This window comes from Thamnophis sirtalis, unplaced genomic scaffold (genome assembly GCF_051295495.1).
Source record: "Thamnophis sirtalis isolate CommonGarterSnake01/CBP01778 unplaced genomic scaffold, rThaSir2_p1.2 scaffold_6, whole genome shotgun sequence".
Lineage (NCBI taxonomy): Eukaryota > Metazoa > Chordata > Lepidosauria > Squamata > Natricidae > Thamnophis > Thamnophis sirtalis.
Window position 1 is genome coordinate 73,075,746 of NW_028261386.1, and position 60,948 is coordinate 73,136,693.

Consider the following 60,948-nt stretch of genomic DNA (forward strand, 5'->3'; position numbering starts at 1 on the left):
GGAGTGTATGAGGGTGGGGGGATTTCCTAAACCCCATTGAATCCAGGGGAGGGAAGAGAGAAAGAAAGAAAGAAAGGGGAGTGTATGAGGGTGGGAGATTTCCTAAACCCCATTGAATCCAGAGGAGGAGTGTGTGTGTATTTGTGTGTGTGTGTGTGTGTGTGTGTGTGTGTGTGTGTGTGTGTGAGAGAGAGAGAGAGAGAGAGAGAGAGAGAGAGAGAGAGAGAGAGAGAGAGAGAGAGAGAGAGAGACTATCACTGTGTTGTAGCTTATGATTCTTGATGAATGTATTTTATTTTATTTTATTTATGTACACCGAAGACAAATTCCTTGTGTGTCCAATCACGCTTGGATAATAAACTATTCTACTCTACTCTACTCATTTCTATTTCAATTCTAATAAGGAGTTTAGCTTCTCTCTCTTGAAAATGTAAGCTAGCATAATGCAAGCTAGCTTTAGCTTTCAAACAGTTCATTTAGTGACCAAAGTTACAACGGCCGATGACCATTTTTCACACTTAGTGACCATTTTTCACACTTAGCGACCGTTGAAGCATCCTCATGGTCACGTGATCAAAATTTTGATGTTTGGCAACAGATTCATATTTATGATGCTTTCAGTGTCCTGGGGTCATATAATTGCCTTGTGTGACCTTTTGACAAAATATAAAATTTTTAATCAAGCCCCCCCCCCCCCCGGTCAATGGTGTCCCTCTTTACCAATCTGAAAATCTGGTCACCTTAATGCATAGCCTTATCGAGGCTTATAGAGTGCTGCTGGGGATTGGGGGGCAAAAATGACCCGTTTTTTGCTCATTTCTGCCCTCCCCAGCCCCCAGGAGCTCTCTAAAAGCCTCAATAAGGCTATGCACGGCCATTTTGGTGAATGGTGGGACTTTGGGAGGCAAAATATGCTGTATTCGGTGTATAAGACACACCAAGATTTTCAGCCTCTTTTTTGAGGAAAAAAGGTGTGTCTTATACTCCGAAAAATATGATAATTATAATTTAAGTTCCACGGTTTCTTCTTATTTCATAATTCTGATCCAACTTATATTCCAATTCAGCAAAAATGGAGAGGAAGAGAAGGGGGAGACACCCTGATCACTTTGATTTCTTTGTTCTTTGTTCTTCCCTCTGGCAAATGGCTCCATATTCTTTCAACTCGATGATTTCCAGCAATACAGCTTGATATTTTTAAATCCAGTTTTAAATCCAGACAAGATAGAATTATGAGCAGAGAAAATAGTGCTTTTTCTTGATTTTTTCCTTGTTACTTTCCACTTCTTATTGATTAGAGTTGCTTAAGATATGTTAATTAGAACAAACTTAAACAAAGCAAATCTCCTTAGTATGTTTTTAACTTTCGTTTCTCCCCTTCTTCTTCTATCCTTTTGTAGAATTCCCAATTGTCAATTAATAGCAATAGCAATAGCAGTTAGACTTATATACCACTTCATAGGGCTTTCAGCCCTCTCTAAGCGGTTTACAGAGTCAGCATATTGCCCCCAACAACAATCCGGGTCCTCATTTTACCCACCTCGGAAGGATGGAAGGCTGAGTCAACCGTGAGCCGGTGAGATTTGAACAGCCGAACTGCAGAACTGCAGTCAGTTGAAGTAACCTGCAGTGCTGCATTTAACCACTGCGCCACCTCGGCTCTTAATCTCTTTTAAAGACACAATCTTTTCAAACCCAAATTCAAAGTTTGTATTTCAATGGGTTAATCAATTCTCTGTTTCCTCATTTCTGTCTCCAAGTTGTTTAAAACAAGCAGTTCTTTTTGGGCTTAATGATTTAAACCACCATTTTTCCCCTTCTTTCTTTTCTTTCTGCCAAATTCTCAATTTTTCCATCAATATTATTTCTACTCACAAGGTTCTTTGCCTTTTCCAAATTCTGATTTATGTCAGTTGGTTAATTAAATCTTCTTACCAGGTTTCACATTACATTCATACACTGCTCCTGCTCCAAATACTTAGTCCAGAAGCCCCTGGCTTGATAGCAGCCATTCTGCCTCCCCTGACGCCGATTCAGAGATCTTATCTCCGACTACGAGGAACCTGTAACATTCCTCTGAGTTTAATGAGATGCAGCTCCTTCTTCACTTTTCCTTCAGAAAAGTTCTGATCCAGAAAGGATCCTCGGCTTTGGTTTGTCAGACAGAATTTATGTGAGGTTCTTCAGAGCTCACATTTTTCTGTCTGTCTTGTTGAGGTATTTCCAGTCTTCTCCTAAACAACTTTGCTTGTCAAAAGGTTGCAAAAGGTTGATCACATGACGCCAGGACAATGCAACCGTCATAAATATGAAATCAGGTGCCATGGATTTGAATTATGACCACATGGAATTGCGGATGCTACAAGGTTCATAACTGTGAAAAATGGTAATTAGTCACTTTTTCAGTGCTGTTGTAACTTTGAATAGTCACTAAATGAACTGTTGTAAGTCGAGGCCTATCTGTATTTTAAACCAAATTGGGGACTACCGCATTGCACAGCCACCCCCTTGCAGTATAGTTTCTGAACTATAGCAGAACTATGTTCTGTAAACCATCAGAGGATTTTTCTAAAAAGGAGTGAGATTCGATACAGGAAGGTAATGTCACTGATGAAATGACAGGAACCTAAGGAAAGCGCAGCACCAGATTTCAGATGAGAAACATTACAGTAATTAATGCAGTGTTGTGTATCTCTCCTGCTCCACCAAGTAAGCAAAGTGGGCGTAGGTTAAATATTAAACAACTAGGTTAAAATGCAGGTTCTTTTATTTTCCCTTTTGCACAGCCATCTGTTTATTACCCTGCAGAACTCTTTGCTCTTTTTAAGATTTAATTTTATCCATGAAATTTAACAAAAAGGGTGCAAAAAGTGACAACACACATATGTATGTGTAAAAAGAGAAGAAGAAAAAAACTATCCATGTCCGAACTTCCTCCATCAATTAACATTAAAATAAACAGATCGCCTTCAACTTATAACCACAATTCAGAGCAGAATTTCTACTGTTAAGCAAGTTTTGCCCACTTTTACAATCTGTCTTGCTATGCTTATGAAGAGAATCAGACAGTTGTTAAGCAAATCTGGCTTCCTCCATTGATTTCGCTTGCGGAAAGATGGCTGGGAATCATGTGATCCAAGGAAATGGAAACTGTCATAAATACATGCCTGTTGCCATGTGTAGTTTTGATCACATGACCATAAGGATACTGCAATGGTTGTTATTGCAAGGACTCGCCTGTAAGTCATTTTTTCAGTGTTTTTTAAGTTTGAATGGTCACTAAACAAATGATTGTAAGTTGGGGAATCCCATATTGTTCCAGCTTATCCTTTCTACAATGTAAAGACATTTCAAAAATTAACAAAGATGCAGGTTTTGAATGTATCTGGTGTAGAAAGTTAGCACCCACCTCTCTCCTAGAAGAATGAAATATTCTAGGAAATATTAAAAAGGCAGAATATTATATTTCCCAGGATGACAAATGGAGAAACATGTTTTTGGAGGCAGGAAGCAGACTCACTCTTAATAGCCCCCATCCTCCTCAATAGCCCACAGCAGATGTCAGCACTTAAAAGATAAAGAGATGGCTAGGTCTATTCATAAGCAAATACCCTCACCCAAGATCCAACAAAGGTAGGATTAGCCCTCAGCCATAATAAAAATTGCCCAAAGCCTCTTCATTACATCATCCAGCAAGATTCAGCCAAGTCTGGGACACAGACAATCTACAAAGTTAGCTAAGATCCCCATCCCCTGGGAGTCTAACAGCCAATAGGAGACTTGCCCTTGCTACAGGAACAGGAAGCTCAAAATCAAACCCCAAGAGAGGATATAAATAACACTCACTCTTTACCCAATGTGGTCAGCTACCCATAATCACACATGCTTGTGGTTCTGCCTCACCATTAAATCACCTTTCCAAGCAGCCTCCGTGTTTCCAGAGTCTTTCTACCCACTTGGAACTGAGCGCAAATGAACATTTCTTCCAACACTGGAAAAATTCTCTTTGCTGAATCCCAGACTTGGCAGAGTTAGGAATGAAAGAATTCTACAATCATCTACACTTCCTCCAAACTTGCAAGGTTGACAGAAATAAAAACTTCCTCAGCTTAAATAAATCTATGTCTGATGCTGGGGGAACTATGAATCCATCAGGTCACACTGAAGCTGAAGCTCAGGACTTGGGAATGAGGTGTGGCAAAAAAAATCTTACAAATGAAAAAGCCAACTGCATGATGGTTCTGCATGACAACAGAGTTTCAAAGAAAAGCAATCATTTTTTCTCTGGCTTCCAACATGCTGCAAGTGAGCCAGAAGTAAATTGGCTCAGTTTTCAAGCAGTGTTGATACTGTGGAATCATGGAAGTCCAGACCTATAGTTCAGAATCTATTGCTTATGGGGAGCTGGAGCAGAGGTGGGTTGCTCCCAGTTCGGCCCAGATTGGGCAAACTGGTAGTAGCGGTGGCAGGAGGCTCCGCCCACCCACCCGGATGCTTCTGTGCATGTGAAGAAGCTTCTGTGCATGCGCAGAAGCATTGTGCATGCGCAAAAGCATTGCGCATGTGCACAAGCATGCGAGAGTGCGCAAGCAAACCAGTAGTAAAATATTTGAAAACCCACCACTGAGCTAGAGGTAAAACTTTAATATCTCATGTGACTGACCAAATGGTAAAATAGTAACTCCATAGACTATTTTTAAAAAAACTTCCAGAGCAAAACTAGGCATTCAGGGGGCGGGGCTGCAATTTAAACAATCACAATTTCTTCCAAGTTGTAAATGTCAACCTGCAAACTTCTCTATGCTAAAGAAATGGTACCTTAACAAGAACAAAAAAACTATTAACAAAACAATATTCAAATGGTAACAATATATAACTGTAGAGTTAACTTAATCCTTGATGTTGTCATTTAATTGATGTTATCATTTAATTTAGACCAGGAGTATGCAATGTGAGCAACTTTAAGACTTGTGGACTTCAACTCCCAGAATTCCCCAGCCAGCCATGGGGGTTGAAGTCCACAAGTCTTAAAGTTGCTGACATTGCATATAACAATGTCTAAATTAAATGATAACAATAAGAATTAAGCTAACTCCACAGTGCACACCCCTGATTTAAGCTCTGTATCCACATAGTGGGCCATTGCATAGAGGTTTTTCTCTCTACTTTTTCCTTTGTCTTGTTTACTTTATCCATTAAAATATTCCTAGACTTTCTTTTTTTTAAAAAAATGTATAATCTCTACCCTTTTTCTCTGCTGGTGACTTTTTTTGTCTATTGCACTATTTAAATAAATAAATAAATAAATAAAAATTTCACTACTTCATGAATCCCAGTAAAATGAAGTATGGAAATTATCATAGTGCATAAGAAGCATTTCCCCATTTGAAATGGGGGGAGGGTCCTTCCTCACCAAGCAGCCAATGAACTGCTAAAGTTAATGTCTATTGGCTGAATCACTCTGGCCAATTGAGTGCCTTCAAGGTGTGGAACAGGGGAAAATGGAGCTCAGCAGAGAGACATGGTCTGTGTTCCCTTTGAAGATAATTAGGATATTAGTAGGATTTCCTAATTATTTCCTTTCTGCCTTCTTCCTGGTGACTGGGCAGCTAGACATTGCTGATCAACCTTTTATACAGGTAGTTCTTGATTTACAACCATAATTGAGGCCAATTTTTCCATTGCTAAGTGAGACAGTGGTTTTGTCCCATTTTACAACCATTTTTGCCATGGTTGTTAAGTGAGTCACTGCAGTTATTAAGTTATTAACATGGTTGTTAAGTGAATAGGGCTTCCCCATTGTCTTTGCTTTTCAGAAGTTCACAAAAGGGGATCACATGACCTTAGAACACTGCAGCCATCATAAATATGGGTCAGTTGCCAAGCATCTGAATTTTGGTCACATAACCATATGGATGCTGCAATGGTCATAAGTGTGAAAAATGGCCATAAGTCATATTTTGATGTTGTAACTTTGAATGGTCACTAAATGAATTGTTGTAAGTCGATTCCTGTATGAATGCCACTTTATCTGGGAGATGTGCTTTAGCAACTTCTGCATTTCCCCCCTTTTTTTATCTTTGATTCCCCAAAGTCACTCTTAAAAATTGCACAATATAACTATTGGGAATAACAAATGACACGGTCTGTATCATATAGTAACATTATAAAATTACAAATTACAATGAATTTTTTTAAAAACTGAAAAAGACAAAAAGGTTTACTATTAATGTACCAAAGCGAAGAAAGAATAAAATAACATTCATGTTTTTTTAAAATCAACTTCTGCAGCGATCCTTCTGGGGCATTTAATGGCTGCAAATATCTCTGCTCCAAGCTACTCTTGTTTCTACTCTTGTTAAGAAAACTTAACTGATGAGCTTTGCAGGGGTCCAGCAAGTCATTGGTCATCTAAGATCTCTCTGCTCCTGCTTGAGACAGGGAAGTAAATGCGCTAAAGAAAAGAAAGGGTAGCTGAAGGTTTTTGTGACACTGGCAATATTTGCTTGTGTTCATAAGTTCTGTTTCACATTGCTAGGCAACTGTTAAAATCTTTGTGACTTATTTGCTCCATGAAAGATCCAGGTAAGCAGCAGCTTTTAATGCTTCTTTCGATAGCTTCTGAATTTTCACCTGAAACTTAAAAAGTCAACCAAAAAAGTAGAGATGTTAATTTAAATGATGTCTTCTCCCTGGGTCAAGTCTGGACAGATGGGTTGTGCTGAAGACCAGGACGATAATTGCTATGCCCCAAGAGCACCGGCACAATCATCCAAACTCACCCAAGGAGAAAGGTATGTGAACCTTCCACTCCCAAAGAAGTATAGATCATAGCTCACTTCCAGAAGAAAAACTGAGTTGAAAGCAACAGGAATAAAATGGGTAAACACCCCCCCAATAAAAAACAAAACCCCAATTGGAAATTAGATTGCTGGAGACAAGCTTGGGAGCACAAGGATTTACCTGCTTCCTAGAGGACTGGCTTATGTTTGAAAGATTGCCAGATGACAGATCTGCTGGGAGATATATTTTACTAGAAAGCCTTCCAGTCCAAGATCAAGAAGTATGGTCATGAAGTTATCCATGCATAGGGAGTTCCTGGACAACAAACTATGCTGTATGTATAGCACGAAAGGCTAAATAAATATAATGTTGGAAGAAATATCCATCTGGTTCAGTTCCAATCTGGGAGAAAGACACTGGAAACATGGAGGCTGATTAAAAAGATGGTTTAATAGCAAATGCACTTTGATTTGATTTGATTTGAAGTTTATTTGTATGCCGCCCTTTTCCCTGGGGGGACTCAGGGCGGCTCACAACCAAAAGGGGAGGGGGGAGACAAACTTTTAACATATAAGACAATACATAATTAAAAAACACAACATTCATACCATTCGGGCGGGTTACAGTCTTAGCCCCAGGCCTGACGGGATAGCCAGATTCTGAGGGCTGTGCGGAAGGTCTGGAGGGTGGTGAGGGTACGAATCTCCACGGGGAGATCGTTCCATAGGGTCGGAGCTACCACCGAGAAGGCTCTCCTCCGCGTAGTTGCCAGTCGGCATTAACTGGCAGATGGAACTCGGAGGAGGCCTAATCGATGAGATCTAATAGGTCACGTGGAGGTAATTGGCAGTAGGCGGTCTCTCAAGTACCCAGATCCACTACCATGTAGGGCTTTATGGGTGACAAGTAGTACCTTGAAGCGCACCCGGAGATCGACAGGTAGCCAGTGCAGCTTGCGGAGGATAGGTGTTATGTGGGTGAAGCGGGGTGCACCCACAATCACTCGCGCGGCCGCATTCTGGACTAGCTGAAGTCGCCGAATACTCTTCAAGGGCAGCCCCATGTAGAGCACATTGCAGTACTCCAGCCTAGAGGTCACAAGGGCCCGAGTGACTGTTGTGAGAGCCTCCCGGTTCAGGTAGGGGCACAACTGGTGCACCAGGCGAACCTGGGCAAATGCCCCCCTGGTCACAGCTGACAGATGGTGTTCAAAAGTCAGTTGTGGATCCAGGAGGACTCCCAAGTTGCGGACCCTGTCTGAGGGGTATAATGTTTGACCCCCTAGCCTGAGAGGTGGAATACGTGCCGAATTGGTGGGAGGGAAACACAACAGCCACTCGGTCTTATCTGGGTTGAGCATGAGTTTGTTAGCCCTCATCCAGTCCCTAACAGCTTCAAGTCCCTGGTTCATCACGTCCACCGCTTCATTGAGTTGGCACGGGGCGGACAGATACAGCTGCGTATCGTCCGCATACTGGTGGCATTTTATCCCATGCCGCCGAATGATCTCACCCAGCGGTTTCATGTAGATGTTGAAAAGTAGGGGGGACAAGACCGAACCCTGCGGCACCCCATATGTTAGGGGCCTAGGGGTCGATCTCTGCCCTCCAACTAACACCGACTGCGACCTGTCCGAGAGGTAAGAGGCGAACCACTGCAAAACAGTGCCTCCCACCCCCACCTCCCGCAGTTGTCGCAGAAGGATACCATGGTCGATGGTATCGAAAGCCGCTGAGAGGTCAAGGAGAACCAGGATGGAGGCAAAGCCTCCGTCCCTGGCTCTCCAGAGGTCATCGGTCAATGCGACCAAAGCGGTTTCTGTGCTGTAGCCAGGCCTGAAGCCGGACTGGAATGGGTCGAGATAGCTAGCTTCCTCCAAGGACCGCTGGAGCTGAAAGGCCACCACCTTCTCAACAACCTTCCCCACAAAGGGGAGGTTGGAGACTGGACGGTAATTGTTAAGAACGGCTGGATCCCGAAGGGAGGCGGTAACAACCGACTGGATCCAGCCCCGTGTCACCTCCCTGCTGTTAGCAACCAGCCAGGAGGGGCACGGGTCCAGTACACATGTGGAGGCACTCACAGCTCTCATGGCCTTGTCCACATCCCCAGGGGCAACATCCTGAAACTCAACCCAGGGGTGGTCTACCAGATTATCCCCTTGTGCCTCGGCTGGATCTGCAGAATCGGAGTCCAACTCCGACCGAAACCGAGCAACTTTGTCCGCTAAAAACTGGACGTAGTCCTCAGCCCTACCCTGTAGGGGATCCCCCGTGTCCCTCCTATTTAGGAGGGAACGGGTTATCCTAAACAGGGCGGCTGGGCGCGACTCAGCGGAGGCAATCAAGGTGGCAATGTAAGCTCTTTTTGCCATCCTAATTGCCCTGATGTATTCCTTGATGCACGATGTTAGAAGTGCTCGGCTCGATTCGGATTTGTTGGACCTCCATAGGTGCTCTAGGCGTCTCTTCTGGCGCTTCCTCTCCCGGAGTTCCTCGGTGAACCAAGGAGGCCTCCTGGATCCACTGCCTCGGAGCGGCCGTAGTGGTGCAATCCGGTCAAGAGACTCCGACGCTGCCGAGTTCCAGGCAGCAACCAGAGTCTCCACCGGACTGTGGGCGAGAGTATCAGGAATAACCCCAAGCTCCGTCTGGAACCTCAAGTGGTCCATAAGTCGCCTGGGGCGGAATCACCTGGTCGGTTCCTCCTCCCTACAGTGGAGGTTTGGTCTCCGAAAGTCAAGCCTCAGTAGGCAGTGGTCTGACCACGACAGGGGTACGATCTCACTGCCCCTCAGACCAAGATCACAAGTCCACTGCTCCGAAAGAAATACGAGGTCGAGCGTGTGACCCGCTGAGTGGGTCGGGCCCCGAATTACCTGGGTCAAGCCCATGGCTGTCATGGAAGCCATGAACTCCTGCGCTCCATCAGAGTGTTCACCGAGCGAAGGCAAATTGAAATCCCCCAGAACCATAAGCCTGGGGAACTCAATTGCCAGCTCGGCTACCGACTCGAGGAGCGAGGGGAGGGCTGCTGCAACGCTGTTGGGAGGCAGATACGTTAACAGCAAACCCACTTGACCCTTGAGGTCCAACTTCACTAGTAGGGACTCACACCCGACAAGCTCCGGAGCAGGGATCCTACGAGGTACTAGAGACTCTCGGATAACAATAGCCACACCTCCACCCCTTCCCTGGGCTCTCGGCTGATGGAGCACCTGAAATCCTTCTGGGCACATCTCTACGAGGGGGACTCCTCCCTCCGGGCCCAGCCAGGTTTCAGTAATACATGCCAGGTCTGCCCTCTCGTCTAAAATTAAGTCCCGGACGAGGGGAGCCTTGTGAACTACAGACCTGGCATTTAGCGACAACAGCCTGAGACCAGGTTCCTGATTACTCGCGCCATCTGGCCTTGGAGTGGGACTCATAGGGCCGGAAGGAGAGATCTCTGTGACGTAGCGAGCCCTCCTTCCCCGGTAATGGCCAGCCCTAAAGTCCCCGCCATATCTGCCCCTCCCTGTTACGACCGTAATGCTACGGCCCACTCCGGTGTCCATGGTTCCCTCAACCACCCCTATGGCTCCCGCGTTCCTCGACAGGCCCTCCGAATCAAACACACTCATTTGTTCACTCAGGCAGTCCCCACATAATAATTAAAACACAGAAAATACACAGTAATCGGTAATAAAAAAGTGGGATCATTCACTCAATCACATACAGTCCCATACACTCACCATGCCAGTTAAAAATTACGCAACCGTGCGAAGTTCGTAGGCGGGTGTATAAAAAAGTAGATGTACAAAAAAGTCCAATCCGGTGAAATAGATGACGGTTGCAGAAGTAGGGAACAGATTGAATAATGTCCCTGATGTCCCTGGAATACCAGGGACAGGTAGCAGTTCAAGGGGTGTAATGGAGAGTAATGACGATGGCAATATTGACAGTCCACGGGCCGTAGGAAATAATAATGATGGTATATATATATGTATATATATATATATATATATATATATGTATGTATGTATGTATGTATGTATGTATGTATGTATGTATGTATGTATGTATATATATATATATATATATATATATATATATATATATATATATATATATATATATATATATATATATATATATATATATATATATATATATACACACCGCTTCATAGTACTTTTACAGCCTTCTCTAAGTGGTTTATTGCCCCCAACAATCTGGGTCCTCATTTTACTCACCAAGGTTGAGTCAACCTTGAGCTGGTGAGATTTTAACTGCTGAACTGCAGCTAGCAGTCAGCTGAGGTAGCCTGCAGTACTGCATTCTAACCACTGCGCCACCTTGGCTCTTAATGATGAACAGAACCACCAGCATTTATGGTTCTGGTGCAGCTGACAAAACTGAATTGAGAGAGGGGTTTTTTTATACCTTATTTTAGCCTTTGCAGTTGAGCTTCCTGTTCCTGTACAAGAACATGCGTTCTATTGGCTGTTGTCAGCCTACATGATGGGGTCATGTAGGAGTCATATAGGGATCATAGCTATAGGCAAAAGAGGAAATGCAAATCCTAAGTGTTTGAGCTTTTCTGGTCAGCCTCTGGCTTATTGTTTATCTGAGCTCCCAGGTGAAGCTTGGACTGCCCTGGGATGGTGCAATGTAGGTGCTTGTGTTCTGAAAGGGTGTTGAGCAATTCCTATTGTGGCTAAATGGCTTTGTCCTGTTTTGGATCTTGAGAGAGGGTGCTACATGTAATCCTACCATTCTGTCTTTGTTCAGACTTTGCTGCAGAGAGTTTCAAAATATCTTGTCTTGAATGGATTACCAAATCTGCATTTCTAAAAGGCACCTCCTCAGTTTCTGCTTGGAGGGAGGGAGACTGAAGCTGCTTCCTGCCTCTAAAAACTTGTTTCTCCATTAGGGAAATACAATATTCTGCCTTTTTAATATTTCCCAAAATATTTCATTCTTCTGGGTGATGACTTTCTACAATAACAAAGGAATTAAAAGTGCAGCTTACCTTAAAGTTTACAGCTAATAAACAACTATTTCAAATGCTAGACACAACAACATCAAAGATTCTGCATTACAGTATAGCAATAGCACTTAGACTTATATACCACTTCATGGTGCTTTACATCACTGTCTAAGCAGTTTACAGAGTCAGCATATTTTCCCCAACAATCTGGGTCCTCATTTTACCCACCTCGGAAGGATGGAAAGCTGAGTCAACCTTCAGCTGGTCAGGATTGAGGGAATCAAACTCTTGGCAACGTGAACAGAATTAGCCTGCAATACCGCATTCTAACCACAGTGCCATCATGGCTCTTACTTAAGTATAGCTGCTTAATTAAATGCAAAGAGAACCAAAAGGAAAACAAAAGTGCAACAAATATTGATTTCATCTTTTGTCATTTTTGTTCATGTATCTGTGGGAATCAAATATGACATAGTGTTTGTTGCCCACTCTATACAAGTGTATGTCAGAAACAGATAATGGAGATTTGGCAATCATCCAGTGAGTGATATGGAATATCACTGAATATTCTGCTGAGGAGAACAAAAGAACAAGGAAACAGAATGTTGGAATGGGCAACCTGAACCACATCATGAGTTTCTATGGTGATTGGGAACTTGTAAACAATACATTCAAAAGGAGGATTTTCCTCAAAAGGTGGGCAATTAGAATGGAAGAAAGAAAGCTTCAAATTGGCATGAGATGGTCAAGATGACACTCTGGGAAAAGGAAGACTCCAGCCATAGAAAAGATAAAATTTGGACAACTACGGAGGAAATATGGTTTGCAATGTTTTCTTACAGATATTTGTCTCCTAGCTAAAATACTGATATTTAGCCTTCCAATAATTTCTTAGAAAACAGAGGTGATGATGGATAGATGGAGGATGGATGGATGGATGGATGGATGGATGGATGGATGGATGGGTGGATAAGAGAGAGAGAGAGAGGGAGGGAGAGAGAGAATGGATAAGAAAGATCTGATTATCACTAAGATGTTGAATCTTTATGGTTGTAAATGTAGAACTATTTCTGAAAACTATGTTTTTGTTGGTGATGGTGATGGTGGTAGAGTCTTTCCAATTCATCAGAGAAATATAACTTAACCTGCTTCTTTGCCCTGCAGTGACATTGATCTCACTACAGAAACTATCAGATGAAAAAGAGTTTAAGGGTTTCTTCATAGGATGAAGAAAAATGTTCTAATAAGGATCAATAAAGAAGTCAGCAGTCCTGTAATGAAATGGTCATTTCATCTCCTGCTGTCAGTAAATGAGGTTATGGCATGACTTAAGTAAAAGACAGTATTTTTTTCCCCAAGGAATTTACAATCTAAATTTAGATGGAGAAGATCAGGAAAGGGCAAAGCAAAACAAGACTTAATACAAGTGAAAGCATTAATGATCATAGAGGACTTTGTAACCATATTGTCAGAATTACCAATGATGTGGGAAATTCAGAACAGAAATGTAAGAAACATGAATGCCAAACTCCGCTTACTGCCCCCCATGAGATTTTAAAAAATCAGCCTCTCCTCAGCAACTGAAAACATACCAGGTTGAACTAGTAACCTCAAATGGAATTAAGTGAATTCCAAAGAGTGGAGTAATTGCTAACTAATTTCTACTGCCTTGAATTGCTGCATTATTTATGAACTTTCATTAATTTTATAATGATTTTTGTACTATTGTTCATGGAGAAAATCTATCCAATGTAATCCTTGGAAGTTGAAAACTATTTAATGGCACATAATCAGTCAATTAATTATTGATGCTAATAAAGTTGTTTTTGTTTTATACAATTTGATGTTTCCTACCTTCAGAACAGAGATATAATAGCGATATATCTCTACTACACCTAAAGCTCTTTCAGTCCCCATAAGGTACCAGGTGATTCCCATTTATTAGGTTGATCTGAATATGTTACACATTTTTTACTATCAGATATTGACAGATAATCATTTACTTTTACATATTTACAGTACTGAAAATCCTGCTGAACCAATAAGCCCAAGGAAAGGTATTTTGGATTTATTTAGTTTTAACATTTCATTTCTATCAAACAAATATTTGATACAAAAACACATAACAAGTTATGCCTATAGACAGAGCATTTGTTTTGTATCTAATGTAGATAAACAGGTAGTCCTCAGTTAACAACAGTAATTGAAATCAGCAAATCTGATGTTAAGCAGCATAGTCATAAAGTGTGATGTCACTGCAGCTTCAGTTGTGGGTTGTTAGGTGAATCATGAGTGGTTAGACCAGGGCTGTCAAACTTCCAGCACATGGGCCAGATGCATCATACACTGGCCACACCCATGGCCGGTTTAGCAAAAGGGGGGAAAGTCCCGATACATCACTTGACTTTTCCCCCTTTTGCCTCATGACGACATGAGTTTTACACCCCTGGGTTAGACAAAAAATTATGCAGTTACCATTGGCAAATTCTTACTGTCTTCCCCATTGATTTTGCTCCTGGAAGTCAGTAATGAAAAGTCACAAATGGTGTTCGCATGACTGCAGGATGATGCAAATTTTGTAATAGTTGTGGTGCTGTTGCAACTTCAAGGTCTGGCCATAAGCCTGCTCATCCAGCACTGTTGTAACTTCAAATGGTTGCTAAAGGAATGGTGATCAAGCAAGGATTACCTATATAGTAGCAAGAAAACTGACCTAGACACTACACATATATTTATTTTTGTTGAGCAGCGTCATCATACACTAATGTAGTTCTGACAGATATGACTGAAAGATACCAGTCAGCCTGCTGGAACGTTATCCTAAAGTTCCAATTCTAGGCTTACATTGGAATTCTTACAAATATGAACTCAGTTGAACATACATGTGATTTGAGCAAATATGCAAGGATCAGTTGCAAGCACTTTAAACCATGAGGATTCCAATAGCAAATGTAGAAGCTGGTAGAGATGTTTGTTTTGCTGTTGGATAACCTATACTAGGCTGCTGCACCTGCTCTGACAACCAGGATTAGTACTGGAATAGTTTAATAATAGAATATTTTTGTTTCACTGTGTAATATAGATGTACCCTTAGAGCAAACTTCACACTTCGGATAATGTCGCTGGATGTAACAGATATGACTCAAATTACAGTTTAAATCAAGGATAGATTATAGCAATAGATAGAAGTAAATCTTCCCTATCTTGTTGTAATCTTTCCTTCTGGTTGTAGTGGGCTTCCATAATTGACCCCAGCAGAAAACTATTAAAGTATTAGACCAATTAGCATCTTTATGTCAGCCAAGATGAAGCTGATCTACCCAGCTTGTTGTTTTATGTCTTACGTTTTATGTCAACAGAAGAAGCCACATTCTCTGGAGTTTTAAATTCTGGGTTTCTTCTTACTGCCTTTCACTTGGCTTTTGTTAATGAAAGGGAATCAGTGTGCTTATTGACATTTTCAATATTCATTACCAAGCAAACTTTAGTTCTAAATGTAGCCGACCCCGAATTCCAGTAACTATGGCTGGGAATTTTAGACATGAAGTCAAATTATACTTATAGGACACAAATCTGGGAAATTATGTCTCCCCCCTCCCCCCGCCAAATATTGCTTTTAATGAACTAGTCAATAGGAACCATTATTTGAAATATAGCAATACTATTTTGTTAAGAAAAGTGTTGTCTGAAAAATAATATAGGTATAACTAGTCCTCACTTAATCAGAAACTATTTAGCAACTATCTGAAATTACAAGTGCATTGAAGGTGACTTTACCAGAGGCCCTCACACTTACAACTGCCACAGTGTCCTCATGAATTCATGATCCAGTTTCCTACAAACAGAGTCAATGGAGAAGTGGGTAGTAAAATCAAAATTGAAGTCATGTGGTATCTCATTTAAGAATCATGTTGCTTAGCAATAGAATTATCAGTCCCAATTGTGATAACTAAGTGAGGACCAGTAAAAATTTTAACTACCAGTTTTGTGAGCGTGGCTTAGTGGATGTGACAGGGGAAGGATATTGCAAAATTTCCATTCCCACTCTGGGCCAGCTAGAGATGGTATTTGCCAGTTCTCTGAACTACTCAAAATTTCCATCACTGGTTCTCCAGAACCTGTCAGAACCTGCTGAATTTCACTCCCGGTGAGGACTACCTGTATATCAGTGTGAAGAATGGAATTACCATATTTTCTGGAGTATAAGATGCACCAATGTTTTGAGGAGGCAATTTTTTTTAAAAAGCTTTTGCACTCTGCAAACCTCCCAAAAATGGCTCACTTTTCACAAAAACGGGCCCGTTTTTTTTCTTCAAAAAAAGGGGCACGGATAGCCTTTAAGAGGCTTATAAACTGCTTCTGGGGGTGGGGGGCAAAATTGAGCAAAAAACGGGTTTTTTACTTATTTATGTCCTCCCCAGCCCCCAGGAGCACTCTATAAGCCTCCTAAAAGCTATGAACGGCCATTTTGGTGAAGGGGCAGGGTTTCAGGAGGCAAAAAATGCTGCATTCAGTGTATAAGACACACCCAGATTTTCAGCCTCTTTTTTGAGGGAAAAAGGTGTGTCTTATACTCTGAAAAATACGGTCCAAACTTGATGAAGACAAGTAAAGTTTATGATTCAGGTTCTTAAATCAAAAGTTATTGTTATTATTCATAGTTGCTGGTCATGATAGGCATGTGATAATTAACAGGATTAGGAGCAGTAGGCCTCTTAATACTAGCCCCTGGGGAATATTAACAGAATGGCCCTAATGAATACATGTCCTGTTTGTATGCATTTGGCTGACTATATTGAATGCTGATTATATATTAGAATGTTGGACAAGATATTCTTTTGATTTCAATTAATAGAGACCTCACATTGTAACAACAGTAAAATATTTAGACTTCCATTTGGCACAGACAGGTAGGAGAGGAATTTGAATAAGTGACCTGGTTTATAAATATGCCTCAGGTTTCAATTATCCAAGTAAAGCCGGTTAGGCTGGAAAAAAATCAAGAGTTTAAGAATAAAATATGGACTTAAGTTGCTCACAATTTGTTCTAGTTTCAGAGCTTTTATGGTCGAATTGTTTCCTTTATCCCACTTAATGTTAAAGATAGAGATTAATTTTCCATCTGGACTGAAAGAACTTTCCCTGATAGAGCAGGTTTATAGAGCATCTATTATTATTTTTTAGCCTAGAACAGGGGCTCCAAACTTGGCATTTTTCAAGACTTGTGGACTTTTAACTCTCAGTCACCTGAGGAATTCTGGGAGTTGAAGTCCACAAAGTCTTAAAGTTGCCAAGATAGCAGACCCCTGGCCTAGAAAATATGAGCTAGCAATAGATAGCAATCGCATTTCTTTTGTGATATCATCATTCACATCAATTGAATGAATTGTTGCTGCCCTACTATCTGCCCCTATTTATATTTTTAGAAAGTAAGAGTTCTACAACAGCAAAACAAGTTGAGCCTGGAGGCAGCACCAGGCCACTAGTGTTCCGGCTCCATTCTAGCGTGCCTTCACTAGTCCGTGAAATTTTATTGGAACGTGGTTGGATTGAATATGATGAGCATGAGCAAGATAATGAAGACTGGAACTTGTACTGGAGGAATTGCCCTTTCCGGATGACAGAACACCAGAGCGTCAAACCATGGCAGAGACTCAATCACCATCCAGAAACCATCAGAATCACTCGGAAAGATTATTTGGCAAGACATCTGAAACGCATGAAGGGAATTTATGGGACCACCCTTTATGAGTTCAGTCCAGTGGCTTTCATCATGCCCAATGACTATATAAAATTTATAACTGAGTACTCCAAGGAGAGGCAAATTCCAGGGAAAAAGTTGAGTTATTGGATCTGCAAGCCGGTTGACAGGTCTCGCGGGAGAGGCATCCTCATTTTTCAAGACATTAAAGATTTTGTTTATGACTGCATGGTAATTGTGCAAAAGTATATCAGTAACCCTTTGCTTATTTCCGGATACAAATGGGACCTCCGTATTTATGTTTGTGTTACAAGTTTTTATCCCCTTACAATTTATATATATGAAGAAGGACTGGTGAGGTTTGCAACAGAGAAGTTTGACCTTAGATCCCTTGATAACATTTATGCTCACTTGACAAATACAAGCATCAACAAGTTTGGACCATCATACAGAAAGGACAAAGAAGTCATTGGCTCTGGATGCAAATGGACTTTTAGCAGATTTCGTGCCTATTTACGGAGCTGCGGTTTTGATGACCTGCTCCTGTGGAAAAGAATCAACCATATAGTCATTCTAACTTTGTTGGCCATCACCACTTCAGTACCATTCACTTCCAACTGCTTTGAGCTCTTCGGGTTTGACATTTTGGTTGATGAGAAATTGAAACCCTGGCTTCTAGAAGTAAACCACAGCCCAGGCCTGCGTTTAGACTGTGCCAGTGATGTCATTGTCAAAAGGAAGTTGCTCCATGACATTGTCGACTTGTTGAACTACAAGGAAGCTGATACTCTAAGAAAAAGCAGAGGGACCAATCGGAGGCTTTCATGCTTCAGCCAATCACAATATATGCTGACAACCCAGTCAGAGGTCCCACTGGATTTCCTGAAGTGTGGGAAAGGAATCAAATCAGCAACAACTTCCCCTTCTCCATCGTGTTTACAGATCAATAAAAGAACCCCCACCTATGGCAGAACAGTTAGTGCATATCCTCGTAAAACGTTGACTTCACAATTACGTGAAAAGTTGAACATGCCCCAAACTCCTATCCAATCAAAGCCATTATCCAAAAGCAGACAGATGTTAAGAACTAGTCATTCAGTATGTGAGTCTGTGCAGTCCACACATTGGTTTAACTCACTAGAGTTCTACACCCACAAGCCAACTATTCCTCCTTATTTTCTCTCAGATAAAGACAGACGGCCATTCCCCCGTGTAGGTGATTTTATCCTTATATTTCCTTTCAATGATGCAGCACTTGAAGCGTCGAAGAATGGAATGAATGTCAAAAGTGTAATACAGGAAATCCATAAATTAATAAGTAAAGAATTACAACCAGAATATCAAAAATTAAATAAAGCTTTAGTTAACCAGTAGACAAATGGTTGGAGCAATTCTATACTCTTTTTGATGAAAGAACTTGAAAGCTGATAAAAAAAATATAATGTGTGCCATTCCTATACTAGACTTCCTCAACCTTGTGACCACCAGATGTACCAAACCAAGACTTATAATTTCTCAGACAATAAAATCAGTAGAATCTAATACATCTAGCAGGAGGGAAATTTTGGAAGTTTTTCCTATATACTTCCAAATTTTCTTCCCTTTTTTTTTCTTTTGAAACAATTCTCTTCTCGATATAAGTGCAAATGTTGGGGAATTTGCAATGACCTCTTTCAAAATATTGTTATTATAGTTATACAAATAATGGAAACAACAGAGATACAATATTAACCAATTTATTCAGATTGTGGCATTTGAATCAATAAACAGTACAAACAAGTAGTATCGCTTGTATTAACATATCATTGTTTAATTGTAAAAAGACTTTTGGTCACTTTCAATTTGCATTCAAGTTCAGCATCAAAATTACAGAAGTAAAAACAAGGTCAAATAGCCTGTTTCCCATGAACATGTCAAAAATACAGAATTCTTTTCTGTGGTCTAACATAGACATGCTCATCCACACATTCATCCTGTCACTGAAGGACCACACAGGATCCAAACACAAGATGTGACACCAGGTGAGCCTTCCCAAACTCAGAACCCTCTATATGAGGTCATTGGACTACAAACCACTGATTCTTTGCCATGCAAACAGAGATAATACTCATTATACTCCAACACTTCTAAAAATCACCAACTTGGAAAAAGATGTATACTAGGGAAACAAACAAATACAAAGACAGTTGAATGACAGGGAGACTTGGACACAGAGCTCCTGAAATTTACACATCTTAGTACCTGAATTTCTTCACACAGCTGAAAAATATTACGGATATGCACTCCTGATGAGTGAAACCTCTCTGGATGCAAATGTTTATCCAGATTTCATTTCGCTGGAGCACCTATGGCATTTCTGTAACATGGTTTTTTTTTCCACACACGCACTTACAAGCTGAGTATAAAATGAAAGCTCATAATATTAAAACTAGTGGTGAAATTCAAATTTTTTACTACCTTTTGGAAAGAGGGGAGGGTAAAAACTATAGATAGACCTTGATGTCTGACACCACTGTATGACAGAATTTCCATTGTGTGGTCTGACCTAGGCTTCCTAAAAAGCATGAATCAGTGTCTTGGTCCCGGCAAAACCACTTATTTACATGACTGTGAATTCCTTTCATTCACAGTCAGCGAGGCTTGGCAAACAGTCTTTCAGAGGAATGCTTATCAACACGAACCTTATCTCACTTGGCAAGCTGTCAGATAACTAGTTTCCAAATGCAGGGCAAGGCAACACTTGGCACAGAGTCTCATATAGTCACAAACAGAACTTTCTACTCTTGAAACGACCAAAGGAACAAATTGTTTCCCACAAAAGCCCTCTCCCTGTTCACTCCCCTTTTGTTTCCTATGGGAGGGGCAAATCACCTCCAAGGTATGCCTTTACTCCCAAGTCAACCCTGCTTTCTTAGTTGTTCTTATCTTCTGGCAGCTCTGTGCATGGGCACACTGGGAACAGGCTCCAGCTGTTCCTCTGCCTCACTGCTGTCTAGTTCCCTCTCCGCCTCCGACGCAGAGCCCTGGTATGAGCTTTCCTCAGCCTCCAGGATTGGCCCATGTTCCTCCCCAACCTCCTCACTGTCTGATTGCTGCCAGCTCCACTGGACGCCGGCGGGGCACAGCATATTGCTAGGCAAGGCAGTGGGTAAGTCAGTTGTGCCTGATTATACAATTTATTTTGCAATGATTAAGTGAATCCCTGTAAGTGTTAAGTGAATTGTGAAGTTATTAGGTGAGTTCAACTTCTCCCATTGACTTTGGTCATCAGTTGTTGGCTGGGAAAGTTGCTAATGGCAATTGAAAGACCCAGGGATAGTACAAGCACCCAAATTTAGATCACACGACTGTGAGGATTCTATGACAGACATAAGTGCAAGGACGGGTTGTAACTCACTTTTTTTTAGTGCCATTTATCTTTAAATAGTTGCTAAACAAATGGTTGTAATTCAAGGATGACTTTTACCTTCCTGTTATATACAAAACAGCTTTTTCATTCAGCAACTACTTGATTGGTGCATGTAGTCATTTCCACCTAACTACTAGCCCTTCTAGCTCCAGATATATCTATTTTTATTGCTGTCTTTTCACACGTTTTAAGAGGCATTGCCACAGCCTCCCTGGCTAAAGGATGTATTTTCTGGCCTCATTGCACACAACAATATAGTATGAATGTTAGCTTGATCTCATTGTGATTTGTAAATCACTGTTTATGGCTTGGCATGTTGTGAGAATCCAGTCAGTTATGACTAATTCAACAAACCCTGGCTTAGCAAATAATGGCTCAGCTAATCACAGAAATCTCAAAACTCAGATCCTGGGAAGGTGATGTTGATCATCTCAAAACTGGTGATATTTTAGAAAAGATAGTTTACATTAAAAAAATAAAAACATTTTCCTTTGCCACATACAAAAGGCTACAGATGAGTACAAGCATTCAAACTTGCATGATAAAAATTATGATGATCCACACAGGAGTGCAACAAATGACAAAAGATTCGCAACACCTTCACCCCAAACTCTACAGCTTATGTATTTCCATCAGGCCTCTGGATGCAGCTATGTGTGATGACGTTATTGCATCTGTGTCAATTTCTGACATCACCACAATGTGTTCCACAAGCTAGAGGTCGTTGTGACTGATTAATTAGAATATACTGTTTTTTTTTCTTTTAACGACCCTGTAATCCCTTGCATTGGAGTAAACTTGGGGCAACTGATTGGAGGTGAGCGTTTATAGCTGCATGCCCTTCCTGATGTGTCTGTAGAGTTCACAGCAGATTCATTGTGCCCAAAGCGAGAAATATCTGCCGCTATGTAGGATCGAACTCACAGCCTCTAGAATCAGTGTTTCTCAACCTTGGCCACTTGAAGATGTCCGGACTTCAACTCCCAGAATTCCCCAGCCAGCATTCTGGCTGGGGAATTCTGGGAGTTGAAGTCCGGACATCTTCAAGTGGCCAAGGTTGAGAAACACTGCTAGATTATGAGGGGAGGGCTCCACTTCTAGGGCACTATGGCGGTCCATTTAGAATATACCATATTACTTCTATGATTTTAGAGTTATAGAGGTTCTTGATTCTTCCTCACAACTTCTCACAGCTCAAACAAAAGCTAATGGGGCCTGCAGTCTTTCACCATGATTCCAGAATTCCTTTCCACTTCAGGCAGATGGGAGCAACCTTTTTTTTTCACCACTCTTTCAAAAATAAATTCATATTGAACATCACTATAAGATCTTTTTTTTAAAAAAATGCTGATTATGTCACTGTTTACATTAATTTACAGCAAACCCGTATTCTATTTGCATCGCTTACATTTTGAATTTTAATGCTGGTAGAAGGCTTTCGGAAAAAAACTGCAAGGTTTTACAACTCAGCAGCGTTGTAAGGCCTCCATTTAGGAGAATGAGTCATTCGTTGAGAATAAGCGCTTCCTTGTCATTCGGCATTGGGACCCGTTCAGCAACGTTATTGGTTTCCCACTGGCCATTAGCATATACAGTCCTTATAGTACCGTCAGGGTACTCTCTTCTTTTCGACCCAGCAGTTTGGATTTCCTTTTGCCCATTATGAAAGTGAATGGTTTTATCTCCATTTCTGTAAAGAAAATAAATCACATGTGCTCAAACTAATATCTTCAAAATAATATGGGTTCATATCAGGTTTTTACTTTTATAGTTATAATGTACACTGAAGATGGCATTTAATTTCGTTTAAGTTTAAGCTAAAACTAAACTTAAACTTCAACTAAACTAAACTAAACTAAAGCGCTTAAGAGTCAAAGCATTTGCCCAGTGCAAAGACAAGGAATTCCTGACCCCAGGAATAAGCATCTTTTATAAGTTTAGTAAGACAGTCAGTAAGCCAGATAGCTATCAGACAAGGATATTTTATTTAACGGAGATTAACTAGGGTTCCTCAGAAAAAGTGTAACAGAAACAAAGCACAGGTTCTACCTAGCCTTAAAGTCAAGAATAGTTTATGCATGTAGTCTCAATCTATGACAGGTCTCTTAATGACCGTTTGAAATTATATCAAACCCTTCCCCAAAACTACTTATGACACCATTTTGAAATTCTGACATCATCTCCCTGCGATCACAGGACTGCATTTTGGGCGCGTAGCAACCAGCCTGCATTTACAAGCCATTTGCAGAGCCCTCTGATCATATGACTGTGATTTACAACGCTTTTGCCAGAAAGCACCATTTGCTTCCAATTTCCAGCAAAAAATACCCCATAACAAACAATGGATTTGCCTACCAATGTCCACATTCATTTCAAGTCAGTACCATTGTCTTCTGTGTCCAGTCTATACCTCTGTAAGGTAAAGGTTCCCCTCGCACATATGTGCTAGTCTTTCCTGACTCTAGGGGGCGGTGCTCATCTCCGTTTCAAAGCCCAATAACCGCTGTCCAAAGACATCTCCGTGGTCATATGGTCAGCATGACTAAATGCTGAAGGCACATGGAACGCTGTGATCTCTGTAATTACTTACTTTTCTACTTTAACCACCGTGCCATCTGGGAAAATGGTTTCCTCAAAACCTCCACCATAGCGACGTTTCACTGTCTGGTTCGGAAAGATGATCTCTTCAGTACCATCAGGATGATACTTTTCTGTCAAAAAGGGCATCATTCAAAATTCCCTGTAAACTAAATTGCCCTGGTCTAAATTGCATTATGAATAAAATACACACAGATGGCTGTTTTATATATAGTGATCTAACAATAGCAGACGACAACAATTTTCTTGTGTTGGAATGGTGGCCCATTTAAATTCTAAACCTGCTGAAGCCTCATCTTCCTAATTAAGGGAAGGTAGTTTACATATATTATTTCCCAAGCAGAAAACAGATGAGTAGAATATGTACAAAAAATCAATGTTGTAATATAGTAGCACGCTATTATACATAATGCATGTAACCATATATCGTAAAATGCAATTCTCCACTGGGAAAAAAAAATACAACCTAATAATATTTTACAATCACACTTCCAAAAAAATGCCTTCCAAATGTAAGGCTACATACAATAGATGAAGGCTCCAACTTTGGTGGTGTTTAAGACGAGATTAGGCAACCATTTGTCTGAAATGTTATAGGGCAGCGATGGTGAACCTTTTTTTGCTTGTGTGCCATAAGGGGGGGAGCGCAGGGGTGGTCGTGTGCGGATGTGCCACACCCATAATGCAATGCACAACCCCCCAGCGTGCATGTGCGCATGACAGGTGTGACTCCCCCATTTTTTGCATGCTTTTTTTTGTCCTCCCCAGGCTCCATTGGCGAAAACAGCCTTCCCCACCCCCCCAAGAGGTTTGCTCATAGGGCCATTTTTAGTCCTCCAGAGCCTTCAGGGACCTTCAGGATGCTTCTCTGAAGGCTCTGGGGAACTAAAAACAGCCTTACAACCAAACTGGAAGTCTGTTCCCAAACTTCTGTTTTGCCCTTAGGGCCGATTTTTTGTGTTCCAGAGGCTTCAGGGAAGCTCCTGAAGGCCCCTGAAGGCTCCGGAGGGCTTAAACCGGCCCTATGAGGAAACTGGAAGTCTGTTCCCGAAAGTCCGGTTTGCCTTTGGGCCAGATTTTTTGTGCTCCGGAAGCTTCAGGGGAGCTCCTGAAGCCTCCGGAGGGCCTCGGGGGGGGCGGCTGTTTTCACCCTCCCCAGGCTCCGATAAAGCCTCTGGAGCCTGGGGAGGGTGAAAAATGGCTTTAAAAATGGCTGAACTCAGCTGGCCAGCAGGCAATGCCTCTCATGCCCTGATAAATGGCTCTGCGTGCCACCTGTGGCACGCATGCCATAGGTTCGCCATCCCGGTTATAGGGTTTTCCGTATAATGTCCCTTCCAATTCTGTTATTTGTTAGACATGTTTCTGTTTAAATATGACTTATAAATGTACTTTCTTTTTCTGAAGACAATGAGTAAATTTCTGCTGATTTTAATACAGCCAGCATATCACTAAGGATTGATAATGAAAACTATAATCTTATTCCCGATAGACCTGTCTACTTTGCAGTTGTGACAATGTGCATGATCATTTGCTTCAAACAAAAGAAACAATGTGCCACTTTTAAAAAATGTCAGTTTCTGACGTAATGTCATAATTTTTACTTTCCTATAAAAGAAACCTGCAGAAAATCTGCCTGCCTGCCTGCCTGCCTCCTGCCTACCTACATACCTACCTACCTATCTATCTGTTTAAATACAATAAATTATAAACCTTCATTTATAATAAAATGTTTCTGCTGATTCTAATACAGCTAGCATACCACTGTGGATTGATAATACAAACTGTGTCTCCTGCTCCAGACAGATCTGCTTACTGTGAACAGCCCAAAAAATCTCTATTGAAGGGCAATAAGGAAGTTAATATAATACATGAAAAATACGTTGCCTCTATTAAGCCATTATGTTTCATGGTCTACACCAATGGTGAAATCTGTGGGCATGGCTTGGTGGTGCCACGTAACTGGGTGGGCGTGACCAACTTTTTTTCACTTTTTAAAGCATTTTTGTCCTGCCAGTTCAGGTGAATAGGCAGGATAAAAATGCTTTAAAAGGTGGAAAAAAGAAGTTCTGATGATCGCACGGCTCACAGCTGATCTGCGCAATCGGAAGCTTTTTTTTTTCCTACCGGTTCACAGAACCAACGTCAATTATCCCTACCAGTTTGGCCAAACTGGGCTGAATCGGGAGGATTTCACCCCTGGTCTACACAGGTCTTCAGAGTCTATTTTGGTGGCCATTTCATAAGGAAAGTGGTACAAAAGCATGTAACTTTTAATCTGAAGTTATATTGCTATCTGTATCAACTGTGGATGTGTTGAAGTGTAGTTTCAATGGCCAAAGTAGTTTAGGATCATGTAGGATGTAGTCCAACAAATCTAAATAGGGAAGAGTAGTCTATTATCTACCACCTAACATTGCTGAAGAAGTTGGTTTAAAACTTAATATGCCAACATCACATACCAATCTGATCATTCGGAAACTGCAGCACCTCCAAGCCATCTGGATAAATAGTCCTGCTTGTCTGTGCATCTCCATAGTAATAAATCTGAAAAAGAGGGAACAAATCTTGGTTGCTTACCATCTCTTCTCCCAGATATATTTTAAATAAAACTTTTCCTTTTATTTAATATCTTTGTGACAAAAGTATCATATTTTTCATAGTATAAGACGCTCCAAAGTATAAGACGCACCTAAATTTTGGGGAGGAAAACAAGGGGGGGGGGAAATCTGCTTCTGTCTCCCAACAATTTGCTTCCTTGCAACAAACAGGAAACAGTACAGACAATATACACTGTTTGTAATATTACATTTCAGACTATACTTTCACCCTCTTTTAGGATGACTCCTGCGAGTCCCTTGGACTGCAAGGTGATCAAACTGGTCAGTCCTAGAAGAGACCAACCCTGACTGCTCTTTAGAAGGCTAGATCCTGAAGATGAAACTCAAATACTTTGGCCACCTAATGAGAAGGAAGGACTCACTGGAGAAGAGCCTAATGCTGGGAAAGATTGAGGACAAAAGAAGAAGGGAAAGAAAGAGAATGAGGTGGCTGGATGGAGTCCCCGAAGCAGTAGGCATGAGCTTAAATGGACTTCAAAGGATGGCAGGGGACAGGAAGGCCGGGAGGAACGTTGTCCATGGGGTTGCAATGGGTCAAGACACAACTTCACAACTAACAACAGCAATGTTTAGGAGTGGGGGTGGGGTGGGGAAGGAAGAGAAGGAACCACTATGTTTTTCAATTCAAGTACTTTGTATGCATATGCAAACACAAATACAATATTAATACAGCAGCTGATCCCAGTATTCCTCAGCAGTCTAATCAAAATGCAGATGCTAAAATGCTCTGTATATAATAGCATCCCTCAAGAACATTTTCTCAACCTCAGGCCCTCCAGACTGTCTGTAGCTAGGGCTGATGTCTGCAATTCCATTTTTAAATATATCTTCAGGCACTCTGGGAAGACTGATGGTTTGAACAGCAAAGATGGCCCGGAGGTTGAGTTGATGCTAGCAGGAGCTCTCTGAATTGTTTAAAACAAATCAGCAGGGATTTCCTATTTTAAAGGACTTAACAAGAGAAGTCACAAAATGATCCTGACCCAAACATTACACGGGTAGTCCTTGCTTGATGACTGCCCTGTTCAGCAACTGTTCAAAGTTACAAATCTATTGAAAAAGTAACTTTATGACTGGTCCTCGCACTTATGACATTGCAGCTACTCATGGTCATTGGAGCAAGAATCCAGCATTTTGAAACCAATGGGTGTTTATGACCATCATAGTGTCCCATAGTCATATAATCACTATTTGCAGATTTCACAGTCAGCTTCTGACAAGAAGAAACAGTGGAGAAGCCAGCAATAAAATTGCACCACAGTCACATGAAATCTCACTTAATGGCCCTGTAGCTTAGCAATAGAATTGCCAGTCCCATTTATGGTAATGAAGTCAGAACTACCTGCACTAACCAAAATATTTTTTTAAAAAGGCTTACAGAATGCCAAATAGACTGGCAAATATAGAAATGCTGTGAGTTGCATTCAGGTCTGCTAATTGAAAGAAATTCCTGTATTCACGGGCTACTGGTTCTTGAAATTTCTTAATTTTAATTATTTGACTCTTGCACTAAGCTCCAGCTTGGTGTTAAATGAATTTAAAAATACACACATTCTGCAAGCCTGAAATTGGTCTACCTTTACTATATTATTCAAGGTTGTTCAAGGGTTTCATTAAGTTAGACTTCTTTATGAACTTTCCCATGATCAGCCAAGGCAAAATAACACTCTAGAGCATTCGCTGGCTGGGGAATTCTGGGAGTTGAAGTCCAGATATCTTCAAGTGGCCAAGGTTGAGAAACACTGCTCTAGAGTCTAGTAACACTCTTGTTATAACAGAATAACAGAGTTGGAAGGGACCTTGGAGGTCTTCAGGGCAACCCTCTGCTCAAGCAGGAGACCCCCATACCATTCCAGACAAATGGTTGTCCAATCTCTTCTTTAAAATATCCACTGTTAGAACATCCACAACTTCTGAAGGCAAATCATTCCACTAATTAATTATTCTAACTGTCAGGCAATTTCTTAGTTCTAGGTTGGTTCTCTCCTTGATTAGTTTCCATCCATTGCTTCTTATACTGCCTTCAGGTGCTTTGGAGAATAGATCGACTCTCCTCTTCTTTGTGGCAGCCCTTTAGATATTGGGACGCTGCTATCATGGCGCCCCTAGTCCTTCATTTCATTAAACTAGACATGCCCAATTCCTGCAACCATTCTTCAGATGTTTTAGCCTTATGCATTATTGAAATGGGAAGACTATGGAATTATATGCTGAAATAAATGTGTTCATATTTTGCTGCAACGAAATGACACAGCCTCCTATTTACCTCCTTTTTTCTCAAGATTAATCATTCAGAAATCAGAGTCCGTTGGTAAAACTGTAGCTTTAAAGCAGAGCGATGGAAACAAACATACTCACCACTGTCTGATCTGCTAAGATCTTTTTAATATCGCCATTGTAAAAAGTAACAGTCACTGTCTTTTTATCAGTACTAATTTCCATCTTTGTACCATTGGGGTATGTAGTAATTCTGCGTCCATCGGTGAACAGCTGCTTCACCTTTGAAGCAAAGACCAGATGTTTGAGAATACACATGCATCCTTTCTTGTATGGACAGCCACAACTCGTTATTCACATGTACATAAATTCATTTATAAATTCTCTTTCATTCATTTACAGTATTTCTATGCTGCAATCATCCTGACAAAATTTTACAGGAAGGCCAAGAAGGTATCCTTCTCTATTTGTATCACCTGTTTCCAACATTCCTCTATCATTTTCCTTCCCATTAAAAAAAATTGTCCAGGGGGAAAATAAAATGTAACTCTTGTGCAAGGCCTTGTGACTGGCAAAACGGAAGCCCTCCATCTGGAAGCTGATAGAGTGTTAATGTTGTGCTACCTACATCTATTCTCAAAGTAAAAAAAAAATGCACTATTTGGGGCCAATCAAAATATGGCAGCAGGAAGCAAATAAAATTCCACTCAAACTGGGATAAACTTTTCTTAGCCCCAACTTTAAAAAAAATATCAAATGATATTGGAACCCTTTCACATGTTTTGTAATTGCACTTCTGGGTGGGAAAAAAGTTGCTAGTATTTCTATCATGAAAACATCTTCCCTTTGCAAAACAAGTAAAGAAAGGGAAACAAATCCACCTTCATGAAAGTGATAGTATTTTTCATCATAATTTATTACATTTATATGCCACTCAACTCCCAGAGAGTCTTGTGAGAACGGAAGCTAGGTTGCACACCCGCTCAAAGGATTTTTGCTCAAATCTTGCAACACTCAACTCAAACTCATTGAATATTTTCCTCTGAGTATTTCTACAAAGCAAGAAAAAGGATGGTGGGGAAGGGGCCTAAATACCTAGATGATTCCTCAGCCCCTTGAGTCATGAGGCTAAACCTGCCCTGCTGGTGGCTCTGTTTCCTTTGGTCTTTATTGATTGAAAATAGATGGTGCTTATTACTATTTTGGATTATTATTGTGGATGCTTTATCATGTATATTATGTTGTTAAGGAGTTTGCAGGGCTTTTCTGTTTTAATACTCTGTGTGCTCTCTAGATTCACTCTTGAAAGATGTGCAGCTATATACAGTAAATTGCTTAAAATATATAAACAAATCCAAAAATAATAGTAACAAAATCTCAGCATCTACATTGGCTACACTCCCACAAACTCTATAGGAGATACATACATACATATACACACACACACATACACACACACATACACACACACATACACACACATACACACACACATACATTCACACATACACGTTATTATAAAGCCAATATAGAGTTGCAAGTCCATTAGGTTCTATAATTGTTCTGTCCCAAGCTTCTAATATATACTGACGTAGACTTGGCTGTCTGCCACAACTAAGGAGGGAGATAAGCAACCCCTTGGCTAGGAGCTTAGAAAATTATCTCTATGAAAACAAGGCTTGAATTCACGAAATTCTCCCAATCTTTCACTACGCCTGGATTAGTAAACTGTTGTTTCCTGCAAAATTCCCCTCCCATTGCCCCACCTATAAGCTCTCCGGGAGGGGCCAATCAGTAGCCACCTGTTCCTATTTCTTTCTGTGAGCCTTTTTCCAAAGCTGCTCCCTCCTCCTCCTCCTCTCAACCCTATGCATACGTATGTCAGGGACAGCCTCCCTCTGTTCTTCCTCACTGCTCCCTGACTCAGATGCCATCTGGTGGCCAACAGGTCTCTCTAGTCCCTGCTCTGTCTTCCTCAGCCTCAGGGCAGTCCCATAGTGTTCACTGCTGTCAGATTCCATCAACAGCTCAGCCGGCCGCTGTTGGGCCACAACACTAATCATAATTATTTATATGTAACTTTTATTATAAAGCTTTGTATAAAGGGTTATATTTGACCTGTTATTCCTGTTATATTTGAGCTGCTTTTATGATGCTGCCCTGTGTTACAGATGCATTTCCTTCCTTGCTCCAACTGTTTTTGGGACAGACGTAACATGCAGCATTCTGCAAAGCTAAATTTCAATAACTTTCAATTAATGTACAAGCAGCAATCTCAAGGTTTCTTTAAAGAGAGAAAGAATCCTGCTGCCAGTCACAAATGCTGTTTTTATGAGATTCACGTCTGGCACAAATTGCATTATAAATTCAATTTCTCTACAAGTCAACATAATCAGCATCTCCTTGGAGACCGTCAGTCCTGCATGGGGTGCTCCAATTTGCACGTTGATGAATTGCCATATGGCACAGACATATGCCTGTAATAGTTTAATTTTCGCATTATGTGACCCCCATCGTACCCAAACCAGCTGTATGGGAAGAAGGAGCACCTAGGAGATTATGCAAGACCTCTCGGAGAGCAGATGGGGAACACACTTCCGGCAAATAAATTTTTCAAAAGAGGTGCCAAATGAAACTAACTGCCCAGCATGCCTGGTACAACCTCAAATTAAGGATATTTATAAAAGACAGTTCCATTTTATCCAGCAAATTGCATTGTCCTGAAGCAAATTGTTTTGTCCTGATACCCAAATTGAAAGCTCCTACATCTTTTATCTTAAAACAGCATCAGCTCTTTCTTCACCTGCAGCTTCTCTGATCCATATTATATATTTACTAGTACCCACACTGCTTTTCTCTGTTTGCAGCTCAAATGGCTGGAACATATTTTGAACCAACTTAAAAGTCAAAAAGTAATATAGGAGCAAAGTGAGCGGAGACATTTGAAACAGGGATGATAAAGACAGAAAATGAATCATACACATGCACACATATGTACCATACACACATCTATGGTGGTTCTCAATCATCCAGGTCATGATTGTTCCAAAGGTGCTTTCAAAAAGCAACTGGACTTTCTTGATTTGATCTTGATTCTTCCCACCTCCCACAACAGTTGAAGAAAGAAGAAAGGTGCCATGTCTTCTTGTAGTCTATGTCCCATTAACCATGATTTAGGATATCAGTATATGTCTTAAGCAGGTTTGTGTCTGTGTGTTTGTTTGTGTGTTTGAGAGAGAGGGGGGAGGGGAGGGAGGGACAGAGACAGAGAGAGAAAACCATGTGTTCAAGCAAATACTGCTTTCCAAAGTTCATATTTCTTATTTAATGCGTAAATGTACAACATCCCCCTTCAGGAATGGAGAAATATCAACTGTTACATACTGACAAACAGTATGGTAGTTTCCACCAAGGTCCTCTGTTCCGGCAGGAACAGTATTCAAATCTGATTGGTTGAAAGGTCTGACAGCTCCCTTTAAAAGGGCTGCTGCCAGACAGAGTCTTTGCTGGATTGTACATAGTTGTCACTTAATAAAGAGCTGTTTGTTGCTGAAGCCTGAGTCTGCCTCATCCATTCACCCTATGAATGGCCACTGGCGACGAGGATGGGATTGGAAGGCAACTAAACACCAAAAGAGCAAATACAATCCAGCAAGTCAATCCAGCCCGGAGCAAAGCGCAGCATCGAGCAGCCACCTTAAAGCGGATAATTCAAATCCGCTTGCCGAGACAAGATGACTACGCATGCCCCACCAGCTCCATACAACCCAGCCACCAAGCACTGGGACTCGTATATGATGAGGTTCGAATTCTTCCTTGAAGCCAAAGACCTCCTGAGCCTATCTGAAGGCTGGAAGAAAGCAATGTTCCTGAGCTACTGCTGACTAGATGTGTTCGAGATGGCTAAAGACTTGTCTGAACCAACGCCGATCCAGTCGGTTGTTTGGTTGGTCCTATAACAGACGCTGCGAACACACTACGCTCCCAGACTGTCTAAATACATGCGGAGGCACAAGTTCAACCTCCACAACCAGAAGGAAGGTGAAACAATCAATCAATATGTTGCCGCACATCGGAAGGCTGCAGCCTACTGCGAGTTCAGGGACTTAGATGAACTCTTGCTGGACATAATTATTTTTTGGTGTTCCGGACATCAGTTTACAGAGGAGGATGCTTGCCAAAACAAACCTCACTCTACAAATTGCCCTGGATGAAGCCAGGGCAATCGAGTCTTCAACCAAGTCAATGGAAATGCTGCAGAGGCAGAGCAGCCCAAAGAGTGCATGCAAAACTGTGGAGATGCATCGCGAGACTACAGAGCCGGAAGCTTCAGAGAGTGAGGATGGGATCTACCGCATGCACACCGACTGCAAAGAATCGGAGTGGAAATTTGAAACGCATTTCCCGCCTTGTGTCAGCTGTGGCAGGTCTGTGGCAACCACCAGAGATCGGCTTACCGCTTCCGGGATGCCATCTGCCAGTGTTCCGGGATGCCATCTGCCAGGATGCCATCTGCCAGTGTTGCGAACAAAAAGGGCACATCACCAGGGTCTGGAGAAGCAAGTTCCCTGCAGCACCAAAGCAACTGAAGCGCCAACCTGCACGCCCGAAACTGCCAAGAAGAGACTCATGGCAACCACAGCCAAAACAGCTTGGGGCAGAATCCGGCGCAACTTTCCAGACCACCATCGATCAAGCACACACGCCACAGGCTAAAAAGCTAAGAGTCACCATCCTCCTTGAGGAATCTCCATGCTCCATGGAGATTGACACAGGGTCATCACAGACCATTATGTCCTGGGCTACGCTTAAGAAGGCTGTCCCCAACTTGAGGAGGCATAAGCTGAGGGTTCCAGATCTACACATGAGCGACTACCAGGGGAAACAAAGGCACTTTTCGAGTGCAATTCAAGTCCTTCGATGGACTGCTTCCTGTGATGGTGGTCGACGGAGCCCTGCAGAGCCTCCTAGGTTTAGACTGGTTCAAATCCCTGGGACTGGAGGTGACCGGAATCAACGCCGTTTGTGATGAGAGCACCGAAGAATACCTTAAGGAGTTTGAGGACATCTTCAGCACTGGTCTAGGAAAGCATGCGGGGACTCCAATCTCTTTTAATTTGGACCCCAACAATATCCCCTATTAGGCTTATACCCAGGAGAGTGGAAAGTGCCTTGGCCCAGAACCGGGATTTGGTTCCCCTGGTAGTCGCTCAGGTGTAGATCTGAAACCCTCAGCTTGTGCCTCCTCAAGTTGGGGACAGCCTTCTTAAGCGTAGCCCAGGACATAATGGTCAGTGATGACCCTGTGTCAATCTCCATGGAGCATGGAGATCCCTCAAGGAGGATGGTGACTTTCAGCTTTTTATTCTGTGGCATGCATGCTTGACCAATGGTGGTCTGTAAAGTTGCGCTGGATTTTGCCCCATGCTGTTTTGGCCATGAGTCTCTTCTTGGCAGTTTCGGGCATGCAGGTTGGCCCTTCAGTTGCTTTGGTGCTGCAGAGAACCCGCTTCTGCAGACCCTGGCGATGTGCCCTTTTTGTTCGCAGCACTGGCAGATGGCATCCCAGAAGCGACAAGTCGATCTCTGGTGGTTGCCACAAACCCGCCACAGGTAGCGCAAGGTCAGTGTGCATGCGGTAGATACTGTCCTCACTGTCTGAAGCTTTTGGCCCTGTAGTCTCGTGATGCACCTCCACAGTTTTGCATGCACTCTTTGGGCTGCTCTGCCTCTGCAGCATTTCCGTCAACTTGGTGAGGTTCGTTTTGGCGAGGAACCTCCTCTGTAAACTAATGTCCCTAACACCACAAATAATTCTGTCCAGCAAGAGTTCATCTAAGTCCCTGAACTTGCAGTAGGCCGCAGCTATATATATATATATATATATATATATATATATATATATATATATATATATATATATATATATATATATATATATATATATATATATATATATATATATATATATATATATATATATATATATATATATATATATATATATATATATCTGTCCATCACGACAGAAACCCAATATTTTTACTGTTGCCTTTGTTATATTTGTGTTTTATTTGTGCTGATAAATAATTTTTTTATTTATTTATCAGCACAAATAAAACATACATATATATAAATATAACACACACACACACACATGTATGTATGTATGTGTGTGTGTGTGTGCATATATATATACATACATACATACATACACATACACATACACATACACATACACATACACATACACATACACATATACATATACATATATATATATATTCATTCCTTTAGGTATAAATATATATACCTAAACTGCCTTACCTTTCCATCTAGATACTTAATTTCTTCTTTCACTTCTCCACCAACCTTGGCTTCAGTAAAGGATGATGCTCTTCTGAGTAATGTTGGCTTTGAGGGGAAAAAAATCATCAGCAATTAAACATGAATGAATTTGGGAAAAATAACTTATTTTACCAAAGAACCTAAAAGGAAGAGGAAGAAATAAAGGCAATAAAGCATAGGCAAGCCTAATGTAAGACTAAGACAGAAAAACTATTTCCTCTAGTGGCCAACACAGATTTTTCTGCAATTTTGGGGAATTTAAGTATGTTAGAAGACATGATAATTCATGAGGAATCTTGTAAAACAAAATCTCAAAAATAGAGCAGGATTATCCTGATGTTTATCGAACATACAAAAAGAAAAAGAAAAGCTTTCAAAGAAAATTATCTATTATCTCTAAACAGATAAGAAAATCAAAGTAATAAAGTAATACTTATTAGCATTTTAAAAGATTGTATGCAAAAATTATAAAGTTTATCCACTTCGGGCAAAAACAATAAAAAATGGACACATCACACCACGTATGTTTATGGAGACTCTTCCATGGCTAAATTACCTACTATTGCAGAGTAAACTTTTCTTTGTACCTGTTGGCCTCCTCTACTCATTGGGTATGGAATTGTTATTCCACAACAAGCATCTGAGAATTTACGGTGGCAGTGAAGGAAAAAAAAAACTAAAACAGCTGTGAAAATAAAATTCATCTTGAGAAACATTAAACTTGAAGAAAAATTATCTGTTAATCCTAGGATTATTGTGTTACTCACTCCAGTTTAAAGGTAAAGATTCCCCTCGCACATATGTGCTAGTCATTCCCGACTCTAGGGAGCGGTGCTCATCTCTGTTTCAAACCTGAAAAGCCAGCGCTATCTGAAGACCTCTCTGTGGTCATGCAGCTGGCATAACTAAACACAAAAGGCTCATATAACGCTGTTACCTTCCCACCAAAGGTGGTTCCTATTTTTCTACTTGAATTTTTACATGTTTTCGAACTGCTAGGTTGGCAGAATTTTAGCTCCAATTTAGAGAAAATTAAATAAAGTAAGATGCCACTTTCATACCACTGTGACAAACAAAATTATTTCACAAATTGTGAAATCAAATTACTAAATCACAGTTAATAGCATTTTAATGTAGGGATCAAGTTAATTTTGAACAAAATATCTTAAGCCCCGTTGAGCTAGTGGAAATGTATACTTATAATAGATGATAGTGAAGAAAGATAACAAGTGGGAAATCTTTTCTTCTTAAACTGGTGATAATCACCATGTCGGCCACTGAACAAAGGTAATCCTCCAATAATAACCATTTATCAGAGATTCCAAATATATCTTATCATCCCACAAAAGATGCTGATTTGACAATAGACGCATAAGAAGGAAGTATAAGAGATGAATCCTTAGGGGCCCAAACCTTTTTTTCAGTCTTCTCAAATGTAGAAAGATTGCCTTCAGGTGTTTTCCTTCCATTTACAGGGACACTCTTTGGCCTAGAGGCCTTCTTGAACCTCTGAGTCCTTTTATGGCCAACATGTTCCATCATCTGCAGAGATATTAAGCAATTAATTTGAAATCGCTTCAGGTGGTAAGCGGCCTCCCTCAGTAACCAAGAAAGAAACCACTCAACTCCATTTTGCAGAATTAAGAGTACTTTTACTGGTTATAAGTAGATAGCAGCTAGGCAAAGCAAGTTCTGAGGCAAAAGCACACATAATCATAGATATCAATATGTGACCCAGCCCTTTCCCCCTGGTAACCCCATCCCATAGTCCAATCCGTACACCCCACAGGTGTCATGTGAGAGACATCTTCAAAAAGCATCATCAGGTTGGTATGCTGGACAGTTGGCCTTGGCGGCAAATCCTCTATCTGCAACATGCGCAGTAGATGGCAAGAACAACTCCCTTTTTACAGTCACTCCTGTACTGACACTTCCCCACCCAAATACAATGCCCCCCCTCCCCATTTCAATGGCAGCCGAAAGCAAGCAGCAAAACAGAGACTGACAGCCACCTCGATTTGACTTTTGAGGAAAAGAAGCTTCTCCCTTGTTTTGGAGGCTTTTATTTTAAAACAGAATTACCTGTATTTTCACCCATATAACCCGCCCACGCGAATAACCCGCCCACGCGAATAACCCGCCCACGCGAATAACCCGCCCACGCGAATAACCCACAGGTTTCCAAGATCGTGTAAAATATTTTCCGTATACCCCGCCCTCTTATATAACCCGCGATGAGTAAGCCACCGGCAAACATTACATTAGCGCTATTCCATCGGACCTCCCCATTAAAACCAATCAGAGGAGAAAGCCTGGGCGAGCGGGGGAGGGGTTGGAGGAACGGAGGAGAAGGGAACGTGCTGAGATCGGGGAAGGGACGGGAGGCGGCAACGGAGGAGAAAGCCTGGGCGAGCTGGGGAGGGGTTGGGGGAACGGAGGAGAAGGGAACGTGCTGAGATCGGGGAAGGGACGGGAGGTGGCAACAGAGGAGAAAGCCTGGGCGAGCTGGGGAGGGGTTGGAAAACCTCCGCCCATTGAGATGAACCAGAGCCCTTCTTGAACCAGAGCCGCTTGCTTTGATATACTGTCCATCTATCCGTCCATCCATCCACCCTTCCTAAATAACACCTAAACCTTTTACAAGAAAATCCGCTCAAATCCTCTTACAAATATCTGGGGATATGGATTTTTTCTTCTTTGGGGAAAAATATTTCCTTGTTCAAGAAGGGCTTTGGTTCATCTCAATGGGCGGAAAGTAAGAGGGAGGGACCCTTCCTCCCTCCCTTCCATCTACTTTATTGAACTCCGTGGGAGGAAAAGCTCTCCTAGCCCCGCTCTGAAGTGAAGGAGTATAAACTATGCCATAAGGAAGTATCTTTAATGTCATTGTCACCCAGCTGACTGTACCCCAGTCCTCCTTCTGGGGGTCGCGGGCTTGTGCCTCGTTTCACACGCTGTTGTTCGCTTTTGGCCGGCCATGTTGGAAACATGGAGGGGTCAATGGGCTCTGGGGTCTCACGGAAATATTCATGCTTTAAGCCGTCTTCAGCAGTGATCCTTCTCCCAGGGTAGTAGGTCAGGAATTTATTCATGAGATCAAATCCTTGATCCGAGAGGAGGGCACCGAACCGTTTGCGGAGGTTGTTGTATGGGTACTCTGTGAAGCTCATTTTTTTTGACCGCTTGCAGCTCGTTATAAGCCGGCCAGATTTTTTCACTCGGCGTTCCCAAGTCTTTAAAAACTTTGTTAATTTGGTCGATTTCGGACTTCCCCGGGAAAAGCGGCTTCTGGGTTAACAGCTCCCCAAAGATGCAACCCACGGACCACATGTCGATGGCTGTGGAATATTCCTTGGCTCCGAGTAAGAGCTCGGGCGCTCAGTACCATAACGTCACGACAACCGGGGTGTACGGCTTTAAGGGAGAACCGTATTCTCTGGCTAGTCCAAAATCTCCAACTTTTAAAATTCCAGCGTGACTCAAGAGCAGGTTAGACGTTTTCAAATCCTGGTGCAGAATCCAGTTGTCGTGGAGGTGTTTTACGCCTCGGAGCAATTAAATCATCAAAGTTTTCACTTCCCCTAGCAGAAAAGGCTGCTTCATGGTTTCCATCAAGCTTTTGAGGTCATGTTCAACGTAGTTCATCACGATGTAGATCTTGTCCATGTTGCTACCGACGACAATCTCCCTAACAGTGACAATATTTGGGTGCTGAGCTTTGAGGATGGTGTTGATCTCTCTTAAGGAAGTAATAGGAAAACCTTCTTTTTCCTTCTCCATTTTTAATCGCTTCAAGGCCACAATTTCATCTGTTTTTTTTTTTGTCTTTGGCTCTGTACACCACGCCGTAAGTCCCTTCCTCGATCCGGTTCAGGCACTGGAATTCTTCCACGCTACAGCAGCCCTGAAGGGCCGGGAGATATTTGGGCAGCTCTCGTTTCAGTTCTACGGGCGAGGAGATGGGGGAATCGGGAAGATATTCCCCTTCCTCCAACCCCTCCCCAGCTCGCCCAGGCTTTCTCCTCCGTTCCCGCCTCCCGTCCCTTCCCCGACCTCAGCACTTTCCCTTCTCCTCCATTCCTGCCTGTTCCTGCCTCCCGTCAAAAATCTTGCAGTCAAGATTTATGCAAATAAGTTTTTGTACACCATGCCTAAGCCATAGCCAGGGGCGGGGTTTTCACGAAGGCGTCCCAAAACCCAAGCAGGAAAAGGGAGAAAAGGAGCCCGAGCCGCCGAGCCAAGTCTCCCCAGCCCTTTCCAGTCTGGTTGCACGTGCCCCCGATGGAGAACGGGGAGCCGAGGTAAAGCTGCCTCCCAATTCCTCGAACTCCCAAGCTCTCCCTTTAGTTAATCTGTGTAAAATATTTTCTGTATACCCCACCCACTTTTATACCCCGCGGGGGCATGCAGGGTAGGTAAAAAACGCATATAACCCGCGGGTTATATGGGTGAAAATACGGTATAGAAACATTATCTGTATTTAAAGATAGTGTTTAATATTTGAATGTAAACATACCTGAATTTCCACATCATCCAAAGGTGTGGAGTTTAAAATGTCAGTATTTAGGCTGTTTGAAAACACTGCATCTTCTGAAGCACCTGAGGTGGAAGAGCATATGCCTAAAGGAATTCAAATATCAATAGGTTAAAATTGTTAGTGACTTGCACAGTAAAGCATAGATCATTCAGAAGCCATTTTTAAATCAATACAGTCTGTTGCTATTAGCTAGCAAAAGGAATCTATTCTTCAGTTACTAGATGCCTTCTTTTTACATATTTTACCTTTTACATACAAAAATGGAGCAGTATTCTTGTCTACGCACTGGTTAGACTTCAATATGGGTGTGTTTCTTCCATGGTTTTGTTGCTGATCAGAAGTCAACTGAGGTGAGGCCTACGGCAAAGAGGCAACTTTTTAAAGAATAAACATATTTTTGCACGGATCATTACTTGAAATGTCTAGATGTATAAAGAGTTGCCCATATCAGTGAAAGCAAGACTGACACACAATTAACAACAGTAGTAATTACTCTATATACCCATATTTTTCGGAGTATAAGACGCACCAAGATTTTAAAGAGGTAAATTGCACTCTGCAGATCTCCCAAACCCTCTGCATGCCTCATTTGTTGTGAAAAATGGGGCATGCAGAGAGTTTGAGAGGCCTGCAAAGTGCTCCTGGTGGCTGAGGGGAGCCCAAAAATGAGCAAGAAGCAGCCCGTTTTTCACGAAAACGGGCCCTTTTTTGCCAAAAAAAAAAAAGGGCATGCATAGCCTTTAGGAGGCTTGTGGAGTGCTGGTGGCGGCTGGGAGGGAAAACAAGCAAAAAACGATCCATTTTTTGCTCATTTTTGCCCTCCCCAGAAGCTCTTTGCAGGCCTCCTAAAGGCTATGCATGTCCATTTTTGTGAAGGGGGCAGAGTTTCGGAAGACAAAAATGCTGTATTCAATGTATAAGACACACCCAGATTTTTACCCTCAGAGGGGGGAGGTGCATCTTATACTCCAAAAAATGCGATAATCCTTATTCAGTGATATCTTCTCAAAGTTCCAGCCTGAATATTCAGTTCTTAAAGTTGTTTCCCAAATTATGTTATCAGATAGGATAAAACTGTTCTAGTGATAGAACAGGGGATTTTATAGACAACTTGAAGATATATTCCAAAAAGATAGACTTTCATGCCATTACTCTCTACATTGAGGACCCAAAAAACAGACCTTTCCACAATAAGGCTGTGCCAATCAGAGACTGGTACCATGCCCCTGAGGCTTATGTAGGAGCCGAAGTGGCGCAGTGATTAAATGCAGCACTGCAGGCTACTTCAGCTGACTGCAGTTCTGCAGTTCGGCTGTTCAAATCTCACCGGCTCAGGGTTGACTCAGCCTTCCATCCTTCCGAGGTGAGTAAAATGAGGACCCGGATTGTTGGGGGCAATATGCTGACTCTGTAAACCGCTTAGAGAGGGCTGAAAGCCCTATGAAGCGGTATATAAGTCTAACTGCTATTGCTATGTAAAGAGCTTCAGTTCTAGAGAAAATGGCATAAATACAGTTTTACCAGGTTTTCCTATGGATTTTCAAGGCAGGTGAATCCATTGGCTAGAACTCTTACCTAAACCCTCTTCTGCAATTTAGAAGTTCTACCCTTTCAAGTCATCCTGGCATGGTGACACCGTGGTGTCTTCACCCTGCCCTCCCCAAGTGCTCAGAGAGGTTGCTCTGCGACCTTCTGACAAGCCAAGTCCATGGGGAAGCTAGATTCACTGAACAACCATGTTACTAACTTTAAAACTGCAGCGATTCACTTAACGACTTTGGCAAGAAAGGTGGTAAAATGCGGCAAAATTCACTTAACACACGTCTCGCTTAGCAATCAAAATACTGTGCTCTATAGTGGTTGCAAGTTGAGGACTATCTATGCTATTGCAAGAAATACTAAAGAAAATGGTCTATTCAGGGAATCCACATTACTTTCTGGATCTGAAATGGTGTTTGATGGGGAGTCCTCTGACCAGTAGGGGTTAAACTTCCATTATTCAGCATTTTAGATGGGCTCCTTGTTCTTTGTTCTCCTCTTGCAGTTTTCAGTGACTCAGACCTTAGCAATGTCCTTCTGGCTGCCTAAAAGACATTAGAAGTTTTTACAAGAAATTACCTTTTGGGGGCCCTATTAGAAAAAGATGCAACTAAGCAGGGATGAGTTCCGGCAGGCACTACTGCCGACCCGCTCATCTGCACGCTGTGCATGAGCAGAAACAAAATAACAAGATGGTGGCACCTACAGTGCCACCAGGAGAACCGGTTTGGGGGCGTGGCAAGCCTGAGTCACTGCTGCTTCCAGCAACCCAGGCCACCAAACTGGTCCAAACAGGTAGGAACCCACCATCCACAACTAAGAAAGAACAGCTGAGATACATAATAGAAATCCATAATGGCAGTGATGACTGTCTATTTATATTGTGTTTTTAAGAGTTCAGTGCCCTTAATCATACACTGAAAGCTTTACAATTGGTGAAGTAAACATTCTACCCTATGCCATCCAAGCATTCTGGGACTACAATTTCCAAAACTACAGCCAGAGTGGCCTTTGTGAATTACAGCCACAACCATAGGAAAGTTGGTTGGACCAAAGTTAAGAGGGAAACATATAGCCAAGGATGCTTACTGAGGTCATAGAAGCAACCAGATTCAAATTAGGATTTTGTTACAACTAGCTTAGTATATTAACCCTTGGACCATATCAACTTTCATTTCATATGGGAATTTGATCCTCAGACGCCATAGTGCAGCTACCGTACTATGCAAATTGTGCCTGTTCTTTATATGCTGCAGGAGGTTTCTTTCTTTCTTTCTTTCTTTCTTTCTTTCTTTCTTTCTTTCTCTCTCTCTCTCTCTCTCTCTCTTTCATTCTTTCTTTCTTTTTGTCCATCATCATGATTACATGACTTACCTGGGCATTCCTATCATTATGAGCCAAATTATCAAATGATATTTTCCTTCGCACATGGACATCAACGAGACTCTTGTGGTTATCTTGCAAGGGTCTCTCTTCTACAGTCTCTTGGGAGGATGTCCCTCTCAAGATAGCAGCAGAAAGCTGGGAAAGAAATGATACATTAACAATTTAAAAAAGGTTTCACTGAGTGAAATACAGCCAGTAGTGATTCTCAGTACACCTGAATTTGGGGGGAAAAATCAAACAAAACTAAGATCATCCATGGAGCAGTCAATTCCTTGGTGAGAAAAGAAAGGGCCAACTTCCAGGATATTTCTTGTCCTTGCACACTAATGAAAAAAATATCCCAGTTTGTTACTTGCTCCAATATCACTAATACCGCTCTATGAATTGATATACTGGGTAGATGAATTGCAAGATTTCATTAGGGGGAGTTCTGAAGCTGACCTGAGCAGCATTATACTAGAGAATAATCAGTTACCAATAGAATATTTTGCAAGACCCCTGGTCTTTACTCTGAAGAAAGCATGGGAAAGGAAGCCAAGCATTAAACACAAATAAAAGTCTTGCTTATAGTACCGGTGTTTCTGATCTTCTGTAAATAATATCCACTGCTCCATGTTTTCTCTGGGTTTCCATCTTCTGATGCTCAGACATTCCAAGCTCATCCTGGAGATCCAGGTTCCGTTTGGTCAGTGCTTCCACTTGACTCTTTAGTCTGCTGTGGGCAGCTTGCCAGTGGATCTTGTTTCTCCTGAACTCCTCCTGTAGGCCTGCAATTTGCTTCTTCAACATCTGTTATTAGAAAGCAGAGATTGTTTTCAAGGAGAAAAAAAGACACTGATATGTTTCTGATGGAAGACTAAGTATTTACATTAGATCTTAATCTTTATTCATATCAGATGGGAAATTATGGAAGATGGGCATATCAGGAAGGTGTCAAGCTGGGAAAGATTAGACAGGCACCTAAAGGATATTATTGAACCACCACCCCATCCACCAAGTCAACAGATGCAAAAAGAGCTGAGTAACAATACAAAGAGAGAAAATGGGAACTTGAGAGCTTGTCAATTTGTAATTATTGCAATTGATTATGTGCCAAAAGTCAGTGTCAACTATAGGTAAGACTTCTCCAAGGTGACCTGTCCCTAACCTGGACCTTCAGGTCTTCCAGTGATAATTATTGCAATAAGGCCAATGTATTCCAACCTTTTATCTACCAGATGAATTGGACTATAAATTCTATCATCTTACCTATTCAGCAGGGACACATATTAAAGATGGAATGATAGAAGGCTGGAATCAATTAAACATTAGCTTTACCCCAAGATCTGGCAAGGAAATTCTTTTGAAAATGCAATGTGATTGTTATCTTTTCTTACCAACCATAGAATAGCAAGAGGAAAAATTCTAATAGATCTTTTGGAAGGTTACTTGGCTGCTCCTCATTACCTTCGCCATCTGAACACTGCATGTGTACAGAACTATAAAATGCCAGACAACAGAGAAATCAGCACTAAGCAATATCGTCGTGAAATTCCAGCTAACCTCTAAGGAGCATACATAGAAACACATCAGAGGTGGTATTCAGCAGGTGCTGACCAGTTCTGGAGAACCGGTAGCAGAAATTTTGAGTAGTTTGGAGAGCCGATGAATACCACCCCTGACTGCCCCCACTCCATCTATTCTCTGCCTCCCAAGTCCCAGCTGATCGGGAGGAAATGGGGATTTTGCAGTATCCTTCCCCTGCCATGCCCACCAAGCCATGCCACGCCCACAGAATCGGTAGTAAAAAAAATTGAATCCCACCACTGAAGCCCACATGCAGTACACAAAATTGTAACTGATTTTGATATAACAGATCTTTGTAACAGATTTATAAGAGATATAAATCTTGGCATTCACAAAATTTTGGAAGAAACGGTCTTATGAAATTTGGAAGGAACTTTTCCCAAAATCTCAGAAGATATGATGGTGGTTTCAGTCATTATTTTTTGGCACTTGTAAAGATCTCCTATCAGACAGTACGGGCCTATAAGTCAAGCAGACAAGATTAACTGACTTAGTAATATCATCATTCAGTTCTATGATTTGCCAGTCCAATAAGATATCTAATTTTAGATATTCTTTAACAAACAGGGTTTTTTTCTATTGGCAGCTAGGTATGCAACCACATGTTCACATTTCATTCACAGATTATGCCATTTCAATTCTAGTTGGAGATAACAAGGACTACCTTAAAAAAAAGATTTAGGGAGAATAGTGAAAATAGGAAGCAGAGAAGGTCTCTTTAAAAACATTCCCCATACACACGTACTGCAGGTAAACACATCTCAAGGAGTGGTCTAGTGGTAATAGCATCCAGAATTTTGCACAATAGTTTCATTAAAAAAAAAAATACAAAGTCACTAGCTTTGTGGATCATATTTTCCACTCAAGTCATTTTGCTTTTCTCCTTTAAACCAAACTGCCATCATATCAAGATAATTCCCCAATTATTTGCTCTATATTCTCATTTGAAAAAGTGAACTGAGATTCCAATATAGTTATAACCAAAAAGATGCCACTTACTCTTATTTGTTCAGACTCTTCCTCTTTTTTAATAGCTGGCACAGGCATCTGACATTCTGTTTTTTCTCTGTCAAGTTTCAAAGTTACTTGACTCTTACATTCGTCCAGGAGATGTGATGACTGAGCCTGGACAGCATCATACTGGATAATTTGTTTTCTGCTGGAGGGAAAACACACCCTAACTATACGAATAGGAATATCATATGATCAGGAAAACAAGCATTCACCAATGGCTCCCCCACCCCAATTAATTATGAATGGCTGGAATTTGAACAAACAGGGTCAGCAATATTTCATCATCCATGTAAAATAAAACACAAGAAAAAAAGATATAAGGGCAAATGCCAGAAAGTTATCAGATACCCTTTGCTTTAAAAAAAAAAGTTCCAAGAACATTTAAATGTCCAATCACCATCCACTGATAATGTAATAAGGTATACACATAAAGACAGACAAAGCACAGACAAATCGACCATCAATATTTACAGATAGATAAACATCTACAATTACAACACAATCATTTACAAAATACATCTACAAAAGATACCACTAAAAGCCAAACAAAAAGAACGAAACACCTCTTCACTAGCAATCAATACCCAGTAAGCAGAGAATAACACTAGATTAACACTAGACCAACAATCAAGAAGTAAACCATACCCTAATCAAGAAACTACCAAGTCAGACAAACATGGTAACAGTAAACAACAATCTAATCAAGGAACCACCAAGATCACACCCACTCACATTGACAGGGCAAGCCATTAGTAGATAACATGAGAACCAGCCACCCTCACTCCCTTTTGGCACTGATTATATTATCTGGTTTATTACCTAAATGTTACCTAATAAAAACAATCAAACTCAGACAACACCCTGGACCAATGGTGGGTTTCAAAAATTTTTAGAACCTCTTCTGTAGGTGTGGCCTGCTTTGTGGGAATGGCTTGCCAGCCAAGTGACCGAGTGGGGGGATGGCTTGGCAGTCATGTGACTGGGTGGGCATGGCCACCTTGTAAAATGGTGAAACTCACTTAACAAAGCTCTTGCTTAGCAACTAAAATGTTGACTCAGAAACTGGCATTGAAAGCACGCAAGTCTTAAAGCTGTCAAGTTACAAGACCCCTACACCCCTAACCCTTTAGAAAAAAAACCTCAGGAGGGTTCAAACTTGACAGCTTTAAGACTTGTGGACTTCAACTCCCAGAATTCCTCCTCCAGTCATGTTGGCTCAGGAACCCTGGCACTGAAGTGTGCAAGTCTTAAAGCTGTCAAGTTACAAGACCCTTCCCCCTCCAACCTTTTAGAAAAAAAAAACCCCAAGGGCGTTCAAACTTCACAGCTTTAAGACTTGTGGACTTCAACTCCCAGAATTCCTCTTCTCACTCTTCATTTGATGATGTGCGGCGGGAGAGGGAGCTGGAACCGGTTCTAAATGGCACTGTAGATTTGTGGAATCTCTTCTATAGAAGAGGTTAGAACTGGCAGGAATCCACCCCTGCCCTGGATCCACAGTTCCTTGATCTACAAATATTCTCTTCCATCAGAGACAAAACTGCATATCAACGATACAAACAATAATTTGGACATTCATCCTTGTCTTGAAATTTAATTTGGCCTTCATCAACAACTCAGATAAATTTGGGGATTGCCATATCACAAAAGCAATGTATGAAACTAATAAATCCAATATTTGATTCACCAAGCGCCACTTATACTGCCACAAGGAAGAGGGGGGGCAACCTATTTACCAAAGCACCTGTAGGCAGGACAAGAAATAATAGATGGAAGCTAACCAAGGACAGAAGCAACCTAGAACTAAGGAGAAAACTCCTAACAGCAAGAACAATTAACCAGTGCAAGAAATTGCCTTTGGAAGATGTGTGTGCCTCATCACTGAAGGCTTTTAAGAAGAGATTAGTCATCCATTTATCAAAAATAGTATAAGTCTCTTGTGAGAGCAGGGAGTTGGATCAGATGACCTCCAAAATCCCTTCCAACTTTGTTACTGTTATTATTATGCACATTGGAAATGGCTTTGTGGGATCTAAATAAGGATCTCATCAATTGCTTTCAGATCTTTTCTTGGAGATACCAAGAAGTGAATCAGGGACAGTCTAAGAATGTCTACCAGTCTACCAGCCTACCAAGAATGTTTTCTGTCTCTGAATTACAGATCCTCTGGGATAGCTGGATCTCTAAACGGCAGACTGTAAATGATCAGTTCATAGCCTAAACATATCCAAACAATAACTCTGAAATGACTCCATATTTGCGGTTGTCAGTCTGTTCTAACCCATCACTCTAGATTAGTTGACTTTCAGGAAATAATTAAAGAACAATTTCACTAGGCCTCAAATTGCATTCTTGTGATCCAGGAGGAGAAATAGAATCCAGCAATTTCTTCTTATTTTTGTTCAATGTTAAATTTTTCTGCCTTTATCGCTCTCTACTCTGATAAGTAAATAATAAGGTATGTACTCAGATTTCACATACTTAATCACACATTAAACTCTTCTATTATTCTTAGCATTCACCTACTGTTTTCAGCCTTTGCCATCTGATCCATTTGCTTAACAACAAACATGCAAACAGATAAATATTTCAAATACTAATTTCAGAGTTAGAAATAGGTCTGATGAGATTACAATCCAGAGTGCAAATGTGAAACATTTTACAATTTTTAATCTTTTCTCTTATTCTTTATTATTTCCACCAGTATGTGTTTTTTTATTTTTTCCTTGCTAGAGTAACAGAATAACAGAGTTGGAAAGGACCTTAGAGGTCTTCTAGTTCAATTCCATGCTCAAGCAGAAGATGCTATACCATTTCAGATAAATGGTTGTCTAATCTCTTTTATAAATTTATAAATATAAAAGTGCAAATACATGTACACACACACACACACACACACACACACACACACACACAAACCAGAAGTGGTATTCAGCAGGTTCAGACCAGTTCTGGAGAAGCTCTAGTGGAAATTTTGTGTAGTTCGGAAAACCGGTAAAAACCACCTCTGGCTGGCCTCGCCCCCATCTATTCACTGCCTCTCGAGTCCCAGATGATTGGGAGGAAATATGGATTTTTACAATATCCTTCCCCTGCCATGCCCACCAAGCCATGCCACACCCACAAAACCGGTAGTAAAAAAATTTGAATCCCACCACTCTCTCTCTATCCCTTCTCTCTCACATACACAGATATGTATGCATACACATGCATATGCATACATACAAATATACATAAATAGAGAGAGATGGAGAAAGACAAAGGTTTTATACTTCTATCCTAAATAAATCTTCCTAATTTTCTTACCTGAGAAAATCCATTGCTTTTGCTTGCTCGTCTTTCATTTGAGCTAACAGAGAGGTTTCTCTGTGGCTGACAGGATCCTCCCATTTGTGTTCTTCTGTCTTGCCCATCTGCTTCTTTGGAGCTTGCTCTAGAAAGAAATTTGTGTGATAATATTACTGTGTACTAACAAGATAGTCAAGTAAGGTAATGGAAGCATCATGAAACCCTTTTCATTTCCCATGCTGGCTGGGCAATTCTGGAAGTCGAAGCCCACACCTGTTGAAGTTGAGAAACACAGGATCGGAATGACCGAAAGATATTACATGGGGGGGGGGTAGAATTTGAAATTCTGGTTCAGTACATATAACATAATAAGTCCACATGTAATTTATGGTTTCAATTGGCATCAGGGCCTGTAAATAAGGTTCTCTGGGCTCCAAAACAAACCTCTCAGGTGCAGCCCATTAGTCAAAGAGCAGGTAATTGCATTCTAGAAAGAAGAACTGAAGTTGTATTTGTGGCGTGCAGACACAAGCCATCTAGGCAGGCTTGGGCACTTCAGTGGTACTGGCAAGTTGTATCAGTATTAAGAATATCAGAACTAGACTGCAAAAAAACCCGAGGGTACGGGGGTGGCAACTAGATTTCTCTATTTCTTTACCACCATCTGGTGTTCATCTTAGTCATAGAACAGTGCCATGGAATATTATCAAATTCCATCAAAATTTAACAACCACTAAGAAAGAAATTGTCAAACTCACACAATTAAAATCTTTCAAAGAATTTCAGAAAAGGTTTTACAACATTATACGTGTTAATTGGTAAGATACTTGTAATTCAGAGTGGGTTGATCCTGGTTTTACTACCGGTTCACTTCGCACGCACTTTGCATGCACAGAAAAAATTCCAGTGAACTGTGTACGCACAGACACTACTAAACAACATTCCAGCAACGGCAGCAGCAACTAGGTAATTGTTTCGGGAACATGGCCAGACTGGGCTGCTGGTTCTGTGACCCGGACTGAACCGGGAGCAACCCACCTCTGTTGTAATTGGTATTGTATGTTACCTGTATCTGCATAATCAATTTATCTTCCCCTCAATTTCCCACCCTGACACAAAATTGCAGTTCAATTAAGTCACCCAATTTTGAATTAACTTTCAGAGGAATTGTAGTTTAAATGTTATTTCAATGGTTCTTCTTATCACAGCTTTATTAAGATTATTGAAGGGAACATGCTGACTTAAACCTTAATCTCTCAGTTCATTCAATGGATCTGTATCCATAACAATATAGGTGAAGAGTACCAAGCTCAGCAAAAATCAGCAAAAATAGCCAGTGCTTAATTTAATCCCTATTAAGGAGGTTATATGCTTAGACAGAAGGACTGCCTCTCTGAGATCCTCCCCTCACTAGTGGGGAGAAGGAAGGATGGAAACAACTTTTTTTTAAAAAAACAATTAAAAATGGGAGCCTTCTGTTATCAGACTTACAAAGCAAGGAAGAGACAAAGAACCAATAGAATTCTCTTTTTATCTCTCCTCTTGTCCTCCCTGGTTAATAGAATAAAGGGTATAAAGAATTAATGCTTCCAGAGCTGCATCTCTAACAATTATAAAGCATCCACAACTAATCCCTATCCTGTGGTATGATACAATGAAGCACATTAAAATTGCTTATGCTGGAAGCTCTAAGCAGATGGAATTCAGCTCTTGTGTATTTTTTTTAAGTCCTCTCTTGTATAATCCCTTTGATGTACTTGATGAAAATCAGAATATATTTTCATCACTGCTTTAAGGATCATCAGGAAGGCAGTTTAGCTCCTAGACTCATCCAAGCTGGTGCATTCAGTGGGCAAAGTTATAGGCTGCCTCTCCAAAAAGTCTTAGCTTTTAATTACTCTCTTCCTTCTCTAAAAATAAGAATAATGCAGAGGAAAAAGGTAACAGCAAAGAGAAACTCCCTGGTAATATCCAATCAGAAGGCCCAGATGACCTCCAACTTTATCTTCTGCAATGAACTCTGACACCATGTGCTGAAACCTATTATTCAAGGAGACAATAAGTAGCTAGTAACTAGTTAAATTGGTCTTAACTATATTGATTTATTGGAAATCTTGTACATGCCTTATTATTGAGTTTTCCTTCTTTCCTTTTATGCCTAACAAACTCATTTTTATAGCAAGAGATTTGGCTTCATCTATTCATTCAAAGAGATTAAACACTGGAACTTTTCATTAAAACTCTTCTCATGTGCAAAACTGTACAGGAGCACAGCTCTCCTCTTGTGAATCTGGGACTGCCCTACGATCTTTTAAGTTCTGTCCTCTGTCCTCTTGTACTTTGGGACAAGAAGAGTCAATGCTCACCTGCCTACCCTAAAGCTAAGTTGAAGGTAAATGTTTTTGACAAAAGGCCGAGAACTTCCCTGTCTCACAGATTAGAGGAAGCTATGTTAGAAAGCTCAGCCTAAATGGTGGCAGCCTAATTCAATAACTTTCTACCAACATTAAACTTCAGTATAAAGCAGTGTGTCTCAACTTAAGCAACTTGGTTCTGTGTGGACTTCAACTGTCAGACAGCCTCCTATAGGATGACTGCATTGTAGAGGAATTATTTTTCAAATTACCTTGAGTGCCTTTCCTATGTTCTGGATTTGCTTTGCTCTTGAAAACAGGGAAGAGGCGAGCCACAAGGTCATTTCTCAGAGAAGGAGCTTTCCAACTTAGTTCTCCACCATAATTGCTTGCAATACTCTTGATCAGTATTTCAGGCTCTCGTTGATTTCTTGTGGCTTCCAGGGGATGAAAAGGAGATGCCAGATGGGAAGAGAAAGGCTTTTCATATTTCAAGCAGCCATCTCTGAGACTGGATTCATTGCTGCTACTGCTGCTGCTGCTTGGGGTCTGTGGGGTTTCCTTTTGGCTCATGGGTTCCTGAGCACAGAGTTTCTTGGGAAAAGATTTTCCATAGGTTTTTAAAACATAATCTTCAGCTTCACTGGGCTCATCTGTGGCATAATCGGCATCAGAGAATTCCGCATCCTTGTCTCTGCTGGATGCTCTATGGAGCCCATATCTTGTGAGATAGGAAGTACAAGGCAAATTGTTGTCAGTAGGTATGCAGAATGAATCATTGGATGAGGATTTTCCATTCAATCTCTTTCCAGTGTTTGCATTGTTGTGGTGCTTCATTTGTGATTTAACAGGTGTCATCTCTTGATTTTTCTCTGGTTCAATTGTAACATTTTTTATTTGATCATTGATCTTCTTAAACTCAGGGTTCCTTCCTAATTTGGGATCTGAACATTCATCTGCTTCAACATTACATTTATTTTTGCACTGCCCAATCCTTTGTGTACATTGAATAATCTTGAATTTGGAACTATGATTCTCTGGCTGTTTCAATTCTGTGTTCTGAAAGTCAGAAACATCTAGAGAATTCCTTGACTTTCCTGCTACCTGTGATACATCATCATCTAAACCTTCCATAAGCCATATCGGAATCTTAGAAATGGTTGATCCACTGAAAAACATGCCAGAATGTTCTTTGGAACCAGAAGAAGAAGAAGAGTCATTTTGTTCATCCACTTTTGCCTTAACTTCACTTAGTTGTCCATGCCACTGCTGTGAATATTTGGACCAATTAAATGGTAGTTCAGATTCCTTTTCACTTACCATCTCTTCATCATCATAATCAGAGTTACTTTCTTTTCGGCTTTCTGGCCTTGGTTCATATTTATTACGCTGACATTTTACAACACCATTGGAAATAAAACAATTTGTACTTTTATCATCTGGGGACATAACCTTCCTTTCTAATTGCAAGCATTTTCCCAGTTGTTTTCCTATTTTCCACTGATCAGGAGATAAGAGATTATGCTGATCAAAGCTGACTCTTCCCAGCAGTTTGGTAGGGCTCATGGCAAGACTTTCTCTATTTTTTTCACACTTCCCAATGCCTTCTGAATATTCCAGAAATGAGATTGGATCCGCCATTTCTGCCTCACTAGAATCCTGCAAGTAATATGGCAATATAAATAATGTAATGATAAGATAAGCCAACATTTTAATTCGTACTAAATCATTATTAAAGCATGCACTCTTAAAGAGATAAAATCTGATTCCAGAATGAATAGCTCATCTCCTTTTCATTTTTTTATTTATGTTTTGCATCCAAAACTTTACATCTAGATATAGGTTGCTATCAGGGGTGGATTCCTGTAGGTGCCACTGCCAGTTCACTCTGGGGTGTGAGCATGTGCTTGATGTGTGTCAGGTGCACATGTGCAGTACCATTAAAATTGCTTTGCGCAGAAGCAAAAAGTGAGATGGCGGCACCTATGGGAGAACCGGTTCAGGGGCTTGGCAGGCCTGGATCGCTGCTGGTTCCAGCGACCCAGGCCGCCAAGTTACTCTGGTTCGGCCGAACTAGTCCGAACCAGTAAGAACCCACCTATTCAATTCCCAGATATATTTCCCTTTCTTATTTTCTTCTCTGAAAGCAAACGACAAACATATACCAAGAGCCAAGGTGGCGCAGTGGTTAAATGCAGCATTGCAGGCTACTGCTAGATCAGCAGTTCAGCGGTTCAAATCCCACCGGCTCAGGGTTGACTCAGCCTTCCATCCTTCCGAGGTGGGTAAAATGAGGACCCAGATTGTTGGGGGCAATATGCTGACTCTCTGTAAACCGCTTAGAGAGGGCTGAAAGCCCTATGAAGCGGTATATAAGTCTACTGCTATTGCTATTGCTATATACACATCATGCAGTCTCTGAGTAATCAGCAAATGCAAATGACAGAAAATGAAATAACAAACATTAAATCAAAGAAATTAAAGATATGAGAGTAGAAAGGAAACAGAAATGTAGCGCATATGCAGAAGCAAAAATCTGAGCTAATAAGAGCATTCATAATGTCTCTCCATACTTTTCCATCTTGGCAAACCATTTTTGCTTCCATCATACCCATCCACTAATTCCATTCTTTGAATTTCTCACCTCTCTTTTTTTTTTGGGGGGGGGGAATCTCAAAGTGCCATCCAACGATGATTTTTTTCCATTTTTTCCCTTTCTCTAGCCCCATTCACTTTTTCTTCTGTAATTTGATTCATATTCATTCTGACTATATGATCAAATTAACTGAGCATACGTCTTTTATACAATCATGCACTTGTACTAATCCATGCTGTTTTAGCAGCCATTCATTCTTGAGCCTCTCCTTGTTTTATCACATAATAACTCAAGTACCCATTTAGAATGCATCAGTTTGATTTTAAAATATTTCTCCTATCATACTCAATATTCATTTCCATATACCAAAGTGAGTAAAAGTAGTCTCTTCTAAGCTACTATTTTCAGGTCTCTCAGGAATCATTCCTTACAATAAACCTTGCACCACCTTGCTGTTTTTATGTCTGTTAAAATGTTCCCGGTGATTTTTCTATCATTAGTAGACATTCTGCAAAGGATCAAATACTGATCTTAGATACTGATGATTTTCATATCCATACTTCTTGTTGCCTCTTGCAATCTAGCATTTGCCTGCAACTACGCACTCTTCACTATTTTTTTTTCATATTCATAAATTTCTTAGTGAAATTCTAAAAATAAGCATCTAGCTGGCACATTGCCCTCATGGAATAAAGTCTCATCACATTTCCCAGATTTTGCTAATTGCCTCCATTAAAACCTTTAAGGTTTGCCTTTCCGAGGCATCCTTATTAGTCTTATCCCTCTTTTACATTCATTCGTGTTACCTTTACTGCTGTATATTTGTATAGAAACTTCACATAATCATTCCATAATTAAACCACATGTGTATTTAAACATTATGCCATCTGTATCCAAAATCTCACAATTTTTCATCATTCTCACAGCATTTACTATCTCCTTTCCATGCTTTTTTCTTTGGCACCAGCGTCTGTTTCATTGCATATTCTTCTTCATAACACTGCTACTCCCATACATATTTATCAAATAATCCTTCTGGAATTCAGTGCTGTTATTTTTAATCCCATTTACTCAGCCAACAGCTCCTTGTTTAGTTAAGTTCTTTTCATCCATTTCCATGTTTGCTATTTAATATCTAACAAAATAATTCTGCATTTCTTCTACCTCTGTTCCTATAGCTAGTGCTTTTCAACTGAGGTTCCATTGTGTCTTTCTTCTACCTGTCTTAATCAATATGCTTGATCTTCTATAGAGAGATCATTTTCCCTTCCTTCCTTATTTTCCAAAGATCTTAATTTGAGGGATCCATTAAAACTCTCTTGTATAATAGGAAATGCAGGTCACTTTGGATAGTAAGATGGGTGGCATATAAATAAAATAAATAAAATGTTTTATAGAAGTACAGATGGTCAATAAGCAGGAAAATTATTATTTGTTCAGCAGCAAGATATAAGATGTTTTGGTAAAGAAAACAGTATTTTTTTACAACAATTAAGAAAACACAATTCATTTTCCCCTATTAAATTCTCCACAGCGTTATTTTTCACCTAGCTCATGCTACCTGGTATTGCATCTCAATTGTTGAAGAATCTACTTTCAGATCTTCAAAGGATTTTTCCATGTTTTTCTCTATTTTTCCAATTCCAGGAGTGATTGATCTAAGACAGGAATAACAAAGCATATTAGAACAAAATGAATGGGCAATTTATTGATTCCCAATTAACTGCAGGCATGTTATGCTCTTCTCTGCCATCTTTTCCCCTGACCCTCTCCAGAAAGGAGGTCCGAAAAGGTCTCAGGGAAGAGAAGAGCTCACCTAGTAAATTATTCCTATTGACAAGACATTCCCCACCCATGCTTGATAGTAAATTTCAGAAAATTTCAGAAAACAACTTATTTTGTTGCCCTCGTTAATTAATTAATTAATTAATTAATTTTATATGTCCACCATTTCCCACAAAATGACTTTGGGGGGCATACAACCAGGGCTGGGCTGCTGTGAGTTTCCAGGGGTTCGGGAGAACCTCTAGCTAAGATTCTATGCAATTCAGAGAACCCCCGAATTCCACTCCTGACTGTCCCTGCCCACCCCACCACACCCCTCCCAGAAGTCCCCACATGGCCATTTTGGATGCAGGTAAGTACAGAGCATGTGTCCAGGCTCGGGGAGGGCAAAAAATGGGCCTACCGGAGGTTTGGGCCAGAGGGCCTACAGAGCCTGGGGAAGCCATTTTCACCCTCCCTGAGGCTCAAGAAAAGCCTTTGGAGACTGGGGAGGGCAAACCCCCTCCCACCGTGGTGCAGAAAGCCAACAAGGCCACACCCACCCTGGCCACGTCCATCCAGCAACTGGGTAGAGAACCTCTTGCTAAACTTTTTGAAGCCAACGCCTACATACAACCAGTTGTCAGGCAGTAACAGGGCAAGAGTGCCCTATTAGATCTGCACTTGAATAAGTTATGGTATTATACATTTAAAAACTTTTACCATAAAATTAATTATTTGCATGCTTTAGATACAATTTTGCCAACTCTACTTACAGCAGTTATAAAGATAACAAGAATGCCGGCTAATTCTAAAAGGACAACTTCATATTTTTATTTGACAAGAATGCTGCATTAACACAGTTTAATCACAGCTCCATTTTATACCTGTGCATGAAAAGATTTGTGCATAAGCTCTCACCTGTCATTTACAATCTGAGTCTTCATATTTGTCCCTAATCCAGAGGGTGACAAAGGAATGTTCTCCTCTATTGATTGTTCTTCCCTTTCTTCTGTAATATGTGGCAGGCATTCAGGCCAAAATTCTTTAATAAAGAAGCAAAAAGAGCAAGAAGTAAGTTGGTTTTTACAAAGGGGTGGTGGTGGAAAGAGAGTCATTATAAGTTGCATGACTTTAAAAGGGGGGAGGGAGGCTAAATAAAACTTTTTTTATTCATTTTCCACATTGTATATTTCAATTCCCATTCCTTTAGTAATTGCAAAGATTCAATTAAGCAAGGAGCTCTAGTATCTGCCCCTATTCTGGTGGAAGCAGTTAGAGAAAAGACACAGGCTGAGACTCCCTCTCTGACAAGTGAATGCCTAAAAGGGCAATTGTTTCATATAAGTTCTTTGTTTTCTCTGCTCCAGTTAATTGCCTTAGACCAGGGGTGTCAAACTCAAGGCCCTTGGGCTGAATCCGGCCCATGGGATGCTTAAATCTGGCCCTTGGGGCTGGCCTGGAAATAGCAAAGGATCGGCCCATAATGCCTCTAGCAGCCAAAATGGGGCACAAGGCAGTGGTGAAATTCATTTTTTTACTACCTGTTCTGTGGGCATGGCTTGGTGGGTGTGGCAGGGGAAGAATACTGCAAAATCTCCATTCCCACCCTTCTCTGGGGCTTGGTTCTTCAGAACCTGTCAGAACCTGCTGGATTTCACCTCTGGCACAAGGTATTTAAATCTGGCCCATGTTTTGGCTGGCAGAGTGCTGCAGGAGGCCCTCTTGGCCGAAACTGGGGCATTGGGACCCCACACATGAGCGCCCCCTGTGTCCTATTTTGGCCAGCAGGGGGCTGCTGTAGCACTTAAACTCTTATTAATAAAAGGAAAAGTAATTGGAAATCAGGTTGAAAGAAACCACAGAACAGAAAATACTGGAAATCAGAAATTTGGAAGTGGCCTTATTGGATTCTCTATAAAAAAGTGAACAACAGAAACAGCAATTCCCAAGAAAAGCGCACCCACAAACACACATTACATAAAATATGCCTGTGGTTACCTTTGATTGGACCATTTTTCTGTTCTTCAAGAGTATGTCTAGAAGCGTTTTCTGTGTTGGTCTCATAACTCTGGGGAATTGAATCCATGTTTGTTTCTATATGTATATAAAATATTCACATTAAAAATAAAATAATCAGAAATAGCTGTGAATATTAATTCTGAATGCTTTTGGGACCTTTCCAATTTACAGAAGTTATACATGGCAAAAACTGGGTTTAAGCAACTTTTTATCAAGTTTGGCTACAAGCCACAGAGGATATCCTGGGCGTGCTAGAAATAGTCTGAGATACACTCAATCCTTGTATCCGTTCATTCTGTTTCTGGGGATTCATTTGTATTCTTCTACAAAAGCAAAAGACTCTGCATGTCTTTCTCAGTTTTGGGAGCCTGTACTTGAATAATATTTACATTACATAAATGTACATATAGAATTGCAATTGTTAATTGCCAAAATGATGTACACTTTTTTTGTTGTTGTTGTTTTGTTGTTGAAGCATTATAATTATCTTTGTGCTTTGCCTCTTTTCCTTTTTTTTTTTTTTTTAAGGAGTAAAAATAAATTTTGAAAATGAAAGGTTTCAGGATTTGTAGTGTCAGGACCAGAGATTTCCTCTTTAGTAGTCTGCTGCTGTTCTCAACAGTCCTGGGTTCTGGATCCCGGTGCAACCGGTACAGTGCAACAGAGCCCGGAGTCCACTACATGATTACGTGCAGCGCGCACATGTGTCCTTACCTCCTGTGATGCTCCAGCTGCTCTGCGGAGCTTCACACAGGTGCCGTATGCTGCACAGGCGTGCACAGAAGCGTCAAAGAGCTCAAATACAGGTAAGGAGCGCAGGCAGGTGGGTGGGCCCTCCAGAGCTCTGTACTGGAATGGTACCGGATGCTCCTGGCAAGCACCGGTATGTCGTACCAGGGCATACCGGTCGTAACCCACCACTGGTTCTCACCCAATAGCATAATGGGGAAAAGAGCATCTAAGAAGGATGTATAGGCCTTTGGATTCAAAATCAAAATGCTGCTTCACAAAGGCACAATTTTCTAGCAGGAACTGTCCACAAATCCTTAGAAAATCTGCTTTTTTTCCTTCAGCCCTTAGACTTCCCTCCACAACTGTCCTGAAAACCTAAAAAACCAGGGACAGTGATGGGGCATAAAAACGTTAACTTTTTTGACACCCCTTCTTCTCCACGCAAGAAAATATATACTTTTTTTTAAAAAAAAAGCTACAGAGAAATGTTGTACACAAGCCAACTTAACATTTTTGGGGATGTCTGTAATTAGTAACAATTTTCAAGAAAGTGTAAGTTTACACATCCACCCAAAACCCAAAGGCAAATAAATAATTAAAAACACAGAAATACCTTCTTGTTTAGGTCTCTACTCTGTTATACTTGTCAGAATATTCATGAACCGGCAGAGACTTGGTAGCAAGGTCTGCCAATGAATAAGCATGGTAACAGGTCAGCCAATGAGGCCGGAGTCCTTCGGGATTGGGCGGCCTATAAATTCATTAAATTCAATTCAAATTCAATTCAATTATTTGGAAACAGAAACTTAACTAAGAAGTCTGGGCATGTCTTAGCTGTATTAAGCTCTGAAGTCTGAACTGAAACCAATCTCTCCTCTGCCTGTTTTGTCTGTAACTACTACCATGTTGGAGAATCCACTATTGGTATTGTACATTTACTCATGTGTTATTATATATATATAAAGAGGTTAATGAATCCTGCTGAATCAGTTATCTGAGTGTGCTTTCTGGATGTGATTTCTGCAACAAACCCTAAAAATACCTTACCCAATTTATTTGAGTAGTTGAGTGATAATATATATGTAACTTACTTTAGACAGAGAAGACTCTTACCTACATTCCTTGAGAGATATGGCTTCTTGAATTCTCAAGAGGAAAACTGCAGCAGCAGAATTGGATTTTCCCAAAGTTTCACAGCAGGAAGAAGTCCAGCTGCAATTTATGGCATGAAATGCTTGGGAGAAATGCAGCTGATCGAGTTTCTGAAAGGCTTGATATCCAGAAAGAGTGATGTGTTACCTAGATCCTCAGGTATAGCAACTTCTCATCCCAGCATACAACTATTGTCAGAATTATTGAGGAATATAAATTGCTCAATGAAAAGGATGCCGGTGCTATTTCTCGATGATAGGTATCTTCTTCTGATCACTTGTTCCAGGAGGTAATACTTTCACCGGGGACTCTTTTGAAATCCAGGGGAATTGACATTTTTTTATTTTCCAAGCTATAGTTTTGCCTTTCCCATTTCTCAAAACATTTAATAAGGATACATAATCAGCAGACTTGAGATATTTATGCCACCCATCTCACCAAGATCAAGGAAATTGATAAAAAATATAGGGATGTAGAAATACTTGAGGATAGCAAAATAAAATAGAAAGAACTGGAGAAAATTATAAAAGAGAAAGACCTGCAAAAAGAAGTAAAACAACTTGTAAAAAATGGCAAATATAGTACCAATGATAATAGGTGCCTTGATGTAATCCCAAAACAACTGGAGTACCACTTGAATACCATTGGCATTGACAAATTCACCATCTATCTATCAATTCAAAAGGCAGCTTTATTTGGAACAGCTTATGCCCTACAACAATACCATTAACACCATCAAACAACAACTTCTACCTACTCCAGGTCCTTGGAAAGGACTTGATAAGTGGATCAAAATGCCAAATCCAGTCTAAACATCTGGCTGGCTGTGCAACCAGCCGTAATAATAGATTATTAATCTTGTAAACTGCCAGAGTCTCAACAATTCTGAGAGGCCCTCGTTAATCAAAGGAAGAAATTATGATACAAATCAATAAAACATAAACAAAAAAAACTAAAGACAAACATTGACAGCATGGAATCAACAGATGAAAAAGAAAACCATCCCAAAGGACTTATGTTATTGCTTTCAAGAAATAAGATGTTTGTATGAGGATTAAAATAACTTTCCCTCCTCTGTTTTATTTATCAGCATCTCAGAGCCATAGAAGACTTCTCTGAAACATGCAGACGCGGGGGTCATTTTCTCTGGCTGCTATGTAGATACGTGTTTGTACAAAGCAGGCAACTAGGGGGTCTACACGTTGAGCAAACAGTGGTTAGAAGGCACTGTGTTCATAGATTAAAAATCACTGCAGTACCGCACATGTTCTTCCTTACTTGCCAATCGAAGGCAGTTTTATTTGCAGCCTTGGTCTAAGCATGCAGTGCAATTTAAAGAGTTCGAAGTCCAATTCAATTCAGTTCAGCTGCAATAGACGCGTGGTTTCCAAAATTTAAAAGCCTACTTTCGTAGGTAGACTCTGAAAGCGTGAGCCGTCAACCCAGAAAGCCGCAATATCATGGTTTAGCTTTAGAATTTAGTTTGAACAAGAGTTATCGTCTGGAATGCGAATGCACCCAATTAAACCAGGAACGATCAGGAACGCTAGGTGGCCCGTGTTATTTGCAGCCACTGCGCTCATCCTGTTCGCAGTTCGTTCTTCTGCGCTCATCCTTTGGTTCCATTAGAGCAGAGGTCTTCAAACTTGGCAACTTTATTTAAGATTTGTGGACTCCAACTCCCAGAATTCTCCAGCCAGCTATGCTGGCTGGAGAATTCTGAAAGTTGAAGACCACAAATCTTAAAGTTGCCAAGTCTGGGGACCCTTGCAGTAGAGTAAAAAGAACATGCAATAACGAGCTCTTTTTTTAAAAAGAGGGGAGTGTGGGGGAGAAGAAGAAGAAACCCCTACAAATATTATACAAACCCATGCCACACGCCTTTGACCGTCCTCCTCCGGAGCTTCTTTAGGATTTGTATATGAGGGAAGCAAATTACCCCGAGCTTGAGCGAAATGGCTAAAAAGACGGAAGTTTAAGACGCCGAGAGGCTCTCCTGTAGCTACAGCAACCGTAAACAGAAAAGGCTGAAACGGCGGCGTGCAAGAGCGGGCCACCCGATCAACGGCAGGCACACCTTCAAGCCCCGATCCTCCGCCAACTGTAACCGATCTAGCGTGACCGTGGTCCTCACGGGGCTTTGGGCTCAGCCGAAACGTGGCGGGATCAGCTCGCTCTGGAAGGGTAACCTGTTTGCTGGTGAGGACTTTCAACCTATTGCGTTGAAAGATTTATATATAGAGAAAAGAGGGTGGAATCCTAGAGGCAACTGGACTTGAAGAGGTTTCCAAAGAAAAACCAGAAAGTCCAGTTGCTTCTTGAAAAAGCACCTTTGGGACAATCAAGACCG

At 41.0% G+C, this 60,948-nt stretch overlaps 2 protein-coding genes, 1 non-coding gene and 1 pseudogene across 5 annotated transcripts; 2 read left to right on the plus strand and 2 right to left on the minus strand.

Annotated features, from left to right (window-relative positions):
- The first annotated feature begins 6,564 nt into the window (after positions 1–6,564).
- LOC106554462 (uncharacterized) lies at positions 6,565–27,314 on the plus strand. The gene is made up of 3 exons (XR_015697004.1): positions 6,565–6,585; positions 13,774–13,811; positions 26,302–27,314. It is a non-coding gene; the product is annotated as an uncharacterized LOC106554462 (transcript).
- On the plus strand, positions 17,245–21,831 carry TTLL2 (tubulin tyrosine ligase like 2). The gene has a single exon (XM_087718186.1). It carries the CDS (start codon positions 17,372–17,374, stop codon positions 18,827–18,829), a length of 1,458 nt encoding a protein of 485 aa, XP_087574312.1. The 5' UTR covers positions 17,245–17,371; the 3' UTR covers positions 18,830–21,831.
- Positions 21,930–60,584, minus strand: LOC106554465 (uncharacterized). 3 transcript variants are annotated; one of them, XM_087718185.1, is made up of 20 exons: positions 60,467–60,584; positions 58,560–59,136; positions 58,060–58,197; positions 56,694–56,789; positions 55,614–55,737; positions 54,490–54,586; positions 50,605–51,991; positions 47,997–48,123; positions 44,676–44,832; positions 42,684–42,899; positions 42,099–42,245; positions 41,120–41,269; positions 39,431–39,542; positions 39,165–39,268; positions 36,062–36,190; positions 34,628–34,714; positions 28,442–28,582; positions 25,925–26,009; positions 23,455–23,575; positions 21,930–22,554 (listed from the first exon to the last, which is right to left on the minus strand). In XM_087718185.1, exons 4-20 carry the CDS (start codon positions 56,779–56,781, stop codon positions 22,368–22,370), a joined length of 3,459 nt encoding a protein of 1,152 aa, XP_087574311.1. In that variant the 5' UTR covers positions 56,782–56,789; positions 58,060–58,197; positions 58,560–59,136; positions 60,467–60,584; the 3' UTR covers positions 21,930–22,367. The 3 variants fall into 3 exon arrangements, with proteins under 3 accessions (XP_087574311.1, XP_087574309.1, XP_087574310.1); XM_087718183.1 differs by having other exon boundaries at positions 44,676–44,835; XM_087718184.1 differs by lacking the exon at positions 58,060–58,197 and having other exon boundaries at positions 44,676–44,835.
- LOC148045020 (cyclin-dependent kinase 11B pseudogene) lies at positions 37,474–39,076 on the minus strand (annotated as a pseudogene).
- Positions 60,585–60,948: the final 364 nt, after the last annotated feature.

Bases quoted from the DNA above. Each gene is read 5' to 3' on its own strand.
- LOC106554465 (XM_087718184.1), bottom strand. From the start codon at position 56,781: ATGGATTCAATTCCCCAGAGTTATGAGACCAACACAGAAAACGCTTCT. The intron at 28,583-34,627 runs GTAAGGCAGTTT...TTTGCTTCAAAG, and splicing joins TTAAGTATCTAGATGGAAAG to GTGAAGCAGCTGTTCACCGA. The intron at 26,010-28,441 runs GTGAGTATGTTT...CCTCTTTTTCAG, and splicing joins TCTTAGCAGATCAGACAGTG to ATTTATTACTATGGAGATGC.
- TTLL2 (XM_087718186.1), top strand. From the start codon at position 17,372: ATGACAGAACACCAGAGCGTCAAACCATGGCAGAGACTCAATCACCAT.